Source organism: Anas acuta, chromosome 4 (genome assembly GCF_963932015.1).
Source record: "Anas acuta chromosome 4, bAnaAcu1.1, whole genome shotgun sequence".
Classification (NCBI taxonomy): Eukaryota; Metazoa; Chordata; class Aves; order Anseriformes; family Anatidae; genus Anas; species Anas acuta.
The window spans coordinates 61944257-62008659 of NC_088982.1; the positions used below are offsets into that span (position 1 = coordinate 61944257).

The 64403-nt window shown below is 45.0% G+C and overlaps 2 long non-coding RNA genes across 5 annotated transcripts; both read left to right on the plus strand.

Annotated features, from left to right (window-relative positions):
- The first annotated feature begins 1926 nt into the window (after window positions 1-1926).
- LOC137856334 (uncharacterized) lies at window positions 1927-42052 on the plus strand. 4 transcript variants are annotated; one of them, XR_011096361.1, is made up of 9 exons: window positions 1927-3618; window positions 4462-4608; window positions 6131-6334; window positions 33095-33150; window positions 34869-34965; window positions 35326-35751; window positions 39525-39596; window positions 40421-40468; window positions 41705-42052. It is a non-coding gene; the product is annotated as an uncharacterized lncRNA (long non-coding RNA). The 4 variants fall into 4 exon arrangements; XR_011096359.1 differs by having other exon boundaries at window positions 35326-39596; XR_011096362.1 differs by lacking the exons at window positions 1927-3618; window positions 4462-4608 and adding an exon at window positions 5459-5737 and having other exon boundaries at window positions 6133-6334; window positions 35326-39596.
- LOC137855275 (uncharacterized) lies at window positions 22185-27562 on the plus strand. The gene is made up of 3 exons (XR_011095664.1): window positions 22185-22571; window positions 24689-24851; window positions 26410-27562. It is a non-coding gene; the product is annotated as an uncharacterized lncRNA (long non-coding RNA).
- Window positions 42053-64403: the final 22351 nt, after the last annotated feature.

A 64403-nucleotide genomic window follows, 5' to 3' on the forward strand; every position in this document is an offset into this window, starting at 1 on the left:
CTTCTCCGGTGTTCTCCAGGCTTTCCTCCCAGCTGCAGAGGGAAGCAAAGTTTTCAGGTTGGATTTGCAGTCTTTTGTCAGGTTGTCACAACCTTAACATTATTTAAATGTAATTTTTTAGTCTATGAATTTGAATTATCCATGGATTCGATTCATTACCAGCACATGCCTAGTAGCCAGTTTCTAAATTATGTTGCTGCTGACTTGAATTATTATAAATAAGACCGTGCCAAATGCCGATTGATTATTCAGGAGTAATCAATATAGAGAGAGAAAAGACAGCTTTGGTTGACTAACAGCAAATGATTTTTATTCCACAGTCCTGGAATTTAGAGTAAGGCAGTAAGTCAGGCTGTACTCCAATCCCCCCAAAACAGATGCAAAAGAAAAGCAGTGCTGGCCTCCTTACAAATAAGAAGCAGCAAGCCTGCGGTGATCGCTCTGCCAGTGGGGGCACAAGCACAAATGTCCCTGGAACAGTATTGCAACTGGTAAATCTCCAGGTTTGCCACTGACTTGTTCTTAGACTGGTCTAGAGGAGAGATTGTCCTTGCCACCTACACCCAAAAAAGACCTGGCCCAGCATCGCTATGCCTGAGACTTCAAACCTCATGGTTAGGGAAGAAGATTTGAAAGAGAGTGAGAGACCATTAGCAAGACGTCAACTGAGTGGGGGAACAAAAGGCTGAGAAGTATGTCAGCATAATTCAAAGGGAGCTTTGCTGCCAGACTTTGCTTGTCTTTGCAAAAGGCTTCCTCCTCACCCACGCAGGAGGCCACCCTCTTTCAACCCTCACAGCATGAAAATCTAAACCCAAAAGGTTAAGCAGGTAGGAATGTGCTTGGTGTAGCTGGGAGGAAGGCTGCAGTAGCTGTCATGCCTTTTTCATACCATTGCTGAAGGGATCGCGTATCCACATCCTAGGTGTCGAGGTGAAGAGATGCATTTTCCAGTGCTGGAAGCAGAGGTGGGGGCTTCCTGCTGGAGGCTCGAGGCTCGGGAGCAGGTTTCACTCTGCTCCTGGAGGTACGTGGGGTTGTCTCCAGCACAGGCGTGTGTGGTGCTGGAGACAACCCAAACTCCCCAGAGGTAATCCCTCAGGAGGGTTCCCTGCACTTGTACAGCACGCAACGTAAGCAGATAAATGAAATACTCATTTCTAGATACTGGGGCTGCAAGTGAAAGCTTAAAAAATGGAAATGAAAAGGGAAATTTAAGAGAATCCTTAAGAAACTCTTAAAAAAAAGTGTTTTTTTTTGTTTTTTAAAAAGCTTCCCTACTGGGGGAACGCTGGAGGTTTTTTAGGTACTTAGCAGGACAACATGAAAATCACGGTCTGAAAAACCACTGGCAGTCCCAAGATTTTAACACCGTCTACATTGCCTGTCTTAAATCATATCATTGCCTTGAAGTCACAGTTAAAAAGGTCAGTTTTGTGCTTTTTGCCTTGGGGGCTGGTTTGTAAGACTTCAGCCTGGGGCCACTTCAGGCTTCTCAGCCCAGTGCTGTGTGCAGGGGCTGTAAAATCGCAGCATCAGGTGGGAGAGGTGCTGGGGCATCAGCCCCAGTGGGGTGCAGCTGGCTGGCACTGGGGAAACTGGGAGCTGTGGGGCTGGGACAGTGCCCTAGAGGATACGTGGGGTGTAGGGAGATGCTGAGCTGGCGACAAGGAGGCTGCTGAGGTTTTCTAGGGTTATTTCTTCCCCCCTGCACCCACAGCTCTTGTGCACTGGGGTGTGGAGCCGTGTCCCAAGTGCCACCTGCAGCCAGGCGGGCTGTGTGGGTGGCCTCTGCCCCTTTTCTGGCTCTGTCTGTGTGCCCCCGTGGCTTTTGGCTTCACCTCCGAGCACAAAATTGTGACTCGAGCAGTCTTGGGTGAGTGGTGAGGTCTTTGTGCTGGTGGATTGGTGATGGGTGATTCGGTTTCTTGGCGTCCTGCTGTTAACTGGGCAGCTGGAGCATGGGAAATGGCCTTGGGGAAAGGCTGCCTGCTAAACTCTAACCCGTTTTTCTCTGGGTTACCTCCACATACAAGGCACTTGAGTGGCAGGTGAATAGGATGTGCCTCCTGCCTGCTGCCAGGCTCCTCACGCCAGGCATCCAGATGCCAGCAGGGTGACAAAATGTTCCCGACATCGTCCGTTTCTGTAGCACTGTATGTAGCTCCAGAAACTTCCTATGCACTAGTAGGTTATTAAAAAAACAAGAATTAATTGCTCGGCTCAAAGTGTGATGGAATAACTCAAGAGAACCAGGCTTTTAAACGTGACATAAATCAATGGGAGCCCTAAGTTGGGATTTTCTGCAAGCAGGAAACAATCGATGCACTTGGGAGGCTGGTTTTCAAATAGCCCCTTTCTTCAGCCCCTTACGGCAGTACCCATGGAAAAACTCATAGTTTGGACTTGTTGTTGCTTTAAAATAATAATAATCATCATTTTTTTTTATCTTGCTCTTTCTCCCATGCTGTCACTGAAGGTCTGTGGCGTGGGTGTTTCCAGGATGACTACCTGGTGATTATTCTGTTTTGATGCTTTGGGTCACAGAGTGTGGGTTTGAAGCAGCAAATGGTTACCAAATTAACTCTGGCTCGCAGGGAAAACCGACAGCTCTTTGTTCCGTGATTGCCAGTCCTGCAGCACGAGCAGCGATTTCATTTCAGGTGGGTCAGCTGGGGGGGGAACGTGGTCCCAGAGGGTGCTGCAGCCTTAAGGGATTCCCGGCCTGGGTGCCACCCCAGCACCCTGCTGCTGGCAGGCCACAAATAGACTTTTCCTCAGCCTGCTCTGCTTTCTAGCTACAGCTTTTACCCTTCAAGGCCTCTTGGTGCTGTAAGGGAGTGCTGTGTGTAAGCAAGGCTGGAAATCCCCCATTCTCCCTGCATCTGTGCAGCCTGGTTGAATGCTTCCTCCAGCAAGGAGCTGAAGCTCTCCACTCCCAGGATGTTTTCCCCCCTTTCCCTCAACTTGCAGTGAACGTGGGGAGCACTGGCAATCAAAGTCTGTGCCGTCTGCTTCCATCAGCCCAGGAAAATCTGATGTGCAAGGGATAACATTAAAACTCTGCTGTCCTGGCTGCTTGCTGGGCAGTAACAGCAGGGAATTTGCCACAGATTTTGCCTCCAGTGCAGTCTGCCAGTGTTTGCAGGTCGTCATTACCCGTATCGGGAAGCCGGGCTGCCCGGCATTACAGCAATTTGTAAATGGCTTCGTCGAGATGTCACCACTGAACTAATTTATGGGAGCTGTAATTAGCGGTGATGGGACTGCAGGTGGAAAGCAGTAAGTGGTGGCATTACTTAGTGACTTCAGGGGGGATTTGGAGTGTCCAGCAGCCGGATGCTGCGTGTGAGGGAAGAACGACAGCAAATGAGGGGGAAAAATGCAAACAAATGTAGTGCTGGCATGCATACAACCCCCTGCCCTGAAAAAAAAGAAAAAAAGAAAGAAACCCCACAAAACTGGGAAGACAGATGGAAAATGAGGACCTTCTGAGCAACAGGTGACTTGATTTTAGGTTGCAGGTTTCCCTTGCAGAGAGGAGTGGCATCAGTTGCCCAGAGGTGGCATTCTGGGCTGCTTGTGGGACTTGGTTCATCCTGTTGTAGGAGTAATGTGGTGAGTACCTGTGGGTTGGGCTGTTGCCCATGCATCGTGGGGCAGAAAAAAACAAAACGTGAACACAAAGGTAACTTTTTTGCAGCTCCAAAGCCTGAGGAGCACATCCACTGCCTCCCACCACTGGGTTGGTCTGCAGGAAGGTGTTTCCAAAGCCGGCCCTGCAGTCACAAGCTCAGTAATTTCCCTTTTCTTGCATGTTAATTCAGCAGGTTTTTTTTCCCACAAAGCTCCCCGTTCCCTGGACTCACGTCATTAAGACAGAAATTGCTTTTTCTCTTCAATTAAAGAAATACCTTTTAAATAAAAATGGTAGAAAGAATGGAATGAAATAACTTTGTCAGTCTTTTCAGGTTAATTAGGGGAAATGTCTGAGCTACCCCTGATGTTCAAAATCGTGGGAATGTGGGAAATTCTATTTCAGCACCTCTTTTGTCCTAATTGCAGAGGGAAAATAATTAAATATTTTTCAATTAAATATTGAAATGAAACTCTCTGATTCTTTAAATCGAATTTCATACTTAGTTTTCTTACACGAGTATGAAAAGCCATGTCTTTGATCAGTTAAAAATGTAATCAGCATCTGCCTATAATGCAGCTTCACCACACAAGTCAAAGCAAGAAACCACATTTGTCTGCAGATTTTCCAGAGTAAAAGTCTCTTGTATCTTTCAGAAATAATTCAGTAGTCTTAAGAGAAGTCCTCAGCCGATCCTACTGTTGCTAGTACCTGCGATTCAAGGCTGGGTGTGGGCATCTAAAAATGCAAAAAGCCCCCAAATCTGGTTTAAATCATGCTTAGCAAGGGGTTGATAAATTTAATGACATGTTTACTGATTACAGATCGCTACGTGTGGGTGTCCTCGTGGTCTGCGAACTGCAAAGTCTTAAAAATCAAGCAGTGCATGGAGCCACACAAGGGAGCAAAGCCTGAAGCACTTAATGAAGAAGCGCCACCGACCTCTTGCACGAAGCCATCCTTGGAGGAAGGTGAGCGGGAGGGGGATTCACAAACGGGCCTCGCTGTGCCTGCTTCCTATCAGGGAGTGAGAGCAAGCACAGCACAGGCATAATCGGTTTAGTATTCCCCTTGGGTTGTTATAAACAAAATCGATACGTACTAATGACTGCAGCAATAAATTTCGTCATACTTCATACGGTAACGCTCCGCACTTCCCCAGTTGTTGGCTTGACAGAGAGTAATAGAGTTTACCCTTTTAAAGTTGTAAATTACCATGAAAATGCTGAGCCTCGTGGTAAAATACATTCGTGGATGATTTTAAGCTTGGGAAATATTGGTAATACTTTCGCTAAGCATACTATTAAAATAAATAAATAGTATTTATTGCTTGGTTTCCCAGCTGTAGCTGGGTGAAGAAACATAGCGAGCATGTTTATCATGCTACTTGTGGTTTCATAATATTTATCTAAAATTGATTCTCAAAGAAGCTGTCTGAGAAGCTTATTTTTTCACATATCTGTTCACAAACAATCTTCCTCCAGAATAGATTTCTAGTGAGTAAAATCTTGATTTTTAGTGCTGGTTAGTTCAGGAGCTCCTCTTCTGTTCAGAGATTTCCTTTTACCTTTTTTTTTTCTTTTGGTTTGCTGGCAGATAAACATTTTGAAGGTGGATTAAATGTTTCAGTTAGCCCCAAATAAAACATTTGGGGCTTTTTGCTCATATTGTATTCCAAACTTGAACATTCACCACTTCCATCTGAACTGGAATGAAATGCTGGAATTACAGGGGTCTCCCAAAATGTGGAAATACACATTTTTCTACATCTTTGCTTCCCAGCCTTTTTCTCTTTTAAACTTTGGAGACCACAAGGAGACAGAAAATGCAGGTGGTTTCAATTATACCCTTGTTATTACAGCCCATCCACCTGAGATAACCCCCTGCCGAGCCAGTTTGTGGTAGCTTCTCATTCTCTTGCAGTCGTTTGCAGAAATTTCCCTAAGCTGTGCATATTTTGGGTCATCAAATGGGGCTCTTGGGCCACAGTTGTGTGAAATGGCTCCAGAAAAGCTCTTGGTAATGCATGGGAGAAAGAAGGAAAGTTGTGAAACTTGGCCCTTACGCTCCTCACACAGCCTGGAGAGTTGTCCACATGAAGTAATGTGGGCTTTCTGCGCCTGAGAGCAAAGGAGATGCACTCCCCAAGTCTGCTTCTCTGCAATAATAATTTCCCATTGATCTGGAAGTAAAGCAAGCTGCCAGAAGCCATGGTCCGAGTGTGTATTATAGCTGGGAATAAATCAAACCTGTCATGGTACTGGCAAAGATCAAACCCGCCCTGCTGACTTGAGTTCTGTGCAGTATGGCAGCGCAGCATTTGGTCAAGGAAGGCAAAACCAAGCGCAGATAAATTTTTTGGCAGCTGCAGCTTTGTGGAGGGAAGGGGGAAGTCCTGACTTGTTGCTCTGCTTCCTGGCCAGCCCTGTGCTGGAGTTTGGCTCAGCAAAGCCAGCCCTGTGCTACCTAACCGCTGCTTGTTTGCTGTTGCAGAGGGGTCCTTTCTGCCCTTCCACACCGTGTGCGATAAAAGGAGAAATCCATCTGTCACCTTGCACTGCCTTGCTGATGTCCCACGCAGCGAGGACTTCTGTGGTGCTCAGTGGTGGAGCCTTTTGGATTTGAGTCCGACTCGTCCTCGAGGTGAGCAGTCACGAGGCTACAGCAGAGCGGAGCCAGCGGCATCGTACCGAGCAGGTACTGGCAGCACTGCCAGCAGCTGAAGGCTGGTGTTTGGGTTGTAGTACGTTGCTGTGAGTTTTTCAAGTTAGGTTCATTGGTATGGAGAAGACTAAATAGGCACAGGAGTTTAAAGCCATTTTGTCTTGTCTTGACTCTAAAATAATTCATAACTTCGGGGTCGTGCTCTAGGTTTGCAGAAGAGGAGCAGTTGCCTGTACCACCCATACTGCCCTCCTTCTGCTCCTCATTTCTTTGTTCTGCTCTACATGTGGGACTGCTGGAGAGGAGCTGCTGCTCCTAGTCCGTTTCCAGCTACTAGCTGGTGGCATTTACGAGAAGGCATTGCTTTTTTTTCCCTTTTCCTCTCTGCATCACTACATCAGACAGCAGGTCCCACATCAGATGCATGCCCTGTGCTGAGGGCTGTGCTGCCATGAGCAGTGTCTGCAAATGAGCTGAAGTGTACCAGTAATGTTAGGCTAGGTCTTTGAGCTAGAGCTGTAGGTCTGTGGTTTATTTTCTGGGGGTGGGAGGATTGTCATGCAGCAGTGCATGCCATGGAACACACATGTGATGGGTGATACCTTGACATGGTGGTGTCTGTGCCCATTAGCTGGGCTTTGCTGTGCCACACACACATGCAAAAACCTCGAGCGTAGCAAGATGGTGACTTTTCACTGCTGTCTACCAGCAAGTAGTTGATTTTCCACGTGAGCTGATGCTAAGGCACGTGTGGAGAGTCAAATGCTGCTCAGCGTGGTGGTAGGAAAACATCCCTTATGGGATCAGGCTGGCTGGCCTGGTCAGACTGGTGCAGCAGGGTGCTTGGGCAGAGCATGATGATCCTTTGTGTTTGCTGGTCAGCAGCTGAGGGATTTCCAGAGCCACGGGTAGTGCTTCTGTCTTTCCTAATTCGGGAAGGATTTTTCTCCCATTAATTTCTCAAATTCCCACAGAGGTTTTGACATCCATAGCATCCCGTGGCTCAGCCGCACATCTCATGAAGAAGCACCTCATTTGGTCTCTTCTTGAACTTAGTGCTTTTTGGTGTCATTTAGTGGCCTTGAGTTTTTGCATTTGAAATTGATGAGCTGTCATTCCCTACACTCTTTCTTCTCCATGTTGCTCATGACTTTATGCGTCTCTACTGTACCGTACTTTCCAGTCTGAAGCCCTTTTCTGTTTAAATCTCTCCACACAGAAGCCGTTTCACTTCTCTATTTATTTTTGCTGCTGTTTATACCTTCTCCAGCTCTGCTTTAATTTTTGGCATGAGAGACCAGCTCTGCTTGTGTTATTCAAGGATTTGTATGGTAATACCAGGATGTTTCCTGTTATTTTCTCCAGTGCTGTCCAGCAGGGAGGACTGTGGGATTAAATAAAATGGTGCTTCTGCTCATCCCTATCTCTTTCCCATCCAAATCTGCTTAACAGCTGCAGGGTGTTACTGGGCTGGCCCTATCCCTAGGCTGCTGTTTCAGTGTCCCCTGCTCCAAGGTACGTTTTCTTGTCTCAGCATCCAGATGTTTTGGGGGTACCCAGCCTTGGGGCAGACTTGTCAGTGAGTCCAGCAGATTTCTTGACATGGTGCTTTGGGATCAGCAAAAACATTCTGCAGCTTTTTATGTGGAAGGAGCCATTGCCTACTGGTGGACTGAATGGAGAAATGAGGTGGTAACTGTGAGTGCAGCTGTACGAGTGTGTGAGACTTGTGGTTTGTCCTGCCACTGTTCGTCTGTCCCTGCTGCAAGGGCCAGAGCAGCACTTCCCCAAACTCACTGCCCTGCAGTTGCATCGAGGAAAAAAAGCAAATTAATTTTCCATCAACAGTTTCCTCAATGTAAAGGCAAGTTCCTGTCTTCCACCCTGCTTTGTCAGCTAAAAGTGTCCTCTGCTGGTCCTGTGTCGGTGCTGCTACACCTCGTGCTGAGCAGCCGCACCGAGAAGGGGCAGGATCAGGCAGCACGCTGCATTTCTAGTTTGTCAACTGTCTCAAGGCTGCCTGCAAAAATTAGTGTAATATCATGACTTGCCTGTATATGTGTATGGCATTACAGCCCACAAAACAATAAATTGCATTTGCGTTAGGATATGAAGCTGCTAGCAATGCCTATGTTAATTTTCCATGGCTTATTAAGAAAATCATAACAATGCGCGCTATTTATGCAGGATGTATTCAGAGATTTATCTCCTTAGTAATGTATTAAATTAGAATGGTGACATTAGAGACATAGATTAATGTATTAGCATTTCTCCTGTAGCTTAGAGTCAGGATTATATCACAAAAGGAATTAGTTTTGTGGTCTCTTCATAGATCCATTTTCAGTGCTGTCCTTCACCGGCTCATTGTCAATCACAGTCACCCGGATAGATTCATGCCTGTGTCACTTTCCTTCTTCTTACGCTCTTCTCTATAAAAAATGAGATACCGGGAATTTGAATGCTTAGCAGGGTCTGAAAAAGTAACTCATTCTACTATTTTAATCTGTTTCAAGGAGTTGCATTGGCAACAGTTCATGCTTCTTCCACATCTGTCACAGTAATCCTGACAGTGAAACTGGAGGGTAGTGCAGAGGCCGCATCCTCCAACTATGACTGGTTCACTGAATGCACGTGGGAGGAATAACCTTAGTTTTGGAACAAAGATTGGAGCAACTGACTCTTATGTGAATGCTGACGTTTCCTGGGATATCAGCAATTCAGTAAATGAAGTGAACTTTCAAAGGGTGTCTGCTGCTGTAAAATGAAGCTGGGAGGAACTTGGAACTTGCCTCGTGTGCCTTTTGGGCTAGTCAGAAGTGACTTTGCAATGTAAATACCTTGAGGTTTCCTTTATTTTATTTTTTTTTATTTGTTGCTAGAAAACCCAGAGACATTGCCAACAGCATCGGTGATTGATTGTTAGGAATAAGGTGCCGAGGAAGCTTTTGGGATTGCTCCGTGTGGGTCCCGTTTCAGGGCGTAGGTTTTGGTCTGCCTTGATGTGCTGGGGCTGCAGGTGAAATTCATCCCTTCTGTGAGGAGCACTGAGGGAAACCCAGACATGCTGTCGCTCTAAAGTCCCCCTCCGAGAACAGGCAGCAGCCTCCAAAACTTAGTCAGAGATCAGAGAAAACTCTACTGCTGTGGTTCACTTGGTTAAGTACAAATTTTTTGTACTTTCAGAATTTTTTTGCCATTTCAGCCTCCTTTTTTTATTCTTTTTTCTTCTTCACATAATAAAACGCTGCCAGTGTGAAAGGATCTGATGGGAGTAAGGAGATGAATGATTTGCCTTTAAAGCTCTGTGGCATTTTTTTTTTTCCTATTCTGTAATTTCAATGCAATTTTGAATGTTTAAATTACAGGAGAAATGAATGAGTATCTAAGACATGACCAGGATTTTTCTTTCCTCCATCTATTTTCTAGCCAAGTGCAATTAAACTCGGCTGATAGCACGGAAAATTTCAGAATCCCTTCTTCATAAATGGAAATGTCTACTAAGAAAAGGTCCTTGATCATCTGGTACATTGTGTTACAAGTCAATTAATATTCCAACAGTGTTTCACACGCCACAAACTTTTACTTTCAGTGGAATTCTATAGGAATACGAACAATTAATAAGTAATTAGCAGATATAACTGTGTGTGCTGAAAATGATTAGTATGTGCCTCAGATTTCAAGATGGAGCTCCTCTCTGCTTTTTTTTTTTTTTTTTAAGAGGGGAAAAAGAGGAGTTAAAAATGTTAATCCCCAAGTTGACTTTCTTCGGTTTTGCAGAGTATGTGTACAAATTGTTCATGTGTCGATGTAATTTCAGCATCTGTCATTTCTAAAACAGCCAGGTTTAAAAAAAAAATCAACAAAAAAAATCCTCCAGCAGCTCACGGTTCCCTGGAATTTTTCAGTCTTGCAGAGCTGTCAGCCTCATTTCCATAGTAATGCAGTTTAGGGGTTGCAAAATAACAATGCAGAGAGCAAGTTGCGTGCTTGCTCATGCGAGCTCTTGGTTCCAGGTCTCGAGAAAGCCCCTCACTGCACCACCACAGGCTGCTTCTCCTCCAGAAAATACACAAACCTGCTGCCGGTGAGGCTGCCAGCCTAGGGTGTCTGGGTATTGTGTGCTTTGGTCGGTCAGAGACCTGGCACAAGCAAAATATAGCAGCACATGCTGGTTTGTAGGGTTTTGAGCTCCATTTCCCTGAGGTCTCTGCCCTTGCAGTGCCCACAGAAGCTTCCAGGAGGCCCCGGGGCTCACCTGTGCTGCACTTTTTTCCCTGCTGCTGCTGCAAAGCACCATTTTTCTGGGCATGGATGGGCACCAGTGGCAAACAAAGAGATGGAGAGAAGAAAATGCAACCTTCAGACCTTCAGAGGGCTTGTTCCAGGTACTGGGGCTGTGGTGAGGAAGGGTACACATTGCTGCAGTAATTTTGGCAGTGCTGTGAGGCATTACTTATAACAGTGTTTGGCATTGCAGGAGACTTTGAACTGGGAGCAGGTATTTAGAGCTTTCCTGTGGTGCTGCAGTGTTCAGCCTTTGCTCTCTGCCTCAGGCTAATGCTTTGGAAAAGTTGGAGTTGAAAATTATTCAACCATTTCTAGAAGCAAAGCAAAGGAAAATAGGAAATCTATTTTTTCCCCCTTTATTTTTCCCTTTCTAGGTGAGCCCAGCTATATCATGGGAATTTTCTTTTTATTTTCTTTTTTTTTTTAAAGTATCAGAGAAAACCTTGAACTGTCACTTACGTGCCTGTCACATCATCTCTCTTTGGTAAGATGAGATGGCCTTAAGGTGAGCGCAAATGTTCCTTATAGTCATCCCATGTTTCTTCTCACAGTGAGCGGTGCCAGGCTCCCTGTAAGGGAGTTTTGAACTCAGGGCCTCCAGTTTCAAACAAAGACACTGAAAATGAGCAAGCGGCAATGTGGAAGGATCCATCCTTGGCACAGCAATGGGCAGTGGCAGCAGTATGTGCCCAAAAAAGCGGCAGCTGGGTGTAAGCTCTGTTCTTCTCCCCACGTATCAGTGCCGTGGGACCTTTCACACCTGGTTACCAACCTCCTGACATCGCTCATCCTTGTCTGCACGCTCTGTGATGTGTTTCTGAACACCCAGTGGCCACCTGGATGCTTTCTCCAGCCTCAGGAGGCAGCAAAGCTGCTGTTGGAAACACACACAGAGCTCTGGGACAGCGTGAGCATCCTGCCCAGGCTGTGCCCTTCCCTGGAATCAGATGAGATAGCAGCCAGAAGCCAAGCAGCACGTGTTTATTATCTTTTTATTTCTTTATTTTTTTCATTGATGCTTTTCCTGTTTGCCTTGAGAAGTACATGGCCCCATTCCCATATGCCTGGGAGTGCTCTAACATGATCGAGACGTTCTTTTGGAAGGCTCATCAACCTTGCATCTCCATAAATTACTGCTGGTTTTGTTGCTTATCTATTTTGGCTATGTTTCTCGCATTTTTCAAAGGTACATGCTTGACTGGAGTCAGTTTGCAATTTAAATGGTACTTGCTTTAATTTAAATATCAGTAAGCTCATGTGGGTTTATTTAGTGCGTGTGAAATGATGATCAAGCTGACACATCAAGTGGCTCGATCCAGACAGCCGGTGCTCCCTGCTGAGGGCTTATCTGATCTGTGTCGGTTCAAGTTTGTGTTTCGTTTCTTTTGTGTCTGAGAAGTTTGTTGATCAAAATCGCTGATTCATCTTTTCCCTCGTTCCTCCTCATGCTCCAGGAAGGCTTCTGGTTGAATGTAAATGGGGCTTTTAGCCTAGCTGGAGAGAAGCAGGGAAAATGATGGCTTGATTTATCCCTGCATTGGATAGAGCTGGTAGTGAAAGCCTGGGTGTTTAATGTTAGCTCCTGATTTTTGCAGTACGTGCCCTTGTTTGTATTGTGCTGCCTTATTCTCCTCTTCCCCCAGCTGCCAGCTGTCCATGAGGCTGCTGAGGGTGTCCTGAGCAGGGGGCCAGGGGCAACACACAGCACCCCAGGAAAGAAAAGCCTCGCCCTAAGGAGCAGGACTGTTAAAGTCTGGTGCCTAATAAGTTAATCATAGAATCAGGGAACATCCTGAGTTGGAAGGGACCCACAAGGATCACTGAGTCCAACTCCTGGATCTGCACAAAACTACCCCAAAACCAGTCCATATGTCTGAGAGCGTTGCCCAAATACTTCGTAAGCTCTGGCAGCTCGGTGCTGTGACCACTGCCCTAGGGAGCCTGTCCCAGTGCCCGACCACCCTCTGGGTGCAGAACCTTTTCCTGGCACCCAGCCTGAACCACAGTTTGGTTCAGGGAGCAATCTTTTGTTTTCTTGCCTATCCAGAAGCAGACTGAGCTTCCTATGCATTGTACATCTTTATTTCTCTTCAGGTAACAGATGCTGACCTGCGGTGCCACACAGTTTAAGGATGCAAGCGTGGGTCTTGCTCACGAGGCAGGGCAAGGAAGCAAAGCAGATTGATTGACTCCTTTGGCTGCGTGTGTGATCTTCTGAATGTGAAGTTGTTGTCTGTCTGAACCCTTGGATGGCATAAGATCATAAAAACCTCAGGCTCAGAGTTTATTTAGAACGAGTCTCTGATACAGACATAAACAACCTGTGGATCACACGAGTCAAACACGTACGGGTTTGTCTTCCTGAAGAGACTGATGATGAGCTCAGATAATGTCAGGGCTCTCGTGTGTCATGTGCACGAGGGGTGTGATTAAAACTACAGAGAAGCCTGGGAGAGCTGAGATCTGAAGCGGCGTGTCTGCAGCAGCAAGCAGGGGACTCGGTGCGAAATTCTCCAGCTTGGCAGCCACAAGATACATAGCGAGTTTACCGTGCCTGGGAGACCTATGAGCATGATGTTTATTTTTGAGGCATCAGCAGCTCCTGATGCTCATCAGTAGGAAAACTTCCTTGTTAAAACGAGGAAACCCTTTCAGGCTGCTGGTGCTGACCTTTCGAGTTAGCATGAATAAAAGCCAGGTTAATGAAATGCGTTGCTCCGCTCGCAAGTCGCAAAACAACTTGTCTGCCGCTCGGGAAAAAAAATAGCAAATGCCACCAAGATTTATGCAGAGCTCTGGGGTAACTCCAGTCGGGTGAGCCCTCGCTATGTAATACACTGCATTTCTGTGGGAAAAGAAGTCATCTCCTAGCTCCGGCGATACCCCCAGCCCCCGATGTCTCGTGGTGACAGATAGCATTAGTCACAAAGACTGTGACTTGCTTGCTAAGAGGCACGGCCCGTTTAGCGTTCTTGCCCTTACTGCTTGCTGGCTTGAGAGCCACAATCCTCAAGTGCAATCAGGAGAATTGCGTTTGCCACAGCATGCTGAGGAACGGCATAAATCCTGCCATATGAGGCGCTCACACGTGTTTGGCTGGCCACTCAGCTGCTGGAGAGTGCCCAGAAGAGTTGGCTGTTAATGGAAACACCTCGGAGCTGGCACGGAATCGATAAGGCGCTCGGGTCTCTCTTGGCATCTCCTAGGATCATGCAAGCATTCCTGCTTTAGCAGCCCAAACTCTTGAAAGTAGTGATTTTAAACTCAAAATATTCCTGTAAAGCGGATGTAAAATTGATGAGCATTTTGACACCAGCAACCGCAGCCCTGTGCTAATCTGGGGGTTAGGGAGGGCTTTTATTTTTGTGCAGCTTAAACCCCTTTGCTCTCCCTTTTGCTTGTAGGACTGAAATCCCTTGGAGGAGTTCATACCGTGGCACTGTGGTGGGACACCAGCTACCTTCCAGGCGACGCACTGGGCTCCTGTCCTCAGTGCCCTGCAAGGTCTCCGAGTCCTTTAAGATCAGGTGGTTTGTAGCTGGGACCTGGCAATGAATAGATCTTTCTTGCCAAGCTTTAGGTCCGGAGAGGCACTCTCCAACCCAGAAATGAAAAGTGGCTCATAGTCACTAACTATGCCGCTATGTGGTTTGGAAGGAAGAATTCATGAGGGAATTTAAGGCTTCTTTCACTGTGTCAATTCCCATTGCCCTCCTAAACACAGGGAGAAGAAATGCCATGGCAAGACCCTTTATAAAAGCAAATCTGATTATTTTCTTTCTAACCTCGCTTTCCCTGGAGTAAAGCAAAAGACATTTCTCTGACTCAGTTCGGTTTAAAGCAGGCCTCTAGAGCCATTAGAGATGCCCTTGGGCCTCACTTCTGGCCCTCTAGCTGCCATCCCGAAAAGCAAAGTTCTGCCACGGCTTCTTTGTTGCCTCTCTTGGCCCCACATGAAAGTCTCAGCACCGCTAACAGCTCCTTGAACGATGCTGGGTGCCCAGGCAGCCGCGCTGAAGCTAACCCCGTGCCTCCCTCCAGCCCCAGCTGCTTGAAAAAATCCCGGCAATGAATAAAACACTGGAGATAAAATTTCATAGCAGATGACTCCTTCTCGGGGCCATTAGCGAGACGGAAAAATCAGACTTTATAATACAAAGCAATCTTCCACCTGAACTGCAGGACAGCTACTCTAGCTCCACAATATGTTATTTAAAGCCTGTTTTATAATAGAATTTGGTATTGCAGTATGTATAATTTATAATATATTAAAACCCATTTCATAATATATTTTAATCTCCAATGATGAATAGCTGGGACAGTTTTGCAGGTTCTATAATATCACTATGGCAACATCCTTTTTTTTAAAAAAAAAAGTAGGACAATTGAGAGATATCAAGGACTGGTCAAGAAAAGAATAATGACACTTGTCAATTTGCATTCCTTCTGATAGTTTATTTTCTTCTTGGAAACGGCATTTCTTCTGATACTTTTGCATGTGTTTTCAGGGAATCGCTTGCGACATTACTGAAATGTTGCATCTCCTTTAACCTTTGAGGCCTCAACTTTGAAAAGATTTGGTTTTCATTGCCGAGCTAAATGACTTAGCCGATCTGCAAAGATGATTAGAACTCAGCAGCTATTGGTGGGCTGGAAATATAGCTGCCATCAGGTTTCCAGTGTTTTTGAAAATAAAAATATTGTTTTAAGTGCCCAACCTAACATGCTTTATTTAGAAAAATGGAGCTTGTCTGTCATACTAAATGTACATTTTTGAAAATAGGGGTGCTTGTTTTGAAACCTACATTTAGACTAAGCCTCTAAATAGCAGTGATTCTTTTCCTAGATGGTAGGCAGCAAAACATCCTCATCATTCACAAGGAAGAAATCTCATTTTGCCATCCATTCCAAGTGGTGCCGGGGGGTCTCTACAGTGGCACTACAGTAACTCTGAGTTGTTCTGATCAAAAAGCCTCGAGGTCTGTTGACCACCATTTGCTTGTCAGGTGATACGCAATTCATCCATGGAAAACTGGGATTTTTGACCTATTCCCAAACTTAGAAAGGCCTCCTTCTGAAGAAGTGAGTTTTTGAAGGCTTCAGGTCTGAAGACCAAACACCACCTTCCCCACTGAAATACATTCCTGTGTGTTGTTCCCAGTCTCATGCTTTTATGTGTTGGGAGAGTGGTTTTTGAGGGTAAAAGTTTATGGCTGTAATGGTTTGTTTTCTAATGTATATTGCTCAGTCACTGAGGGGTTCTTCTGTCAAATACATAGGAGCTCCAGGCATGAATTCCCAGTCAATGAGGAAGACGGTGCTAAAAACTGAGCTGTGTAGGAATTCGCTTGCCTCTGTGCTTCCTGCTTGGTTTTCTTGAATACCTCTGGCCTCTGCCATTCTGGTCAATTCAACAAACAACCCCCTGCTCTCCTCTAGCACAGCTTCTGTTTTGTGATCCTCAGTGCAACCAATTCCCTTCAGCCTCGAGATGAAGTCTTCATTCCGGCTGGTCCTACTCCTTGCCATCAGAGGTTTAATCCTCACTGCCCTGCTCTGCTTTTTATGGAGCAGACTCACTGTTCATCAGCTCCTTCTCCTCTGTGAGCTAAAGCTTCTCCAGTGCATCAAGCCGTGCTTCAGCCAGTGGCGGGTCACACAAAGATTGCTGGTAGATGTGGCAGCTGATATGAGGTAGGACTGAAGGTAAGAATACACCTGAAATGTCTGTAAGCTGGGGACACGTGGGCATTTGGCTTTTTTTCTCTTGTTTGTCCCAAAGCAGAGCACAGGTGTTGACCTTTACCGTATGAAACCATCTGCTAGCTCAGGCTTTTGCTTGAGGGGTGATGGCAAGTGAATTTCTGCCTATAGGGTAAATTCCAGGATGTATCCATTACCGTGCCATTGACATTTGCCAGCTGATTCTTGTGTTTTCAAAGTAATCTTGCTCATGTGCCCAGGGAAATTAACAGTGAACTGTTACCAGGGTTTAAAAGGCATTTCTGGAATAAAATTTCTTTTAACTCTTCCTATTTAAGTCATAGCTTGCACGGAACTACTGATTACAGAAGAGCAGGAATCCTCCTGAGAACTAGGAGCGGTGAACTTGATGAGTTCCTATTGTGTTTTTTTCATGTTCTCTGGTTATAGAAAGCCTAGCGCCACGGGCACCTCAGCCGTGACATCGGATCACGGTCTACTAATAACGGGAGGATTTCATTTTCCAAGTTCCATTGTACCTGCAACATAGTTTTTTAAATGTGGAGCCCAAATCCCATTATCAATGTAGAAGTGTAAGCAGCAAGAAAACAGACCTAGTCATCTTCCAGTGAAGAAAAAAGTCTCAGAGGGAGTGGTGACGTATAAATCGTCTGGTGCTCACACTGCAGCTGTAGGCCATTGTCTGTAAGAAAAGACAGTTTTATCTCGAAAGTGTTTGAAAATGGACACATCATGTCTGTCAGCCAGCAAGCTGATGCACGCTGGCGTCTCTCCCTTTTGGATCCCAAAGCGTCGGGGCTGATGGGTTTTCTTAAGTGGGTTTGCTCTCTTCTCACACATACCTACGTCTGAGAATTAAAAGCAGCTGAGAGCAGCAGCACGTAAAGCTATTTTCATGTTCTTTATGGAAGACAAGTACTTTCTTATCCCAGGACCACTGGACCCGTTCATAACTGCAACCTTTAAAGTTTATGAACTGTGAAATTGGGTGACTAATAGACAGGTGAATCATTAGGCAGGATGCCACAAAGGCCGCCTTCGAAGGCCTCCTTCTTCCCATTTCTTGCATCTCCCCGTAGATAAACTCCCTTATTTCAACACAGAGGAAGAAAAAACAGCTTCAAAAATTGCAGAGGGCTGAGATCCCACTTAATGGCAGGGGAATGGGATTTTGGTGTTTGCTGGGATGTGGTGGATACCTGCTGTGTCTGTCCGGTTACTTGCTCAGTGTGTGGTCCCTTGTGCCTCCTTGAGGTTCATCCAGGGACATGTAGGAGGTTTTACTGATTTTTTTTTTTTTTTTTTGGTGGGGAGGGAGGAGAAAACCTCTGGAGCCTCCATCTCTATCTGCTGGAGGTCTTCTTTGCTATTTCAGACTGCGTCCTGTGCAAAGGGGTCAAAGCAAGCAGCAAGCAAGGAACTGATCATTTTCAGATCCTCCTGCCACAGGGGTACTGTGATAATAAAATCCTCCTAAGTGTTTTGAAAAGCTTGAGCATTCTCTTTCAGGGGGATTTGCTTTGAGCAACACTGAGCCCTATACGAACAGCACTGTTGCCTAGCTTGCTTATGTCTTGGCAATCCCATCAAAACATTGACTTGCTCCACCCCTATGTAAGATGGAAAGTCTGATACAGTCCCGGGGGAGGAAAAAAAAAAAAAAACAACAACAAAACAAAAGACCAATTGATAGCACTTCATTTACTTACTGGAATGAAAACTCCATGAGTGATTTTGGAGTGAAGACCCGGGGGACTCCTCTTCCAGTTCTGTACTGAAGTGGTCCTCATCTTTATCAGAGCTCCTCTCCAGCTTATGGTTTCACCAGTTATTTATTGTCACATGTGGAACAGGAGCTCTGGCCAGGCTATATATCTTGGTTAATTAAAAGGAACATCTGCTTAATGTAATATAAAGCATAGTATAAAGGGTATTTCCTTTGTATACTAGGCTGAATAAAATGATGTATTGTCTATTGACCTAAGTTCCCGTGTGCCTATCGAATAACCATCAAAGAGCAGACTTCTTGACATCATGCACATCCCCTTGAGGCATCATAAAAAATAAATATCGTAAGCTTATATAGAGGCAGGTGAACCCAAAAGAGCAGAAAGGAATCTATACATTCCCAGAGCACAAGCTCTGAATGGTAACAGATGAATCCAGAGCACGATTATGCAGTCCACAGCTGGTTCAAAAGCTGCTCAGGCTGTAGGGTCTGGGTGCAGAACTGTCTCAGCTAGGCTTGTTTTCCCATGCTTGCTGCAAATATAACTTCAGTTCTTCGTAGACTTAAGGGTGGATGGGTGAATAAGTACTGATGTTGTCAAGTTGTCTAAATGCCTAATGGGACTAAAATCAAAATAACGCACTCAAACGGTGAAACCACGAGTGAATTAGGTAGGTTCTTGCAGCTTCAGGCAGTCAGCACATTCTTGTCAGGCTGTCATATAGTCCGTTAATCCTGTTTGCATAACAAATGTTTTAGTTTTTTCTTACAGAGCCTCAATTTAATGTCGCAGCAAGGAGGGTTGGACTCCCAGCCAGTAATCCAGGGGATTCTGGCTGTTCCCTTGCGCTCTTCTTGGTGGAGGTTACTGGTGGAGATGCTGCCTGGCAGGGTAGGCGCTGGGGGCAGGAGGTCTGCCGTACCTTGCTACCCTGATGCATGGCTTGCAAGCTGAGAAAAAAAGTGTTCTGCAGTGCTCCTGGTACTTTGACTCCAGTCAGTTAGGCATGGAAACAAGGTAGGATCCCACCTTGTTATTATTATTCTTAAATTTGGCAGGGCTTGTTGATAGACCTGTTACTGAAGGTGCGGCAGAGCTTTACATGGCATGTGCACACATGGGGGCCTGCACCAGGGCTCCTGTTGCTGGATCAGACCCTTTACCTTCATACAGACATCACTGAGATTTTTGACCCTACAAACTGCTGCAGCCACCTCACGATACCAAGTGGTGAGGTTTCTTCTGTTAAAACCCTCCCTTCTAGGCCTCCGCCAGCTTTGAACTAGGACCTTGGTCTCCTGGAGCTCCCACGTGATGTTCTGATGGTCTTAAATTTTTTTTCGAGACCATGAGGCAGTCTGTGGCCTTCTGGAGCAGGGAGAAGAGCCTGGCATCTGCTGTTGTGTGTATGTGGAAGATGAGGGATCAGAGGCTTAGCAGCAAAACAGAGAGAGGCCAGGGCTAAGCAGGGAGCAAGGTCTTGAGCAAACCATGCTGACAGTATAAAAACTTTTGGAGTGACCAGCAGAGGTCAGGGCTACAGAGGAGTTTATTTGGAAGCCTCTCTGTCTAGGTGGTTCATAAGGTTATTTTCTGCATTTATCCTTCTTTCATCAGCGCGTGGCTGAGAAGAATACCCAGACTGATTTAGACAATTTGATGCCTGGAACATAGGAGAGTACAGAATGCTCCCCCGGTAGGCTGTGCTGTATTTGCTCTTCCGACGCTGGACACCATCATCACTGCTCTCGAAACAAAGCATTTCTAACTGCCTGGCTTTGGGGTCCCACTTTAATCCTACGTGCTAATGTGCTGGTTTACCGTATTAATGCAGATTAGCTGGAAATAACTTGGCACATCAGGATTTTCCACTCTTCCTAGGCATTATAATCTCTTTGCTTTGGACGATGTTTATTACATACTGAGATAATAGGTTTAGTGCTTTTATGACCTCTGTAACATGTTCTTTTTGTGCTTCCACTCAGAACTGCTCTTGCTTAGCTAACCTTTCAGCCAGCAATCAGTGCGGCACAATTACCCTGGGCACACTGGCAGCCATTTCGAGGACTCTCTTGGGTTGAGTCCCGCTTCAAATCCGCCGCAAACAAAACAGACATTTGAGCTTATTAATTTTGGCTCGCTCATTTCTTTCCTCACAACCGCAACCAACTCGAGAGCCTCTCCCCCAGCTGCTTTGTTTAGGGTGCAGCACAGCAGATATTGGGGTCTTTCCAGCTGATGCTGACAGAGACCCTTTTTGGCTTCTGAGGTGCAGAAGGATCCTTATGCCCCCGTGGAGGGCTGCTGGAGGAACTCAACCAACAAGGGCCACGTGTGGAGGACGGCCTGGCCCTACCTTGGTGGTTAATAAACTGTACAGCATCTGTACATGTGGCTGCTGAGTTCTGTGTAGCTCAGTAATCCCTTAAATCTGCTGGCCAGATGTCCCCAGGGGCCCTGGAAGCTGGAGGTGGTAAACTTCAGAGGTGTGCGCAGAGTCAGCTCGTCTAAATGCAGCGCCTTCATGGATTCCTCGAGCCTTTCTTCTGGTCGCCGTCTGCAGCCCTTATAGCCCTGTGAGTCTGCCAGTGCTGCTGTTAGCTGTGGGGGTTGGTTTTCGTGGTCTGTCCTTACCAAGGATGTTTCTTGCTGCACACCTTGCCTCCTCCTCATCTGCACAGGGCACCTGAAGTCGCACTGCCACAGCCAGCGCTTTTGTTGGGTTTTGGCAGAGCTTTGTCTGCCCTGCGCTGGGGCTGGCTGTGCTTTTGGCCCCTTTTCCCCAAGGGGGAAATTCCCTCATCTCCTTGCAGAAGTGCTTTTGGACAGGAAGCTCGGTGTGTGTCTTTGGCAGAGAGCAGGAGCGGAGAGGAGGGAATCAGTCTTACTTAGGGCAATTAACTCTGCTGCTGACAGCGAGCCCGTGTGCTCCTTGTTCTAACTTTCTCTCCTCTGAAGATGACTTCTGCAAATGGATGGGGACTGTCAAAGCCTGTAGCTCCAGATCCTCTGCCACCTTTAACATCACAGAGAGAGGAGTCTCCTCCACCTGTCACCACTAGGGAAATGGCAACGTTACCATCACCTTGTCTTCACACCATCAAAACATGTCATCAGAAGCAGCCTACATCTTCTCTCTGGTATTATCACAAGGATTTTTTCCCCATTGCAGTTTGCTTCTGTTTGGGAAATAATGAGGGCTTCTGTCTTCCACGTGCCTTTTATCAAGGAACAGCGCTCTTCAGCAGACTCATTAAACTAATGGATGGCCTCAGATGGTTAATTATGCCTGAAACTTTCTTGCTGTCCAGCAGGAGGAAAGCTTTCTGACGTGAGACATGGATAGCAGCATAATCTTACAGTGACAGTCCTTTTGTATCCGTTAAGATGTCAGACAGAGAAAAGGCGCGGTGATGCCACCAAACCCAGCTGAGTGATCTGTTTCGTTTATCTGGGTGGCACACTCCGCTTGGCTGATGGAAGCGGATGGGTTTTGGACTAGGAGGATGACAGCAATTCGCTGGGAGTCACTGCAGAGTTGGGGAGGCACGTTGCCAGCGGGCTGGATGTAAACGTGGATAAGGGAGGAAAGGAGAAATCTCTCATGTAGGCCGGCGTGATTGAGGGGAAAAGAACTTGGGCTCACCAAGCCCTTCAAGCTATGCTGTCAAAGAAATGTATGTGCTGGTTAATCCATCAGTTCCGATGACAGGTTGCATATGGTGAACTGCTTGAAACGTGCTTCCTTTGTCCAAATTCTCATTCCTTAAAGGCTGGCTTTGAAAACTGTTTTATCAATAGGGGAGGCTGCTTCTGCTGCTGAAAAATGTATAAAGCACAAGTATGTGAAACGCGTGTGTCTAGCTTAATGGAGTTCAGCTTTCTTTATATAACCTGGGTCGGAAATGAGGGTAAATCTGGTGGTTCTGGTTGGGTCTGGCCTCGTGGGAGCTCAGCTCTCGGTTAGGTGCAGCCCAGATGTTAGGAGCTGCTGCACACTCGCTCCTTGGGACATCCCTGGGGCTGTAGTGCTGCTGAGTGCCTGCAGAAGCACAGCTTTTGTGTTAACCTTATCCAACAAATGCCCGCTCAGGCAAGAAGTATGCTGTGGTTGGCACTCAGATACATCACGTGAGATCTGGTGGAATTAAAATCATTTGTTTTCAGACAGGCATTAGATGGAGAGAGCCCCAGCCAGATGACAGAGCAGAATGAGTGTGAACCAGGTGCTTCGGGAAATTCTCCATAAGGCCTTGAAGGTGTTTTGAAGGCTCTTCAGTTTCCATGACTGTTTCAAGTAGCATTGGATATGAGGTCCTCTGAACTCATTTAGGGTGGATGAGCCTGTGATACATGAGACAAAGTCCATTTTGCTGTGGGAACCGAAGAGAAAATCTCAGAGCTCGCAGCTCCTGGAGACTGAGCCATTTTTCTCTGTGTGTGCAGGTGCCTGATGCATGCCTTAGTACTGCCGAGCCACGATCCCTACCTGCAATCTGTGGATGCTGCCTGAATGCAAACAACAACAGGTGCTTCTTTACAGGTTTTATTTTAAGTAGCTGAAATTACTCACACGGGTAACGTTAGAGATCAAAGCTGTAAGCAAGAGTGTATATGACCAGGGACTTAATGTTAGATGGGTGCTTAAGAGCTGTAAGGAACATCTGCTCCTAGTGGGTAGCAATTTCTTTTCTATAGCACACACTGAAGTGGGTTAGCATGCTGTGGAATGGTTTTCCTTCTTCCTTTCATCTCCTTGGCATTTTTCCTTCCTGGTCGCGTTTCATATGGATTGAACAGTCATGATGAAAGAGCGGTAGGCAAACGTGTGCAGAAACAATTTAGTTGTGTATAGTGTCAGATGCCGTTACGAGAAATGAAGTTGTGCAGCTTTCTACTTTAAAATCATAACTAAAGAGCTCCGACGTGCCAAGTCTGGGCACGTGCTGACAAGGGGCTGTGTCGGGATGTCAGTCAGCTCTCCTAGCAGCCACCCAGCTTGATGTACTGGCGTGGCCAGTGTGAAAAGCCTCAAATTCTTCAGAAGTGAGCCTTGTCTCTTTGTTTGTTGTCAAGATGAAAAAATTCCTGGGCACGCTGTGCCTTTCAGACAGGGTCTGAGAGCAAAGGATGACTCACAGGGCGAGCTCCCTCCTCTGCTTGCTGGAGGGCCCAGAGCTAACAACTGGACTTTAAACTGAATTTTACAAATCAGCAAGATTTGTATTCCTGACTCACCCACCTGGTGTCCCAGCACCTCTGGAGGAGCTGGAGGTGGGTTGTCCTCCACAGGTTCATCTTCTGGAGGGTCCACCTCCAGCAGCTCCTCATCTTCCACACGCCATCCAGCAAGGTGTGGGAAACCAAAGAGTTTCTAGGCATCCTCTTCATAGCTTGCAGCCCCCTCAGCCCCCCATCACTCCATTTGACATGTGCTTCAGACTCGAGTGCACCACTTGCACCCTCCCTGTACCAGGTCTGCTCAAAGGCTCCTTGGCACGCCAGGACTTGGTGAGTTTGGGGCCAGCATGCAAAAAGTGCGAGAGAAGATGAGGCAGACGACACACTCTCGGGTTTTGTGCAGAGATCCCCAACTGCTCTGCCAGAAGCGAGGGTGTGAGGGACAGAGCACAGTAAGAAGCACAAAGCTCTTAACTCTGACAGCCGCGTTTCGTTCCCATCCTGCACAGTCCCATGTGCAAGGACTACAAACTGCTGCCTTTCGAGACGTTACTGACAGCTCTTGCCAGGAAGAGCTGGATTGACTTTTTCCTGGCACCTTAGCATTTTTGATCAATAGCTTCACAAATGGGAGGGAGTTAATATTCTGCCAACTGCTTCTTCGTGCTGTGTTTGTGTGTGCTTTATTTTAATCAATTATTTTTGCCGTATAAAAAAAAAAAAAAGGTAGTATGAATGCTTGAGGATTAAAGTAACTTTCTCAGCCTAACAATGTGGATTTATGTCACTTCAAAAAGTGGTTTCTTTTGAGGAACAGGAACACTGGATTAAAGCTTTATTCCAGACTGGTAATTAAAAGGCTAAATCCCATATATGTACAGCATTACAGCTCTAACGCGACTGGAGGAGGATTGCTCATTAGAGCCCATCGGGATTTCTGCTGTGGCTTTGGGACCTGATAGCCACCCATCTCGTCGTGAATCCTATTAGAGCACACACTGAACTGCACGGCATCGTTCCCCAGCTCTCCACCGGCATGATTTTGAGTAGGGGGGTTCACTGCATGTGGTTCGTGAGGCTGGGTCTGCTGTTGGCTGTGGAAATAGGGCTTTGACTTTGTTTTGGGTGGCAAGCTGGCTTTTTAAGCTGAAGCTGGATTAGAAACAGCTTTCTGTTCCCAAGGGAGCTTTTCAAAACTGCTTAGGACAGAGTGCCCTAATACTTGGAGCCAACCAAAATACAAGACCAAATCTAGTAAAAGATGTAATCTCCATACTTAAAGAATCGTAGTGGTTTCTTGTTACTGTTTGTTTAAATCCAAAAGGAAAGGCGTTAAAGATTGGAAAATTATATATTTGTTATTACTACTTTAAGAAGGAAGATGTTGGTTTCAGGAAGTCCTTTTTCTTTTTCTTACTTCTTTTTTAAAATCAATGGTTATTTATCAATAACTCCCTTTTCTCAGAAAGGACTTTACTCCCAATAAACAACCTGACAAGGAAAGCAGACGTTTGCACAAGATTTCCAGCCAAGAGCTGTCCAAGAGGAGTTTTTGACAGTAGCAGCCAGTAGGTACCAGAGGATCTTCCATCTCCAGCTCTTAATACCCAGAATAAAACAATAGAGGGGTAAGCATATATTGTACTTCCTCAGTATCGATGAATCCATCAGCAACAACTCTTTTATCACGCGTGGTTTGGTTTCAGGGCACAGATAGAACTTGGCCTCAAGTCTGGGACCAGCTGGGATGCTTTATAGCACATTCACCTAAGCTGGAGAGGCACCTTTGCATCTAAGAAAAATAAATAAATCAGGGAAACAGAAAAATAGACAGTGAAAGCATTGCAAGCTTAGGTAAATGCATCCTACCACCACGTCACCATCCCTTCGAGCACAGCAAACTGTTTTTTATCTGTTCTCTGCTGAGCAGACTCAGGTCTTGACCCTTCTTACCTTGTCCTGCCAGAATAATTGCAGCTATTCCCCATCTGCCTCCCTGGGCTAATTGTCAGGAAAGGCCAACTGGCTTTCCCTCAGGGGCAGCAGGGCCAGGCTTTGCCTGTACTTCCTTCTTATAAATAAAAGTAATTAGTTGCAAACAAAACACCGGAGCATGTCATCTACTGATCCAAAGCAACTTGTTAAAAATCAGAACGTGCTTTGACCGATGGTGTTGGTGCTGTGTGTGGCGCCCTGTGTCAGCGTGGCTGTTCTCAAATGGGTTCTTCTGTTTTAAGCCTAGGTTCGTCAGCATCACTGCTGAGAGCTCTGTGGTTTTGCTGTGTCTATAGGCATTAGGTTTTCAAGGAAGCTTGACCTCAGTGATGGGATTTGACCATATTTTCAAAGAATGTAAATAATCTTTTTACAGCAAGTACAGTCACCTTGCTTGAACAGCTGTTTTGAATCCAATAAAATTGCTCATTTGAGAAAATCTCACCAGTTTTCATGTTTTCCACAGTACTTAGAGTAATTAGGCATCCAGGCATTTTCTCTAAGACCTTTAGACCCTCTTGAGTCAGGATTTCTCCACCAGAGAGCTGCTCTGCATCAGCTTAAACTGCTTCAGATTGGACTCTATCCTGCAGGAGGACAGAGTGCTCCGGTCTGGCAAGGCTGAAAGGGGGTGGCGTTGTGTGTCTGGATGCATCTGTGCAGGTTGTGGGTGGCCTTGGGATGCAGCTATTTGAGGCTGTTCTGCTCTCTGCTTTTCATGTTTTTAGGGTGGCCAGTCAGTGAGCTTGTAATAAAAGCCAAACCTGAGCACTCTCATATATAAAAGTCCATCATATATATATATATATATATATATATAAAGGCCCAATCTCCTCTCTATTTCGGTGTTATTTATTGCTCCTTGTGCCCTCAATTCCCCGAGATACCAAGTGTAACTCGTGCACAAAATGATAGCACTCCATAAGCTTACAGAAATGGAAACACGCCGTATTGCAAGCAAGTCTATTCCTGTGGCAGGTGAAGGGGAAGCTTAAGGAATGAAAGTCTGGGTCAAAGCTGCCTTAATGCACTGAGCTTATTGCTAATTTGAGATTTAATGGGGTAAATTGCTGAAAGTTCGAAGTTGTAATGGTATGGAGAGTTTGAAATACTTGCAGCAATCAGGGCAGCTTCTGTCCTGAACAATTACAGCTCTAGTCATGGTTGTCTTGCATCTCTTGTGCCGTGCAGGTGTCTCTAGGTGTGTGGTTCACCGGTGGCGAGGCAGAGGAGCTGCCTTCAGGCTTGCCACGTGTTGCCCCTGGCCAAGCAGCGTGTGCCAGCAGGAGCCCCACGTCCAGCTTGGCTTTTGAACACAGAAAGTGACTTCTCAGCACCGGTCACCTCAGGTCTAAAAATGTCCTTGGTAACTCGCCACGTGAAATGACTGTAGCAAAAGGTCACATCAGAATAACCAAGTGACTCGCTCTCTTCCTCCTGTCTTCCTCCTGTGTTTATCAGGTCATTTGAAGCCATCTGTCTACTTCGTTGTCACTGTATTGACTCGTTGCTATTAAGGACCATTAATATTGTAAGAGCCATACGCTCTCTCTGTAGCCTAGGTAATTATAAGAGACAAAACGGGTGCCTTGCAAAAGTCATGCACTTTGGGGGGAATAAGCCCCAATGGCTTGTGTTGATGCAGTAATTTAAAGTCAACCAGAGGAGGCTGAAGCAGCAAAGTGCAAGCACGATTGTTGTGGATACAGTTTGCTAAATCACCCTTTTTTCCAAAGTAAAACTGCCATGCCATCAGATTTGATTCTGATCCTCTTCAAACTTCTTTCTACCTGTTTGCAGTTAGAGACGGTCCTGGGGGTGAGGTCTGACTGCAGCTGCACCCCTCCTTGCGCTCCCAAAGGATTAAGAGGGACTGGGTCCTACTGAAGGTACGGGGACTTATTGGGTTGCCAGCTCCTGCTGGGTACACAGCCCCAGCCCAAAGGGATTCTCTGGGGTTGAAGTAACTCTGCGGCGTCCCGAAGGTGGGTGGCAGGAGTCCCCACGGTCCATCTGGCTTCCAAGAAGCTGGATCTGCCCTTCAGGCGGGAAGTCAAGGACTGCGGGAAGTGTTGACTGTTTGGTCTGTAATTAAAAGAAAGGTACTTACAAGAACCTATTCATATCCTTTATGATCTCCCTTAGGATCATTTAACTGACTAATTTGGACAGCCCAGACAACAAATGAGGACTTGGTCTCCTCTCTTTCTACAACTCTGTAAACATAATCCCTGATTGATTGGCCTCTAATACATCAGACCTAAATGAAAAATTAATTAGATTGGCTACAACCCCAAAGTGAGCACTTTACCACTTTGTTGTTTTGTCCATTTGATCCTTTCTTCTTTGATTTATGGGCAAAGGAGAAAGGGGAGAGGAAAAAACGGAGGAAAAAGAGGTTTGTGCTGGATGTCACATGAAGCCAGTCGGGTTTATTGGAAGCAGAATGAGCAGCAACAGTAGCTCCCCGGGGCGGGCTGTAGAGGTGGGAGGGTTCAGAGGGAGCTGCTCCTTTCCCCGCAAAAGTATGTCCAAAGTGAAGACCCGGTTTTGATTTTGTCAGTCTGGATTTCCCCTGTTCTTACTAAGCTTGAGACCGAGGGATAAGGTGGGGGTTTTCTGCCCTGCTTGCGAGGAGGCCCTAGAGACGTGAGAGCAGGGCTTCGGTGTATCTGCCCTCTGCTGTGAGACCCGGAGGGGGGGCTGAGAGAAAACAGAAAACAGAACCAAGATTTGTTTTTAACTACCTCATAGTGCTGGTGGGTAAATGAATTCGTTTTCTGGGGGGCTCTCCTCATCTTCCTGCTTGGATTTTTCTGTTGCAGCCAAGCCACTGGTCAGGGAGTGCAGGGGGCGGCTGCCCAGCAGCACCGGAGCCCATGGCTCCGGTCTCCTGGCTTGCAAACCCCCTCCCCTTTGATTCCTTTTTCTCTGAAATTGCAGGGCTGGTGATACTGATCTGCTTTTGAAAAAGGCCAATAAATATATGTGGCAAGAAGTCACAAGAAACGCTGGAGGCTGTGAGAGCAGGCCGATATGGTTTCAGCTTGCCTTGGAAAAATCTTATGAGTTTGTTGAATTCTGCCTTGTCTGAACACTCGCCAGCCGCACGATAGCCACCGTGCTTAATAATCTCAGAGGGTGAAGAGTACCTCAAGGTGAAAAATAAACGAACTGCTTCCTAGGTTTGTAAAGTATTGTAGCATTCAGAACTGAGTTAGATGATTTAAAAAAAAAAAAAAAAAAGCTAACACAGTGAGGAGTGGAAACAAAAAATCGGAGCTCGATACATCCAAGGGTGGAGGGCAAGTGAGCAGCACATTGTTAATCACAGCCGAATTTTGCCAAAGCCCGAGGCCCAGAAAGGCAGTTGAAAAGTAGCAGTATATTAAAAACAAAAGTCTTAAGGCCAGGAGGAAATAATGGGACTCTAAAGTGAGGCACAGCTGAAATGAGAAACTTCTTCTGTTATCTAAAGAGTTATTAAAAGCAAGGGCAGAAATTAAACTGAATTCCAGAGAGCAGTTATATGGGTGTGTATATAAGTGGATGCCCCAGTGTGTTATCTTGACACAGAAAACGTTCACGCCAGGTTAAAAAGATGTTTGTGGTTTGTTGTTGTTTTTAATCCAAGAGAAAATCCCCATCTGAACAAAGTGACTTCGATATAAACACCGATGGCTATTTCAGGAAAGCTTTTAATTGCAAAATTAAAATGTTTATGATGTTTTGAGGCTCTGCCCCTTCCAGAAAGCAATTCCTCAGCTGTGTGGACACAGGAGACCAGTAGCATACTTGGGCTGGATTCTTGGTTTCCTGCTCAGAAAATGCTTTCTTTACAAGCCATCCCTTCCTCTGTCTTCTCCTCTCTCTTTTCCATGTTCTCAAGTTAGACTTCAAAAAAGGCTTCTTTATTCTGAGTTCACCTGACTTGGGAGGGATGACATGGGGGGAAATTCAGATTTTTTTTTTCCATTTCCAGGTGAAAACCTGCAGGGATAAGCAAGGCAGAGCAAGGACTTGTGCCAGAATTTCCACCACCCTTACACTGATTAATTAGGAGGCTGCTGCCAGCTCAGGGAGCTCCACCTCGCATCTTGTAATGAAAGCTCTCAAATAGACTCTCTCCTCTTACTTATTTTTTTTCCTGCCACAAAAGCAAATTTCCCAACTGCGGTGTTTTTTCCCTAAGTAAAGCTGCAGGTTTTTCACCAGCTGGAGCACCGCACGTGCCAGCCTCACTCACAAGACAAGCTGGAAAACACTCAACAAACCTCAAGCGGCGCTAACGTGTGCAGGGCAGGTCTGTGCGCACGGGAAGGGGGGCTGCTTTAACACACCTAGGCTGAGCTGTGTGCTTCCAGTAGCTTGCTTTCAATGTTTCCTGGCGAGTTCCCAATTTGATTGCTAGATTTGAACGGGAATAGCTCGTGGTATGATTTGGAGGGTGAAGCCAAGGGATTTCCAGCCCTAAGAGGTGATTTCCTGGCTTGGGTTCAGGCACACGGTGCTGTGGTTCGTGACTCCGTGGCAATCCCCCTAGGATGCAACGTAGGCTTACCTGTATTGCAGGCAGTTTCCTTACTGGATCTGTTCCTCTCACCCTCGTGCCTTTTTCCTCCTGTTTGTGATGGAAATGGCATGGCTCAGTCAGGCTCCTCGTGCAGCTTCTCACCTGGGAATTTCTGCCACATGATGACCAGGGAGAATTTTACTGGGACCATTAGAGGCTTCCTATGGACTCCCCTATTTTATTATCCTGATGGCAACGTTTGAGACACACCCGAGTGGGTAAAGAGGGATGTTTTGCCAGAACTTATTAAACATCGTTAAGTTATACAGCAAAGCCCTTTGTCCCCTCTACAGTTACGCTTCTGAAATTTGCCTGGCTCACAAGCAAGCGTTTCTGTTTAAGGGGGTGTAAATAAGCCATTATGTTTTCCTCCCTTTGCATCTCTGATCAGCTTTCCTCTTAAAATCCTCATCAGTTGGTGGGTGGCCTAACTAGTTACATCGTTTTATGTTTAATTCAGTACTTTTTTGTTTGGTTGTTTTGTTCTGGTTTTTGTTTTTCTACAAAAATAGCACGGGTGATTCTATTTAGGAGCAGTACAGAGAGCCCAGCCAGCAGTGGGATGGTTCCTGCTCACACAGGGCAGACATTTTTTAGCAAAAGCAAGTGGTTGAACACTTAATTCTCAGTGAAAACCATCAACATTTTAATCTTCCTCAATTTCTTCCTTCCTTTAAGCTTTCATTTTCTGCAGACCGTTTTCTTTTGAGGAAACATTTTTCATCATCTCTTTTCTTGGTTTTGGGTGCTTGAGCCTGTCTCTGGAGCCAGGTATGGGTAGGGAGGAGAAATCGGGGTGCAACTTTTAAGTGCCTTTAAGAATCTACCTCTGTGACCTCTTTTATAAGTTTTTGGATGTTATCAAATGAAGCCATTAGCTTCTTTAACAGATTAAAATGAAAAATCTTTGGAGTTAGAAAATTGTCTTGGCAAGCTACCTTCATGAAAATGGAGCTTTTTATTTTATTTTTTTCCCTTTTTACAAACAGGAAAGCGACACATTGAAACTTTAACTTGATCAGATCAATATCTGAGAACTCAGGGTGAAATATTATCCCTCTTAAAGTCAATGGCAAAGTCCCCACTGATTTCAGCAGAGTTATGATAAATCCTTGTGGAGAATGACACATTGCATTAAAGTACTCTCAACTTTCTTTCTTTCTTTTTTTTTTTTAAAGTAATATATCGCATGAGCCACATATGCTGTGCTTCCTGCCTTCTCACAAAATAACACTTTTCTTGAGAAAACCAGACCTGGCAATCCTTTATGTGTTGCGTAGCTGCAGGTTTTGGAGGTATTGCACGGGGAGCCATAGGCCTAGGCAGATGCTGCAAAAGAAGTGTATTTTGGGGTAACTGAAGGGGTGCCTGGGGCCACATGGTTATATGAACCCCTCAGTCTTGCAAGTATTTCTATAATTTTAGTGCAACCACTAAATGTTATGAGATGCAGGAACAATTTCTTCACTGCCATCCCATAAATATGTTGGCGTCTGGAGTCTGTGTTCAAATAATACTAAGAAAAGAGCTGGTTATTCACCTGGTGTTCCCATTAATGATATTAAACTAATTTTTGAGCTGATGGCATGCTGCTCACTGGTTGGAGCGAATGAATTGTCTGCATCAGCCTTAGAAAGTCCAAAGCTTTGGGTTAGGAGCACAGATGAAGGCAGGGTTGTGCTAGTGGGGACAACCTTCTCCAGGAACATTTTTCTTTCCGATGAGCTCCAGTGCAGCCAAATATATATGGCTGCCTGCCTGCTGCGTGGGGCAATACTGTACCTGAGGGACGGAGGGGAGGGTTTTGTTGGGGAACATGTTCCCAGACTGCCATTTTGGGCCCCTTTAGGTCTTCAGAAGTGCTCAGTGTTGAGCAGCTGCCACGCCGAGCACCAGGAGCCACAAGGACACGGTACCAAGCCCGTAGGGTAATCTTGTTGTTTCATACATTAGCCTCAAATGGGGACAGAGCTCATTTAGGAACCTCTTGCTGGCTCTGGTGTGGAGCTGGTTTCGAAATCTGTGCCTTTAACTGGAAAACTTTCCGACTTACACGTTGATCTGATTATTGCAAGCCTGTAAATAGCTTTTACGGTGCAGCTCGGTCACATTACTGATTCCAGGTTTCCATCTCACTTCTATCTTAGTTTATTTTATTACAGGGAATGATACAGCCCAGAGGGTTTTTCTTCATATCAAAGTGGCCAATACTTTTCTCGTAAAATGTAGTCTATATCTGATGGAAATGGGTTCAGCCTACAAAGGAAATATTCTGAAGGCAGTATCAGCATTACGAATCTTTCACTGGCCTAGAATTGGGTAGGACCCAATCCTGCAAACATCCTCGTGCGTGGTTTACCTCAGGTTACAAAAATCCTCTCAATGTCAACGAAGCTGCTTTAATGTAGCGTGCCTGAGAGTTTTCAGGATGGGATTTAAGGCTTTAATTCAGCATAACGCTTGAGCGTATGCTTAAAATTAGGAACGGGCTCATGCTCAAAGGCAAGCACGTGCTTTTCATTGCCAAACCAGGACGATTTTCATCCCTGTCCTGTGTCAGGGGCCCTGTCCCTTGTTCAGGCCACGTGCCTGGGCCCTTCTGCCTGCCCGGAGCCTGCCTGAATTTAACGATGCTGCTGGCAAGTGGGTCTTTCAGCTCAAATCGCAAAAATCCGAGTCACAGCTCGTAATTTGCAATTAACAGCTGATGACAGTTACGACGGCAGAGCAAATAACGAGTGCATTAACTTATTAATAGTTCATTTCATGAGTTTCAGGTCACTTTGGGCAGCAGTGCTGTGGGCTGGCTGTGGCGAGCCGTGTTTCTGGCCAGTACCTGATCTGTCTGCTGCTTTAAAATGGATCGTGGCTTTCTGTCCCCTTCTTCCTCACCCTGGTAGGAGATTTGGGAGTCTTATGCTGTGCTGCTCGGGACAATTTTGTGAAAGCTCAAGGGATGGAAGAGTTGAGTTGACAGGCTGGCACGCCAGTCAGATATCCTCCACTCTCAGGCCTGTGCACTCTTAGCTCTCATTGTCTTTACTTAAAAATAAGAAGCTGGGGGTGAGAGTTTTGTAAAATGAAGCAATTTTGCCTTCTAAAGAAGGCAGTAATGAGGGGAGGTAAAGCAATCACCGAGGGTCTGGGAGGGTTTAATCTGCAAAACGTTCTACTTCGTTTTGATATTTTTACCTGTTTGTAAGATGGTTAAATAATATCCCAAACCAATTTCTGGCAGGACTTTTTAAGTTTTTAAGAAGTCAATTGCCTTGACCTACCATTCCCGTTGTTCATTGCCTGTAGTTCCTGCAGGAATCTCACCTGGCCCATTTTTGAAGTTGTCGCCAGGATGCCAAGAAGTGAGTACATTGCTGACTTGTTTCATGTCCTGATCACTTGTTCTGGTAACTTCTGTTCCTGGTTTGGAGCAACCCCCTCGCTGGGCAGGAAATGTCTTTGGGGTGTAAATCCCGTTGCCTGGGGTTTGCAGCAGTAGGAGAGCAGACATGGGCAGAGCTTCCTCGAGGGAAGGCTGGGGATGGTTTCTCTCCATCTCTGCCTGTTTGCAGAACCTCAGACCTGGCAGGAAGGTGATGCCATCAGTAATATTTGCCTTGCCCTGTCACCCTTTTTGACTGCGATGTGCCCCAGGCTGCTATCATCAGATGGTGCTCAGCGTGCCCTCAGCCTTCATCCTCACTCGTTAAGCTTGGATTAAAGCACCGTAACCTCCTCAGTCATTCTGGTCCCAGATCTTTGTCCCATCTGATGGGCAGCAAAAAGCACATGGGGAGGGGATGGCTGCCCCTGCCCTCCTTGCTGAGCGTGCTGGCAAGGCACCCAGGCTGGGGCTGCTTTTTGGCACGTCCCTGCTGAGCCCTGCTGTTTGCTGAGCTCAGCCCCAGCCTGCGGGAGGATGAGCCAGCACATCGGGGTGCTCAGACTGCAAGCAGGGGGAGAAGCAGGCAGTGTGAGCTGGGTGCCAGCTTGCTGACTTACCTGGAAGGGCTAACATCAAGGCTGATGCAAATCCTGAGTGTGATTGCTGACCTAAGATGTCATGCTTGCTTAGTGAAAAAGCAGAAGAGAATATAGCACTAGCAACAACTGCGATACAGTCATTGAGTACTTCAGCTTGAGAGATTTTTCCAGTGGTAATTAACATATTTAACTTATTTCTAAAGATTTACAAACATGAAATGCCACTAAGCATTCCATGCCATGAATGTCAAAGAAGCTGATATAACTTTGGAAGCATATATTTCATCCATCATAACACTCTTGTCACTTAAATGGCACTCAATCCACTTAAAATTACAGCGATTATGGAAGGAACATCAAGTTTCATCAGCAGTGATTACGCTGTGATTATCACACGCGCACTTCTCAGGGCTTCTTTTGCTCTTATGCAACTGCCAGTTTGCAAATATATGGTGGGGAATAGCATTTGGGGCTCAGGAGATAAACCTGGCGTTTCCACCCCATCAGAGTCGGTCTTTTCAGCATTTAATTTGTACTTTGGGCAGGGAAAGTTAACTCTTAAGAGTGATTTGGAGCGGGAAGGAAATTAAAATGCCAGCAAAGACCTCATCCCCATATGCAGAGGACCACGGTGGTTAAATGAAGAGGAGATGGGCTTTGGTCAGCCACTCTGGGGGCTTTTCCTGACTTTTCCTTGTTGATCCACTGAGACTGGCTAGCGGTAGTGAACCACCTTCTGTAGGCAAAGGGCTGGAGATCTACCTAGGTCTTCTCCTGGTGGAAAAGAAAGAGGGGAAATCGGTTTGTTTCCTTGATAAAACCCTTGCTTGTATGCCTTGCTGAACTGAAAATGTAAGGCTGTGTATTTCCCTCGAAAGGTAGTAACAGAGAGCTGAAAATGGAAAGCCTCATCCTGAGTAAAGTTGCCATTGAGGGAAAAAATCCTACCAGTGCTGTAGACCTTTAGATGGCAAGAGGGAGTGTAGGAATTGGGGGAAAAAATTAAAAAGGTCCAAACTGGTCTAAATATGTTTCCCATGAAATTGCTAATAATATGGAAGCATGCAAGAAAATGCACATATTTTTATTTTATTAGTGTGACTTCATTAGCTACATTTCCAAGAGGACTCTGTTCCCTGCAATCCCTCCTGAGAAGAGCAGCTGACCTCTTTGGAAAGCGTGAACTTCAAACAGTGAGTACATTGGGCAAGTGTTACCTTGCCTTCATGTCTGCTCTCAGCCCCGTTGGGTTTGCTTGCTGAGCCCTCCCCATTTTTCCCCGTTTTTTTGGAAAGCCACTTCTCACTCAACTCTTTCCAGCCATGCGATTTGCATCGTGGTTGCCTTAAGGGTCGTACTGGAGGCAGGGTGGGTGAGGGACTTATTTTGCCACTCCATCCAGCTTTTTGGGGGACAGGAGTCCATGTTACCTGTCCAATAAGAGAAGTTACAACATAGCAATCTGTGTTCGATAAGTACCGACTGCTTGGTTTGATCCTTGGTTATCCTTACTTTGATTTTTCTCTTTCTTTTTTGCTATCCAATATCTCCAGCTGCTTGCAAACAACCTATGCTCCCAGAATGGACTAAGAAAAGTTTTTTGAAATTTAAATGTATGTGCATGTACGATAAACTTAAGAAAAGCAGGCTAAATTTTCTAGGAAAAGCTACTTTGGGGGAAAATATTTACTTCCTCGGTGGAAAGAAGAAAAACTCCGCGCTGAGTGCCAGATTTTCCAATACACACTTTAATGACTGCAGATTTATGCACTGAGGCAGGTAGTAAATCCCTCTTAGTATTGATCCAGCTTTAACTGGTGGATGACTGAGCGGTTCTAACCTGGCAAAACAGCATGCCCAGAAATGTCATGTCGCAAAATCCCAGGCAGCGCCTTGGAGAAAAAACAGATTTCTTCAGGTCGTCCCCAGGAACTAGCACTGAAAGGTGTCTCTGCCCTGCATATGGCCGTATTGTCCAGGTATGAACTTTGAGGATGCATGCGGGGGTGTAGTTTCTAATTAAGCCAGGACGTGGGGAATCTGTTGTAACTTCACAGCCACATCTTCTGTTGCACTCTTAGGTGCATCTCTTACTTAAATGTGTGTGTGTGTGTGTGCAGAAGGGGAAGGAGAAGTAGAGGAGCTGGTGTTTTCCTTCTCCCCAGACATCCCGTTCTTGTTACCTTCTGTGTCCTTTCATTTTGGAGATGTTCACCCTCCTAAATTTAGTGACATTTTAGACATCTGTATGTGACTTTGTTTTGCTGCTTTTTACCTTTTTCCAGCCTTTTCAATACTTAGGCAGTGTTGGAAAATGGATAGTGCAATAAGTGGGATCCGTTTAATTATGTGCCTTCATAATGCTTAACAGTGGAAATTTCAGAGCATTACAAGTTACTGGTAATTAATTTTCCTCTTCTGACTTCTATCAAGATCAGCTTGAAACCCATTGTGAGAGAGGGAGGGGACTTGGTCTGTGCTTCCCCTTCTGCTCTTGGCCTCCTGTGATTTGGTCCAGACACGAATGTGTAGCAGGAAAACAACCCCTATTTTCTGTTCTTCAGTTTTCAAAGACAGCAAGTCCCCAGAATCTGTTTGCAAGCATTTTTGAGTTAATCAATCGAAAAACTGAACATCCTGTCAAAAGTGACATTTTCTTGGATGGAAATCGATTTATTTATTTTCTTTGAAACTTCACATTTCACGAGGATGACTTGAGTCAGAACATTTTTACCAGCTCCTCTGAAGACTTGGTCATGAGGAAACCATCAAAATGTATGGGAGGAAATTTCATAAATAACAAGAAATGAAGCAACGCCTATGCAACGAAGCAGGAAATGAGTGCTGGCATCTGAAGCTTTGGTGCTTTACACATCCAAGGAGGGTTATTACTTTGTTTTATTACTGCAGGTTGAAAACAACCCAAACCTTTCCCAAGAGGTGAAGTTCAAACCACTACATTTGATTTTTTTTTTTTTTTTAGCTGTCTCACTTTTTACTGGTTTATTTTAAACTCAGTGTATGCATACAGCATTGGAGGATTTCCTCTGTAATGGCAGGAAGCAGTTTTTGTTGTAAAAGCCTGTCTGAACTACTGGATATCTGGTGGTTGGAACTTCAAAGCTTTTCCCCCAAGCAGTTGGGCATTTTTTGGTAAATGAGGAAACTCCTACCATATTCTGCATCTTTGTCTGTTGGACTGTGTGGCTTTTTCAATTTGCACACCCCAAGGTACCACCTTCTGCAGCCCGAAAGTCTTGTTGGCAGTGCTGTCTGATGGTCAGAGGATGCTGGCAACAAAGGACACCTTTCGTTAAGCTGTGTAATGTATTTGGAAAAAAAAATAGTAGTATGGTTTTGGTTGCAAAAGCTCTTCTCGTAGTTAGATTTCGAAGCTAAGGACATTTGCTGACAGTTCAGTTGGAAGTGTACCCATTAGAGCATCTTTGAAAGAAAATAATATGCTATAAGCTGGTGCCTGTAGCATAGTGGGAGTGTTGGCAAAGGGAGAGCTGGTGATAAGAGTCTTAGCTCGTGAAGGAAAACGAGAGCCAGGTCCTTTATAGCCTGTGAAACACAGTAAGGTTAGTGAGGGGCTGAGATTATATTGTTCCATGAGACTAATATCTTTATTGAGTTTTATGTTTTCTGGTTCCCAGTACAGCTATCAGTCTTGTTCTCACGTTCGCTGTTGGGCAGGGTTTTGCAGGGCTCCTGGAGTAGCTCAGGACCGAGAGATCAGTAAGGGAACAACGGTTTTGTCAGGTTTTCCCCCTTTAGCAGCGTGTTCCTCATCTTCGAGTGGTCGTTTGAGCAATTGCTGGAGCAAGTCTTAAATACAGGAGAAAAGCTCTCTCAGTCTTCAGAAGTGTGAGTTTAAAACAATCAATAATTTCTGTGTTTAAAAATGTTTGGAGAAAGTCACAATTTCACCGTGAGAATTCAGAAGCAGTGCTTCTGGTTCCACAGCTTAAGAAGAATGATACACTGCACTGGGGAAGAGAAGTGCCATCCTTGCTTTCCCCATCTGCATCCATTCTGTCCCCATTTAGTCCTACTGCAAGGGTCGGAAGACATCAGCACCTTTCCTGTTAGAAACCATCATGCTTTCAGGTTAAATTTATTTATGAAGGAGATAGATCCAGCCATGCTTACGTGAACGCTGGTTTAAAGAGCCACCTCTGGCTTTTTCTGCAAGGTAAGTATGTGGAGAAGCTGTGGACCCTCTCAGCTGTTGTTTTGCTACACAAGCACAGCAAGTTCCTTCAGTTTCTTCTCCTAAACTGGGCTGGCCACTAGCCTTCAAGTAGCCCTAGTCCATACCTTTTCCCCCCTGCCCTGGTTTTGTGCAGTGCCCACCCAATAGCAGTCCCATCTCTCCTTCATTGTCAGCTGCACGGATTTGGCTTTTTCACAGCACCTTCAGACTGCTGCATGGTAATTTCACAATCAGCCTATCCTCCACAGCCTTCTTCAGCCATCTTTTCAAGCAGCAAGTGATTTTTTGTCAGCAGTTCCAAATTACCACCATGGACACCGCTCAGCTCCGTCCCGAGGCATACCCCATTAATTCTGGCTGCAAAATGTTCCAACTTTGCTGTGGGATGGCAGTTCTTATCATCAGCAAATTGGATCGGTACACTCCAAAAGTCACGCAGAGGCCCTTAATTTAAATAATACAGAAAATTATTCCCCAAACTGTTTTTTACCTTCCAGACTGGTTCATTCCTCCCCAGTGCAATCTGTTGCTGTCCCTCCTTTGAGCTGATTTCTTAGCTGCTTTCAATTCCTCTGCTAATCCCCATTCTCTCCATTTTGAGTATTTCCCTTGTGGCATTATAACCAACACTTTATTGAAGTTTGAATAGACTCCATTCTTGCATGTCCTTTATCTAAGAAATGAGTTATCTTTCTAGAGAAAGCTACCAACTAATTCTTGTATGATCTCTCTTTGGTAAGCTCATGCTATGCTTTTTCTTCTTTTTGTGTTTGTCAGCCTTTTATTGTTCTTTCCTTCAAAAGTTGTTCCTCTGCTGTCAAATTAACATTTTGTAATTGCCTCCAATTCACCCTTCTTCCTCACTTTCATGCTCTGTAGATTGATATTTTTCACTCTTATGACACTACTGTGAGTTGCTAGATTTAATAAAAATCTTCTCTGTTAGCACAGTGATCTCATGAGATTTGTATAAAAAAATAAAAAGGCTCCCAAGGTGGAAAGTGAGCTTCTGGTGACAAAGGAATTAGAGCCAAAAGAGATCAAGAAAGTGGATTTCCACTCCCAGAGCTCAGAAACAAATCTCTGCCCTTTCCATCTTCCACTGGATGATGTGCTCCTTGCTCTTTGCACTTGGAAGTCTGCACGTGAGGCTCAGTTAATTCAAGTTCTTTACCTTTTGGGGTCTGGAAGGACTCAAGTTCCTTGGGAATAGATACAAGGTGCTTGCTTTGGGAGGGACAAAACGGGATTTCCCCTGGGAAAAAGACCAAGATGTCTTTGTGCCATGGTGGGCACAGCTCCCCGTGGGAAGGTTTGGGGAAGGCAGGCTTCTGAGTTGGCAGGTACTTGTTGTTCTTGAGGAGTACACTGTGCTGGACAACAATGCTTTTACAAGCAATACCAGGGCTTTTTCTTCACAGTTATTGATGCTTTTGGGAGGGGCTGTGGGACACCATGCTGTTTTTGTTTGTTTGTTTGTTTGTTTGTTTTTAACCATTGTTTATAATTATGTTCCACCATTGTCTAAAGCAGGCAGTATGCCACCGTGCTCAGTGCTGTACCAGCATGCTGATGATTCCTGCCCTGAGGGATTTCTGGTCTAAGGTGAGATGGGGTTTCTGGCTATTGCATGGCAATGGGGAGCAGAGAGTACCTTGTGCAACCCTGCATGGGGCATGAGTGAAAACTGAGCCAGTAACCATGACTCCCAGTTCAGTACCTTCATTTAGCTGTAGCAGAGCTCGTACTTTAATTCTGTATCCTTTTATCCTTTTTCTCTTTCACGTTCATGATTTTAAATCTCCATAAATTAACTTATGTCAGTAAAAATTAATGTGACTTAATTTTCTTCCCTGCTTTCGCAAATTGAGTTTGGCCCTTGTGAGCATCTTTAAATGATCACATACCGCCTCTCTGACTTCTTCTGGGAGAAACCAATGTCCAGTGATGCAGAGTCACGTCCAGAAATGATAATGGGCTCCTAATGTGGGGAAGAGTTTTGAAAATCCATCCTGCAGAAAATGAGTGCTTGGGAAGCAGCAAGATTCAAGTGTGCCTTGGTTAATGGCTTACTTATTCCAGTGTGTGTGTGAGACGAAAGTCTCAGAATGTGAATTGGAGATAACAATGGTCAAGGCTGCCAAATCAGGTAATATTTCATGGGGATTCTAGTGCCTGATTTGCAGTGATTTTTAGGAAATCCCCGTATCAGTAGGTCACGCAAGTACAGAAAAATTGCATTTGGGTTGATTATATTTACTGCAAATAGGAAACAAAATTTAGGCAAGATGTTGTGTGTCTGAGAGCCTGAGAGCACAAAGGGTGTGGATGAAAGAGAACTGTGAAAAGCAATGCACAAGTGCCAGGCTTAATGACAGACAGAGGTACTCATCAAATCCGTGTGTTGTTCTGTTTCTTTTTTCCTGCAGGATTACCAGAATGCGATCTGGATTTCTTGGCTGGAGCTTGCGGAACAAGTGGGTATCGCTAAGCTTCCAAATCCGTGTTTGGACACCTTAATACATGGCATCCTGCACCACCCTAAAGGCTTTGACAGCGCTCGTAGGCATCACTGCCCACTCATTAAAGCCCATAAATCAGACTGCTGCAGATTGGAAAGCACAGAGGTGCTGAATTCTCCAGGCCATTTCTTTGTTTTCAGTTTTCTTTTTTGGACAATGCCTAACACTCTGTCAGCTCTGTGATGATCGCTGCGAAACCACATTGCATCTTCTCCATCAGTTGATGAGCAATGCCCCTAAGACAACCCAGGAAACAGCATTAATTTGGCAACAAATAATTTCAGGATGTTTTTGTATTTTCTTCACCTTTTTTTTCAAAAACAAAAACATGTCTTTGCCTTGGCAAATGTGAATTGTATACTAATATATTTGAAGCAATGTTTTTGGATTGGAAGAGAAAAAGTGTAATATCAAACTTCATTTTTTTTTTTTTAAATTTAACTGTCTTTAAGTGTTGAGTATCTGACTATTGTTAATCATGTTTAGATAAGAGCTGTTTGGGAAACTTTTCTGAAAGGTGGTATTTTTTCACTGCGAAGTAGTGATTTGTCAAAACAGCTTTTTTTTTTTTTATGAAATGTATTGGTTTGATACAATGTTCACTGTAAAGATTCCTCCAGGATGGATGGATGTCAGATGAAATGAAAACCTGTGACCTCCATTACACCCCAGAGCAGTCAACAGCCCTGTGTTTGGAGCACGTGGAGTTCAGGCTGCCTGACCGTGTGTGCTAAAAAAAGTCTTTCCTTGGTTTAGTCTGCCTCTCACTTCCTCCTGTCTACACTGCCACTTTTTGGTTTTCTTTGTTTTGTCCCTTCCCCTAACCTTGTCCCCCAAATCCCATAGCTCAAGGTGGGCCTGGGCTCTTTGAAAAATCCCTTTTCCAAATCCTCCTGTGTCCTCTTCTCTTTTAAATGGAAGCATGGCTCCAAGACAGACCATCTCTCCTGGTGGAGAAAGAAGGCAGCTGGCATCTGGTCATTCTTACTGGAAGGTGCTAGTGGCAAAAGTCAGTAGTGCTCTTCGTAAATCTCCTTTGGTGAGGTGCTCCAGGACTGCCAGGGGTTGAAACCAGTCAAGAGAAAGCTGAAAGGCAGCATGATATTGGGGTGTATGTACTTCATATACATGTCACTGGAAGAGAAGCTACCAGATACTAAAAGTTTGTTGTTTTTTTTTTTTAATTGGCAGGAACGATGTAACACCAGTCAGGAGCTGCAAGCTGAAGCTAGAGGAGTTCAACGTGGAGCCAAGGTACGCTTTTTACATTTTTTATTTTTTTAACAGGGGTACATTAATCATCAGAACAGTTTCCCAGAAGATGCAGTGGATCTTTATGGACTTCAAATTGTTAAATACAGGCAACCAGTTACTTTAAAAATAGTTGGTCGAGGTCTGTACAAGTTTTTAGGCAAAATGGGAGAACTGCTGGTGGGCTCCTCTGCCTGTGAAGGGAATGTAATGAAGAGTTTTTTAGTGACGCAGTAGCCCTAAACTGTAAGTCCCTCAAACTATTGTTAGGTTTAAGTACTACTAATGAAACTTTATGGATGCCTTTTTTACTTGATTGAGTGTACATTTATTTTGTGTGCTGTGCTAAAGAGTCTAAGCTGGCCTTTCTCTCCATACCCATAAACCTGCAAAATGCATTTGCACAAGTAAAGGTGTTTTGCCTGGTCAGTTTGCCTTAATTTGTTTGGTTTTTATTTGTTTGTTTGCTTGCTTTTGTTTTGCTTGGATCCAAGGTAAGTGCCAGATGTTACAGCTGTGATTGGAACATTTAGTTCTTGTACTTAGAAGTGTGTGCTGTAACACAGCCAGGCTCTGCTGTTGTCTGTATCTCCTGCCTTACACAGATGCAGTGCTCTTTCTCGTGTTGTGCCATGCGATGCAAACCACACCTGTGCTGTGGTAACCCCTTGCCTTGACTATGGGAAGGGAACAGTCATGTTCTCTCCCCCAAGTCAAGGGAAACAGGTGCCTTTGTCTTTGCAAAACAACGCCATTGAATTTTGACTGCCACACTGGGGCCCAGGTGGAAGATGCCATGAGCTGGATGTGAGCAGCTGGGAGTGCAGGAGGGTCAGGCTCCCTTGCTGGTTGCAGAGCTGTAACTTGGCACCGTGGTGCCACCAGTTCAGTCTCTTGCACCCTCCTTGCTGCATGGGAGATGCCCCTTTGGGGAAAGCAGAAATCAGATCGCAAGCTCCCTGAAAGGCTGTCTTTTTATTACCTTTACTGCCCTGGAGAACAACCTCTGACAAAACACCTTTCCCATTAGTCTCTTGTCCCCGTGAAGCTGCCTGCTCCCGTCATCCACCTCCCTCAGACACGGGGACTATTTCTGGCCAACCCCTCGCAGGCGGCATATCCATCCTGAATGCTTAGCTCTTCTCTCCAGGGAAGGCTTTGCTCCATTCCTGATGAGTTAGCATTCGTGTTCCCATGCAGCACCCAGTCTCCCCTTGCTTCCCCAGCTACCCACAGCACACGAACCGTCGTGCTAAGTCTCAATTCAGCCAGATGGCAGGTGGGCTTTAAAGATGAAGCTAAGCATAATTACTGGAGAGATCTGCATAAAGGGGAGGAGGGCTTGCAAGGAGTTACATTTATCTTCCTTAAATAGGAGCTTGTGTTAACAGCAGTAGAAAAGGATTTACAGATCTATTTTGTTTGGGTCCTCTTTGTATCTAGCAGGGAGCCATCCGTGCCATAAACGAGGAGAAAAGATAACTTTAAAAGACTGAGCTAAAAATTGCATCTGTGAGCTGCTGAAGGGAAAGCAAATTTGTGTGTCATGTAGTTTTGTTGTTTTCCTGTCAAAAATGTAAGGTGAAGTTAGCATAACGATGCAGTCAGATTTGTGGCGGACTTAGAAGTTCCCCCCATCTGCCTCCAGGCTTGAAAAGGAGTTTTATTTCTACCTCTGTTTAATGAGCAAACCAGCACCAGGGAGATGCAAAGAGACGCCGCAGAGCTTTGCCCATAACTTACGTCGTGGCACCAAGGAACCTGATGTGAGCCCTGCCTTTCCCCCGGGCGTGGACTTTGTGCCTCGTTCATTTGTGGCGTGCCTCCTCCTCACTCAGGGCAACGCAGTCACCCAGGACAATGAGCTCCTTGGCCCGTTCATGCCTCATGGATTGTAAATCTCAGAAGAAGGAGAGGCAGCTTGAGTCAGCCTCAGCGGCATCACAAAAGCTGGTGGTGAATGTCCTGCTGTCATGGGACAAGAGCACCCCTGCTTCTTGGCACTCATCCATCCTAAAAGAAAAGCGGGGCAAGAGCAGGCTCAGCATGAGCCCAGACCTAGCAGTAGCGGTAGCAACCTTTGATGGTTGGACTGGATGACCTTGTAGGTCCTTTCCAACCTTGTGTTTCTATGATTTTCTGTCATTCAGTAGGTGTAGCAGGTGATCAGACGTGGCATTGTGCAGTTTGCACAGGGGTTTGGAGACCCTCAGGGTCATAGGAAATCCCAGTTACAGGGCTCCTTTCCAGGAGTGGAAAGCAGCAAATGAGAGCAGTCAAAGGAGAGGAGATCATGTATCTAAACCAAGAGGATCAGTGATGGCCACAGAGCAGTCTATGCAGCAAATTCTCATAAAGCCAAAATTCTGAGTTTCTTGAAAGGTCACATCTTTGGAAGAAATAGCTTTACGTAATTACTATGAGATAATTAAGGCTGCCAAGCGTATGAATTCCCTTCTGCAGGAAGAAAATACTAGGTTTTGCTTGTTTGTATCCAAAATTAATTGGTGATGTCTGGGTTTTTAAATGGAGTTACTCGAAACTAACGTAAAGCACTCTGCTGTGAGGGCTGCAACTGAATTCAGCGAGAGCAATCTGATAATCTGTGCCTTTGCATGTTAAACCCAACCATTGAGATGAGACAAATTGGGGATTAGGTGTGTAGTATCAGTAAACTGACTTGAGTAGTTTGTCCTGTCTGCATGATGTATAGCTTGTTGTTTATTTTAATCACACGATTTATAAGAATTTATCGTATGGTGGTGCAGCATGACTCGATACCATGGTCCAGATTAAGTGTTCGGCTGAGCTGTGTTAAGTATGTAAGATAGGGTAGGAACAAGATTTTTCCCTGGTACGTTTTTATTAATAACTTCTGATAGAAGGATAAGTTCAGACAACGCAGTTAAGAATAAAGAGGGAAAGAAGAGCAATAACAGTATCGTTTACACCAGCTATTGCAGGGTGCCTTGTGCTAGGGAAGCCAGGATGGAGAGGAACTGGTTGAAGAGAGGTCCGGTGGGACACTGGAGGGAACTTTTATCCATTGTGCTGAGTAAATGGTTCTTTAGTTTCACTTGTATAGGTGTCAGAAACCTTTATTAGTTAAATGCAAAGTGAAAATACATTTTCTCATTTTTCTGTAGCTTGAACTGGTTATTTTGGTATTGCTTTTGATGCTTCTGGCAGTGTGCTTCTTTGAATGGAGTCGGTGCTTCTACTTACATTTTATTCTGGTCTAAAAATACCACAGGTTCTGAAGACAAGCCAGCTCTTTGCATCACAAGGAACCCAGTCTGCAAACTTCTCATTTATTCAATTTACGTGCTTCGTGGTTCTGCCACGTACCCGCAAGGGTCTCAGTCTCCACTAGTCTGTGCTCAGCCAAGCTTTACTTCAGCCTGCCTGCTTAGTATCTGCTTTCTTGAATTTTGTCCAGAATTTCTTTCAGAAGCTATCAAGTGATGGGATGAGAGATTGTATGGAGGCCATTGAATAACCAGAAATATTGACTGGGGCAGGAAATCCCTTTGGCTGCAGGTAGATAGAGGCACAGAGGCCACTTGGGGAAAGGTTCTTCTATGCTTGTTTTATGACTCTTTGCTTACAGCCACCATCAGAGACCAGGTGCAGGGTCAGAAGGCCCCTTAGTTAATGTTACATTCCTAATAATTAAGCATGTACCTCACAAGAGTCTTTGTAGGGCTGTCCTTTAGGCTTATCTGCCTTCCCCCAGCTGTAGCCATCCATTGCAGGACAGTGACATTTACTCGACCCGATGAGGTTGCTGGATGGTGAGGAGGAGACAGGTACCCTGAGCGTGGTGTGCATCATCCCCACAGACCTTGGGGTGGGATGGAGTGGGACAGGATTTGATCCTGAAGGGACAGCCACCGTCAGCTTTGGGCACTGGTGACTGGGAGTGCCGGTTTAATGAGCATCTCCTGGACTCTGCTCAAGACGTTTGGGTCTGAAATTGTATTTTCTGCATAGAAAAATAGGGATATTTGAATATTCAGATGGCGCAATTTGCTGTATAAGACAGTTGGCAAGTGTATGTGCTAAACACCATTTCAATTTGATTTTAATATTAAAATGTCTGTTAAGTCACTGCTTTTGTACAAAAAAGAGAACAATTTTTGCTAACTGCAGTGTTCCTAGATGTCTGTGTTCAGAGAGGGAGAAACAGTTATTTTGTCCAGAAAATCATGATTTAGAGAATGCATTTGTCACTTCTGTGCTGCTACAGGTTGCTAGACTATTGCATTCTTTCCAATTATCTTTCAAAGCCCTCGGGTCTTTGAAAACAAATAAGATTTCAGAATTTGCTGTCTCCATCAGAAATGTTTGGCCATTTACAGTTTTAACTACCAAATAGGCACCTTAATCTTAGATGGCATTGAAGCTGCAGTTGTTGTTTTGGAGTCAGTAGCACCATTAAAATCATCTTTCTGATCTGCAGTGTGCCTATCTAGATTACAGTTCATGATATTTCATTCTTCTAGTATTTGTACTTTGAACATATGTTTTGCACAACGCTCCCCAAGCTTCTGCACGGGCTTCTGTTGTGTGAAACCCCAGATCTTCCCAATGAGTTGTTTTCTTTCTTGTGAAAGGCGCTTCGTTTTCTGTCTTTTCTTTTCTTGCTATGTGAAAACTCCCATGTTGTAAGGAGGTTTTAAATTAGAACCAGCCACTCCTAATTTTATCAGGAAATAAGAGAGAAATCAAATCAGAATGGCTGTTGAGAACAGGTCCAGGACAGAAATGGCCTTGGCACATCTGTGTTAGTACCATCACTCTGATGCTCTATGCTGGCTCCAAAATTGTTTGCACTTTTTCATGGTTATTCACGGTAATTTTTTTTATATTTCCTTATAATACCATGATTCTTTTTTTTTTCTTTCTTTCTTCTTTTTTTCTTCTTCTCTAAATCTTAGAGGGACTTTTGGATTGTATGAGAGAGAGATTTTCACAAGGTATCTGATTTCCTCTGATGATGTGAGCCCAGTGTCATACCATACATTATCCTTCCCAATCTATCAATGGCAGACATTGATTCCAACTGCGAGGGCATGTGCTGCTTATACAAATGTCTGACGCTGGATGCAAGCCACCTTTTTACCATGTTAATTGAAGATGGATAGCGAGGACTTGAGATCAACAAATGGGTCTGTTTGTCATGTTGTTAAAACTCAATCTGTCTGACACTAGAAATGTTTTTCAGCTCCTTAAAATGAAGGGGAAACTGTCAGCTTGAAAATCGCATGTCTAACAGAGCTGTCGTCTTTTCCTTTTCGCAAGCATCCCCAAATAAGAGTTCAAACACTGTAGCTGAAAAAAAAAATAAAAAAAAGGCTAGAAAATGCAATGTCACCTTTTATGGATATGTGGAAAACATTGTCCAGGTCAGAATGGTGCTGGGACACATCCATGAGTGCACCAGGGTAGGGAGGTCCCAATGTCATGACAGTGCCAGAACAGTACTTCCTCAGGGAAAGGCAAAGGCTGGATTTTGGGGGTGAGAGTGACAAGTGTGAACAGGGCAGCTTTCTCCAGCCATGGGCATTATACCTCCAGAAGTCTCAGAAAAACATCTTCACTTTGATTAGCACCACTGGCTAATGTTTCATGCGTATCTTTCGTTACTGATGGATGCTCCCAGGCATGACCACTTCTCAACCTGAATTTTTTTTTGTTTCAGATACTATGTGAACATCTAGGAAGCAAAAGCTCCTTTTGCTGCTTTTGCTGCTGAATTAAGGCATGGTAACAGGGCTGTTGGTCTCTCGTTTGTGTGCTCTAACAAGCACCCCATTTTTTTTGTGTGGCTGTGAGTGTTAATAAGTCACCCCTGGGTTGCTTCTCCTTGCAAGACCACAGAGAAATCTCTACCATGAGTAGCCCAAAGAGATGCAGGCTCACTGGGCACTTGTAGCCACTAGTGAGCTATGAAGATTCAGCAAATATTTGGAAAATAGTTCGGAAAACACCGACCTGTACTCCCCCCCACCCCTATTTCCGTGGGGGCTAGTGGTGGAAATTCCCCTGTGCAATAAATGCTGAGGAACAGATTTGAGCACTGTGTCTGTCTGCTCTCGGGTACTTTTGCTTGGTCATCATCTCCCTTGAGAGGGCACACAAGCCCTTCACAGGCACAGCTCTATGTGCCTCCTGGGGTAAGGGTTCATTTATATCTTTTATAGGCAAAAATAGGCTTATTTCTCCCAAGTTATCCATCCCTTTCAAGCAGTGTTTCTTTAAATCAAGCAAACACATTTAGAAATACCGTGAGCTGTGATATTTTAACGTGTGTATTCATTACTTTTAACACCACTCAGTAAACTTCAAAGGCATTTCCAGTTCCCACCAGCGCTACCTTCCGCTTGGGTCACGCAGACATGAAGTCTGGAAGGGGAGATGCCATGGGATGTGTCTGAGCCTGTGTGAGTTGCTGTCGGCCTGCTGACTTGGAGAAGGTAGGCTGATTTACACCAGGCATTGGTCTGCCCTCGCTTCCCATTTAGGTTAATGGGATTTGTGCATCCGGCTTCCCCAATGTACCATGAGGAAAATTGGCTGTATAAAGATTAACACGAGCGCGATCGTAATATCCACTGGTTGTTACAATAGATCTGTTTATCAATACGCTCTAGACACATTCAATATTGTTGTGTTTCATAAAGAATTACTGTAAGTTGCCATTCTGGTTTATTCCCTTATTGCATTTTCACAGCGCATTAGAAGAATGATAAAATTCCATGAGCCATAACTCCTGATGGCGTAGATGATCAATTTGACTTCTAATTTGGAAGTAAAAGCACAGGCATGGTATACACTTTGCCCTAGTTTAGAATAATAGTCCCGGTCGCCTTTGTGGCAACAATGGGACATTAGTGGTAATGATTAACAGTAATGGCTTTTAACAATAATTTATTTCTAGGTATGTAAATGCAGCTGATTCATTGGTCTCACAGCTGATGCCAACAATGTCATATAGGCATGTAAGAATGTGCATCTTTCAATGCATCTACAATTCAGGGCATCCCTGAGATCTTTTTAAAGCATGGGAAGTGAGTTGCAGACTAAAAGGTGAACTTGCTGTGGTCTGGGCTGCTGGTATTGGGTGAACCGTGGCAGCCCACGTGATGGCTACCTGCAGAAAATTTATGGACTTCAAGTTCAAAGTTGAGCTTCAGTTTTCGTGAGGCTGCCTGCACTGCTCCTGGCATTGTCATAGCCTTGGATTGATGGGAGGCACTTTTGGTTTCTCCATCTTACTTAAAATTTTCATTGAAAAGCTGTTGGAAGGCTGACAGGTCACTGGTGTGCTGGAACCTCTCTGGAGCAAAAGAAGCAGGGTTTGTCTGGTTTCCTTTCCGCCGACAAACCGAGGCAGATGGTACAAAGCATGCTCAGGCCTTCCAGCAACTCCTCGATCGCACTTAAAAGTAAATCTACCATTTGCAATCTATTGTCTATTTAAATCTATTTAATTTACAATTAACAAGACACCTCTTGCTCTCTCAACTTAATTAAAGAGCTAGTGACTCTTAGAAGAATTGAAATGCAATAAATAAGATAACCTAGTTAGGGTATAATTAAGGGAATTTACATAAGTAATAAACATGGTATTGCTGCCTTCCATTAAAAAAATACTCTGAACTTGTGCTCATTTTTAAAAAAACTTATATTAAAATAAGTGTTCAGACATTTAATTAGCATAAAACAAGATAGCTATCGTGAGTTAATTGTATGTAATTTCCTTTAAGTAACCACTGAAAGCATAACGCACCAAATGGCTTTTGTGTGATCTGTCAGCAAGCCAGGTTTTAACCTCTGCATCTTGGATTAACCCCTTTCTGGGCTGCTGCTGCTTTCAATTAAATCCTGCAGGTGCCTACACGATATTCTACGGAGTTTTAAGGTGATTAAAATTATAAAATAAAAACAATCTCCTTGTTTAAGCATTTGCTTGACCTTGGGTCAAAAACAAAGTGTTAATTTTCGCAGATTTTGCCTGGAGCAGGAAATAAGGGAAAAAACAATTGTTCTGCAGTGATGGCAGGTGCTTATGTGGTCCTGAATTTTGTCCTGAAGTGTAGCTTCATGAGTTTATACTAAAATAGATTATATTCTTATTTATTATTAGGATTTGGTGCCAACTGTAGCAGGTGTGTCTTCCATTTGTGTTAATTCATTTTCTACAGGTCACTGATTTTTTTGTTTTTGTTTTTGTTGAAGAGGGAGAAAGAGTCCAGGCATCAATAGGGGAACGCTTGGTGTAGAGGCAAGTCTGCAAGGTGTCTGTCTGTGAGTCCTTATGGGCTTTTTGTCATGGCTCATCAGGCACAAATCCCTAGTGCCCCATGGCTGGATTTCTTGTAGCTCAGCTTCTCTTCGTGCCAGTGGGTTTCCAACTGGCTGCTTGGTCAGCGGTGTATGAAGGTATGCTGCTGAAGCTCCTTCACCACCACAAATGGTAATTCACTCCTAACTCGCATGCGTGCTTTGCTGGTTGTAGAGCATGCTCCATTTGTTGTGCATAGGGACAGCTGAGATAAAGATATTTCTGGGTGAAATAAGTGTTTCTGAAGGGCAGGCTGCTGGGGTACATCGCTGCTGCAAAGGACGGGATCATATTGTCTGAGCTTAAAACATGCGTCTTTCTTGTGTGTAGCTTAGAGACATACCTTAGGGATCTTTTCTTTTCTGGAAAAAGAAATGGGATCACTGGTAAACAACTTCTGAATACGCCTATGATATGCAAGATGACTGTCAGGTCTGTCTAGTACCGCCTTAGCAAACCAGACATTCTTTGGACACCTGGGGCTTGATATTGCCCAAGTCGTGAGGCTGACCAAATGTATTGGTGCTTTCTCTTCAATTTTCCACCTTCAACGATAAAATTGTCCTTCCTGCATTTGTTTTCAAAGGAATGAATTTCCACCTGTCCAGCTGAGGAGTTTGAAGCAGTGGCAAGCGTATCCTAAAGCCACTCCTGTGGTTCTCGCAGCGTTCGATCGGGGATGGAGGTAGCCCAGCCACACATCTGAACGATGTGATCACAGCAGCTCGGGCTGCAGCATTAGTGACAGAACAGCAGACGCTTCCTGATGAAAAACAAAACAAAAAAGCCTCCCCCACAAATTGCATTAAGCCCTTCTTTGCATTTTGAAAGGCAATATGTGCTTTTTCACCTGCCACGACTGTCATCTGGCGTGTGCTGTCTCTAAGCAGGATGACATCTGCAAATTCATGATCTGTGCCTCTGCTTCCACACAGAACCTCACAGCCTGCAAAACCTTTTCCTTTCTCCAAAAAGCTCCTGCCTTGCTTGCTGACCGTATTGCACCTGGGTCCAGCCTTCAAGGGAAATCAGTTCTTTCCCAGGAATGTTCTTATTCTGCGTTTACTAATAGGGATTTCAAAGATGCCCAGCATTGGAGTTACTTCATTTTTTAAGGAAGCTGTTATTGTTCCTTAATTTTGAACTAAATGATTAATGTTTCTATTCCTATTCTAAGCTCCATCAGGTGATAAATTCATCTGTTTCTGTGCATTGTCACCTAAAAAACTGAAGAAAAATGCTTCATTGCTGTACTCAAGCTAATCAGCTTGGAGGCTGAGGTGCCTTTGAATTGAAATAGATGTTTAGAAACCATCAAAACCAAGGTGCCAAGGCTTCTGCCGGTGCTCTGACATTGTTTTGCTGGATGTGGGACTCGGAATATATTTACATGCCTCATAGCAATGTAACGAAAGATGACAGATTAATTAAATACTGGAGTTAGGCCAAGCAGAGGACATGGTGGCCCAGCAGGTGCCCCATTCCCCATGTGATAGCTCGTGTTTGTTCATGCACTCACAAACTCATTAGGCTCAACCTGAGTTGTTTGGTGCGAAGTGTTATCTGAGCGATTGCCTTCGAGTTGTTCGGGTGAGCTCGTGTGCAGAAGACGTTTGCAGGGGGTGGTGTTGGGGGTCCGGCAGGCTGGAGGGGGCAAAAGTTGCTTGGCTGAAGGGGTTAACCCTACTGGGAGCATAGCAGTGACAAAACCCAACGAGAGGTGTCCTTGGCTTGTGTGCGTCCCTGCAAAGCTGTTCCCCTTTGGTTCAGAGGTGCCACCTACAAGAAGACATGGGGACTTTTCCTCCATGCCCCAGCACGTGGTTTTTTTTGGAAACATTTCAGACAAAAGCTTTTTTTCAGAAAAGGATAAGAGGTGCTGCTTGGATGCTCTTTCCCCTCCCTGCCATGCTCCTGGAGGATTTTGGTAGCTCAAACTTGGGCTCTTTTCTGTCTGCTCCAAGTTTTTCATGGAGACCTCCCACTGTGATGGGTCATGTCACCAGGAGACGTTCTCTGAGGGAAGGAGAATAATTTATTTATTAACAAGAAAAAATAAGAAGAGAGAACATTGTTCCTCCAGTCTTTGATGTTTGTTTAGTGGCTGCGTATCAATTATCTGTTTGAACAGGTTTCATTACAGAAAGTGCAAAACCCCTGAGCACGTTTTAAAATATGCTAATCCTTACTTAGGCAGGAAATGGAAAAGGCTCATTTACAGTTTAATTTCTAATCCATGTGGCTTGACATGTTGTGTGCCGGGACATAAATAGAAAAGCTGAAGTGGAGAGGACAGCTTGCTCACAATAAACAGGTGCTGCAGCTTTGTGTTTCTGCTTACCCACTCCGATCATATGTCAAAGCACGAGCCGCAAAATGTCGAGCACAAACGCCGCCGAAATCGTTCATTCTGTGCTTTTCCATTTGAGGGATAACGTACAGCCAAGGGCTTGTAAATCAACACTGATGAGGAGGGAATGAGAAAAGCAATGAGGAGCCGAACAGGTTGTTTTCTGAGGTGGTGAGCACCCACACAAAGAGCTGTTGCAGCTCGTTTTTGGGGCTGCAGATACCAGGGGAGGGAAGAGCAGCTGCTCCTGGGCTGAGGGTGGCTCTCGATATCTCTGTCCCCATTTTGGCACACGTGGAAATCTGGGGATGTATCTGAGGCATTGGAGAGCTCAGCTCTCAGTAAAAGGAACTGTGTTGCTCTTGCCCAAGGGCAGCACTAATTGAACTGGACCAGTGGGGAGGCCAACAAAACACCTGAAAAAAGGCAAATAACACATTCCCTACTCAGGTCCCTTCTGCAGCCACAAATGTTTTGGGATTTAAAAAAAAAAAAAAAAAAGTTCTTATTTCTTGTTTCTTTTTTTTTTTTCTCTAAAAAGAGTTGATTTGTACAAATCAGTCCTCCCACCCCCAACTTTCCCCTTTAGTTTGTTATGTTTGTAGCTCTAATGGGACCAACTAATCCCTCTAATGAAATACTTACTGGGGAGAGATTACCACTTTTGCTCTCAGGCCTCCAGTCTCGGTGTGTGATCAGTTGCCTGGTGCTGTTGTTTTCAGGATGAAGCAAATAATAACCCCCACAGGGTCAGACCTGGCCTGCAGGCTCTTCCCCTTTGAGGTAGCTGGAAAGAAGGTGGAGTTGACAAATTTGGCAAACTTTACCAAACTGTGAGTATGGATCCCCCTTGAAATACCTGGCTCTGAAAACAGCTGCAAATCCAGAGGGGAAGATGTGTTGGGAGCCCAGGAGGGGCAGTCTGGCTGTGGCAGCAGCCACAGTGGTGGCTCTGGGTCCAAAGGATGCCCAAAAAGGAGCCTTGTTTTTGCAGGACTGGTGGCAGCACATCCCTAGGCGGGCGGCAAGGATATTTGAGGGAGTGGGACATGGTGTGTTTGATGTAGAGCAGCAGAGTTTAATTATGGACAGGAACCAAATTGATATTCATAGGGTGATAAATAAATAATGTGTATGCACTTGCAGGGGAAGAACGAGAACATTTTTCTGAAGCGAAAGAAATAAAATCAGCAAAACAGAAATTAAAAACGGATCTATTTAGCAGAGCTGCTGGTTACGTGACAAATGCCTCAGTTGGTGGGCTCGATCCTGCCATTTCTCAAGGAATCATTTGTGTCTGGCCTGAAAGGGTGTGAAACGGGACAGGATCATGTTTCCCATTCTCTGATTTCTGCTCTGAGATTTCCAGCTAAATTTGCTCTCCTCGGGGGGGAGTGAATTGAGCCTTGGACAGCTCAGCAGCAGCCAAGAGCTAAAAGGACAAGAGGGAAACCCCAGAAGTGGATGTGATGGTGATGGAGATAGAAAGGAAAGTGGAGGGGGATTTTTCCTGGTGGGCTAAACAAGGGGGGCAAGCAAGCAGACAGCTATTCAGCAGGAGGCACTTTGATACGGGCTAGCGTTTAGTCAGACCTTCCCAAAGAAAGCTGTGTGAGAGCAGCTTACATAGGAGGATCACTGCAGCTGTGCTGTAAGTGCTTTCTCACTTCCCTAATTTTGGCACGTTTCCTAAGCAGTTGGTGCTTCTGACGAAGCTCCTCTCTGAAACGTGCATCTTTCTTCAGAAGTGTCAACTTGCACGTGTAAACCCATGTTTCTTGTGCACACAGCTGCAGGCGTGAGCTTGAAAATGGGAAAGAAGTTATCCAAAATTAGAAAATAAACAAGAAGACGAGCACATCACACTTTCAGCGAAACACTTGAAGTTTTACTTGTGGATTTGGGGGGTTGTCTCTCACAAATTTTATAATGCATTTTATAATGCAGAACACGTGCCCAGGCAGCACATATTTCTAGAAATAAGACCTGAGGGAGGCTTCCCCAGAAACTCTATGTATGGAAATAAATCCAAGGGAGTCTTATGACAATGGTGGTGGCAGGGGGTGACTGCAGGGCCAGGCTTGTTGGAGCTGCAGCCCAACAGGGCAAGGCAGCTCCTGGGTTTTCTTCCACTTCCCTTCGCCCCTATACTCAGCCATGGGCTGCCCAGCAACTGGGGGAGGCCTGAAAAATGCTGCCTCGGCAGAGGAGAGCTTGACGAGCGTGGAAAATACCACTTTTAATTAATTTTCTTCTTGTGTAGAGGAAACAGAATGTAGCGTGGAAGAACAAGATCTGAAACAAATTGCTAACTGTAGCAGTAATATTTTTTCTCCTCATTATAGTGTGTTGTTTTTTTTTTTTTAAACCTTGGCTTCTGTATCTACACAAATGTCCTTTAGCAAGAATTGCAAAAAGCTTGATAGAGGCATCTTTTTATTTTCAGGGATCTAGGAGGTTTCTCAGTTTTCCAGGAGGTGTCACCAGTACTTCCTTCATTTTCTGTGATGGAGATTTCCACAGAAGACATTCCTCGGAAACAAATAAAAGGAGGACCACGATGCCAAGGTGATGGGAAATGCTGTGCCCTGTCTGCCTCCCTTGAGAGGTGGCTCGTCACAGGCAGCTCAGGCTGGGTTGGCAAACCTTTGGGCATTGCACATTTTGGCTGGTGGGCTACAGTGGTGGTACTTCCCTCCCTGTGCTGTCAGTGTTAGCCTCGTGGCTGGTTCTGGAGATCTTCTTTCAAGCCATGGGACTTAGCAAACTCCAAACCCTCCAGAATCCTTCCATGACCAAATTTTTGCCCAGGTCCTCAGAGAAAAAGCTTTAAAATTATGACACAGCGTGAATAAATCACAAGACAATTAAAAAGGTTTTAATATATATATATATATATATATATATATATTCAATTTAAAACCTCCTGGTGCTGTATTTTCAGGATTGGAAATTCTGCTTTATGGCTGAGGGCAGAAACAGCTCCATTTATACTTCTGTTTCCTACCCCATACCTGGCTTTTTTTAGGAGCTGTAAGGATATTCTGGTCCAAGTCCTCGGCTGGCACAAGCTGGTGGGCTTTACAGAGGCTCTGCCAAGTTACACTGCTGCAGAGGCCAGGGAAATAATCATACCCACATACGGAGCGCTTTCCACCTGGGGACCAAAAAGCAAACAGGGAAGCCCATTGAATCATCGTGGCATGTGTCTGCATCACCAGAGGTGGCAGTTCGTTTCGGTTTCATGCGTCTTCTTGCCATAATGAAAGGAAAAAGGGGGATGTGCAGGCCTCATATGGCACAACTGGGAGCAGAAACTGCTGTCCTTTATTTACATCCTGCTGCTAGCAAAGACAGCAGTGCTAGCGAAAGATGCAGGCGGCAGGATGGGTGATGTTGCCAGTCCGGGGTATTTTCAGTCTGTTTTTACATGGCTAATTGGTAAAGATAGAGGATAATCGGTGGAATAAAAGCTTGAAAACATCTCATTTTGGAGCTCGCTGTGAGAAGGCCATAAAGGCAGGCATAGGCATTGCAAGGAGATGAAGCTTTTCTCTTTCAAAATCCAGCAGAGCCAAATAACAATCAAGCAGACTGACAGGCACAAAGAATTAGTGTCAATTTACTTCTGAAAATGAGTACTATTGGGTTGATGGTGGGCAGATCGGCTCACTAACATCTGCTTTGAGGCTATTGGATCTAACTCTTCTATGGACTTGTAGATACCATCTTCGAGTATTGAAAATACTGCTGCATGATTTTTCACCTGGCAAGAATTAAATGCTGGGACACTTGATAAGTGCTGGGGAGAGCCCCGAGTGATGCACAGCAAGTACTGAGCTGAGAAAGCCGCGCTGCTCTCACGTATGTTTTTTCAACCTTTTGTACTTTGTTCCGGCAGGGCATTTTATTAAATGATGTTTTAAGTAGGTCAGTAGGGTAAATATAATCAAGAAATCTGCTCTGAGTTAGATCAGCTTAAATAAAGCACAGCATATTCCTGACTGGAGCGAGCTCGGAGATGGCAAAGAGGACAAATCTGTTACACAGCACTGTGTGGGATGCCGCAGCATCTCTGTCCTGAGTCTTTCCCTGTGCTAGCAGATTACTCAACTGTGGTTTAGAAGTCTGATCTTAACTTTTTTTTTTTTTTCCCTGTTTTCGTTTTAAACATTACACACATATGTTGATGTGGTTATGTCTACTTTGCTAGGAAGCTGCTCCGCAGACTTGATCTTCTTGCTTGCCAGCATAACATCAGGCAGCATCACTTGCTGGCCCAAGTTGTACTACTGAACTAAGAAACCCAGTTTAGGGGAGCAAGCTTGGTGCTTAAAAATGGGCCCTGGTGTAATGGATCTGGAGAAATAGGCTCTGGGTTTGGACAAACAAGTTGTGTTGGCACCGAACTAGTGGAGCCCGGTAAAATCGAGTCCAGTTCTCCCCACTGTTGTATTGAATAAGGGGTGAGTACTTTTGACAGCTTTCTCTCAGCACTGGTAAGGGCTCTCTTTCCTTGCAATAGGGGTTTGCAGAAAACTTGGAGGATATGCAGAAGGGAGAAAATGCTTGAAATCAGGCAATGGGCTCAAAACTTCGTCACCACACCTGCATGAGCTCCGTTTCCTAAAACTTCATGTTTGTGAGCTCTCAGCTGAGATGGTACCTGAAAGAAGGAGGAGAAAGAGGAGGATAAAACTCAGCATTAAGAGGTACATTAAAAGGTTCATAAGGGCAAGCAGAGTAGCTGTGAGAGCAGGGGAGCAACAGGGTTTTGGGGGAGCATGGCAGGAGGAGATCCAGCTTCCTTGCTGGTGCCCATTGCTCATCCCTGGCAGGTTTAATCCTGCTTGGCAGCTGAGTCTTGCCCCTTGGCTGGGGAGTCAGAGAAGGAAAAGGGTGGTTTTATTTTTCTTCTTCTATTTTTTTTTCTCCTCGATGAGTATCCTTTCTGGATACTTGGCTGCAGCACGCATGCGTGCCGCGATGCCCTGAGCCGTGCTTAACGCGTCCCCAAGAAACCCGGCCCCGTGCCCACTGGGACCAAATTTCAAGGCATATCCCTATTAGCTTATTTTGATGTTTTTATCTTTCCGTGATCGGGAACCATTCTCTGCAGCCAAAACAGACACTTTCCCAACGGCGTCGAGTGAATTTTTAGCTCTCCTCTGAGGAGCAGCCTTCAATAAAAGATGAGGCCGCTCGCCTCGATGACTGACTGCAGCGCTGCAACCTCTCCGGCAGCTCAAGCCTTTCGCTGCGAGTTTACACTCGTATGAACATCGGCTCGGCCGCCCCGTGTTGCTGTAAGTGAAGGTTTGCACGCAAACATGGCCTCCACGAAAGCCACCTCAGGCGAAAGCACTTCACGCGCCAGCAAAACGCCGCCCTACACGGGGTCCCCGGTGGGGAACTGCGGCTCTGGCTCATGTTTTAGTCATGAGGGGTGGGGGGGCCCTTCCCTCCCGCCTCCCCCCCGTCCGGGGGTCTGCTGAAAGGCAGCAGCAGCAGATTGCTGGGTCGGTGGGGTTTTGATCCCTGCAAACCATGCCCTTTGCAGAAATACCATAAAAAAGCGGAGTTAAAAACAGCAAAAGTGCATGAAGTTGGTGGAACCACACTCCTGAGTTACTTCAGGACTGTTGCATCCAAACACTGAGTAATTAAATTTATTCATCTCTTAGTTTTTCTTTTTCTACATCTGCTTTCTGTGAGTTTCAGAAACGGGCTGAGGTTTTGGAGCAGGTCACCAAAGGAGAAACGCAGGAAATTTTTGGAAGCTGAGACCCAGAGAGTTTTAGGAGGCTACAGGAGCCACGGGAGGGGAGGGAGATGCCCACAACAAAGAGGAAGAAACTATTTAGCTAAGAGGAGATGATTAGTTTTGTTCTACATCTGCAGGAGGACTGGCTTCTAAAGCATTTTCTCAGCCTAATATTTCATTTCTCTTCAGCGGCTTAGCCTTTCGCGGCTGTCTGCACTGCAGCAAAGCACATGGGAAAATGCTGCTGCTGCAAATGGGAGTCGGTAGAGGGGAAACTTTTCAAAAGGCAGCAGCTCCTTGGGGTCCTGGGACCCACTGAGTTTCAGGGAAGCTCGTTCAGTCACCGGGAAGCTTTTGAAAAAATTACCGAAATTCTCTCCCCTCTCATTACGGCAGGCTCCCCAGCAGGTAGCTCGGACTCCTGTAATCCGTAAATCAAATATGACAGCTCCTCTCCTGTGCTGGGGTTTCATTTTCACGCTGACTTCGGGGTGGGTATTTCTTTTCCTCCTCGTTACCCGGGGACCGACGATAATCATTTTAAAAGGAACGGCAAATATTGCCCGCCGCCGTACGCTGGCGTGCCAGCTAACGCCGATCACTGCGGCTTTGGGTAATTCGGTTGATTAAAACGATAGTGCTTTGAGGGGAAAAGCCAGCAGTAGTAGGTACTAAATGCAGCGGTGTTATTTATTTTTCCTTTCTGTTTTCAAAGACATTCTCCATAATGTCAACACTTGGCATTAAAAACCATCTTAAGATATCAGGCTGAAGAGTGTAAGGAAAAAAAAAAAACTTCCAGCAGGGCATTTTCATTAACCTAGAACTAAAAATGTACACTGTAAAATAGTGGAGCATTTCCTTGAACTTTTTTTTTTATTATTATTATTTTAACCTTTCCGTAAACATTTTCTTGAGTGGTTTAATCAGGCAAAAGCTTACTTTATCATTCGACTTTTTTTTTTGATTCTTACTCCGGTTCCTGACGTTTGGGGAAATAGCTCATGGAAAGTGTTGTAAAGAAAGTGGTGTCAGTTATTTGTCAGGTTTTATGCCGTGATTCGGGAAAACTGCCCTTGATTTACTTGTGCCATTAGAGACTTCATCGAAGGAATGAACGAGCATTTTTCGATAGAGCCACGGAGTGAAAAGAGCAAAGCCTTTCAGTCACGTTTCCCGGTAAGCATACTTGAAGAAGTAGGCAAAAATATTAATTGGATTGTTAATTATATTGATCCAGGGCAATTTTAAACGCCGTAGCCAGGTTAGTTAACATTTGCTCGTGAACACAGATATTTAAAAAAGAGTTTCCTTGCGCTACTTTCATCCCATATAGTGCCCTCCAAACCACGTAGCCGGCAGTACAAGCCGAGACATCATGGGAGCCTGGTGCTCTGACCAGAGGTGTGGCAGGGGAAAACATGAAAGGGCAATTATTTCGTTTTCAAACCTTTGTTTGAATAAACTCTCCCTATGGGAAGCTCCGCAGGACACGGTGAGAATCAGCATTTCGGGGCTGGGAGGGCGAGCGCTGCCGCCAGATATTTCTTTGCGCCGTTAATCCCTTTGGGAATTCTCCTGTGCTTAAAAAAAGTAGGTGCTTGCTTGAGTACCTTCCCCTGTCAGAGCCACAGTCAAGGCATAATAATGATGTTGATAGCAAATGCAGCAGGAAATAAGCCGAGGATTGGGAGTGTTTGGCACCCCGTGGCTCCTCGTCTTACTGGCATTTGCACGCAATTTTTAAGACTTTCTCCTGCTCCCCACAACCCCCATCTCCATTAAAGCTTTGGGTCTAGATGTAGAGCCTTTCCTTTTTCATTCCAACATACGGGGCGATTTTTAAAAGCAGGAAAAAACTGTTTAAATATATCTATCTAGCAGCCACTTCGCCATCACGCTCGCTGATTAGGAACTGGAGAGACTCAAGAGGTGCTCACAAAGGGCTGATTAAAAAGTCAGGGAAAATGAGCGATTCCTCAAACGGGGATTCTCGTCTGCTGCTGTTTGTGCTGCCGTGGTTTTCCTGCAGCTCCTGACCTTGCCCATAATAGCTTTGCACATTTTTTTTTTTCCTGAAGAACCTATTGAACTCGCTTCTTATTCTGGGAAGCTCCTTTGAGAGGGCGGAGGCATTTTTTAAGAGTCGGTCCAGTCCCTCCATTTTTAATGCGAACAAATATTTCAGAGCTCTGCTTTGACAGCTGTAAATAAATACAACGCTGGTGTCATGGCATGGAAAGAATCTGGATATTGCAGGAGTAGAATAAAATAAGAATTTTTTTTTCTTTTTTTTCTTTTTTTCCCCAGATGTTTATAACCACTATCCTCTGTAAGCAAAACCTCTTTTTTTTTTTTTTTTTTTCTTCTGTTTCAAAGAGTTTACTTCTTACATTGTGTACGGACGGAGGTAAAATGTATGCTCACTGTAGCCTGTGGACATTTAAAATATAACTTTTTCTGAGAGTCCTGGCTGTGGACCATCAGCAAAGCAGAACAAAAGCAGCAAACACTTCAAACTCCCGTACTTTCAACTCTCCGAAGGTTTTCCCTTTAGAATGAGCACTTATCTGTATGGGCAGATGACCAGGCTGTGTTTTGCCATAGGAAAAGGCAACGAGGGCTGTTCTCGTTCAGGCAAAAAGAGGTTAAAAAGTACCAGATTGTGGTGTAATTACCAAATTACGACGTCTAATTTGTAGGTTTAACTTGCTAATTATGTGTGATACATGGGTGGCGGAGGGTGCATACCAAGCACTAGAAGCCTTCCTTTTGTCTTTGGAAATTTGTTTTGATTGGGGGGAGGAAGAGGGGAAAATCTGGCTTCCCCACATGCGGCTGCGCCTCCTTCTCTTGTGCCAGGCAGAATAAAAAGGAAAGGCGCGGAGCAGTGGGCGATTTGTTCTTTTTAATAGAAACAGAGGGCGTGATAGGCTTGTGCACTTCGGGAGCCTTAGCTGCCTCTCCCGTACATACATTTGCTTTTTCAAAAAAATATTCTGGCAGTGCAGACGAGCACCCTGAAGTTTTCATTTACGAGGGCTGTCAGGAGTGCAGGCGGTGATATTTAAGATGAGCTCGTGCGTACGTGCCAGCCCTGTCTGCTCGCAGTCGCTCTGCATTTTCTTCTCCCCTTTATAAATAACTGTCAGCATTCGCTAGTCAATATTAAGCAAGATTATTTACCTTGTCAAAAATGGATGCTTTGAAATTAATCTGGAAGTAGGGAATAGACTGTTCTCCCTCGCCCGTGATAGGCAGTGTTAATATTCTCGCAGCTGAAGATCTGGGGACTGGAGCAAAATGCAAATGGCCACGGAGGAGATGGCTTGGGGAAACGGCTGCCTGTGGACTTGACAGCAAGAGAAGCAAGGAGGAACAAAATGACCTACATTTTGCTGAGGCAAAGCTGGTCATTAATGAAAGACAAGAGCAAACAGTAATTTGTACCTTCGCAGGTGTACGTTCATTGTGTGCCTGCTTGTAGCAAAACCAGTAATCTACCTGGAAATCATTCTGGGGTATTAAATAGCTTTCTAGAAAATCTGCTTCACTCATAGAGCAGATGTATTTGAGCTGAATCTTCTAGGATTGCCACGCTGGACGTGAAAAATTCAGCCAATATTGGCAAAAGATGAGGCACTGGTTTTTCTGCTCAGGCAAATGTAAACATTTGAGCTTTTAAAGATGTTCCTCTGCAGCTTGTAGCTGTGTTTTAGTTTCAAACCAAACCGAAACAAAACAAAAAACCAAACCAACCAAAATCTGGCAACTATTTTCGTTTGAATTTCAATTTGAAGAACTTGCAGCCATTCGAGGGGGGGGTTGCAACATATGCTGATTAATCATTAGCAATAATACAATGCACTCAAACAAAACCCTCTTCAAATCAATAGCAATCCTGATGCAAGACGGATTTAAAGGGCTGTACATCTCAGCAGAGAACCGTATTTTACCAGCCAGATAAGGGAAACTGCTACACTAAGCTCAGTTGCATTAATAATAATAATTACATATTGAGTTAAATACATCCTAGCCCACATAAGATACATTGCAGCAGCAATGCCTTCATTAATACCTACAAACGTGTTGTTTGGAGGAATGAAAACTGAATGGAGGTTGCAGAGTCAGGATTTTGTTTGTTGGGCTGACAGTGCTCTTATTTTTCCTCCTGTAAATACAGACACGTAGGGGAAGCTGGTTAGGACTGTATTTATTGTTCTTGCGAAGAAGAGCTGCTGGCCTTGTTGTTGTACCTTGGAAATTAAAGCAGCTCATGGTTTAGAGTACACGTGGGAGGACTGATATAGCAATTAAGGGACATTTCAGTCATTCAGGGCAATCTTCATTTCAGGGAACTGTATCTGTTCTCACAAGCTTGATAAATAAATATGTATAGTTTCAGAGAACGCGTGGCAAATGTGCGTTCTGAAACAGAGGAAAAGCTTAAATTAAAATGTCATAACTAGACAAGCAAATACAGGGTTTCTTGCATTTTCTTGTAATTGCAGATGTGCTCTTGTAATGGCATATGTACTTTTTTTTTTTGGTTTGGCGTATTTTCTGCTCGTTCTGGTGCTTGGTGTTTGAAATACCTCGGCTCACTTATACCCCCATTGCCGTAAGACCCCTCTGGCTTGCAACACCTTGAAGGAGGTTTTCTTTCACAACACGGGGTGTAGACCAAATATTTAAGAAAAAGGAGAAGCACGGAGCCCAGGAAGGCCACGCTGCAGGCAAATAGTCTGCTGCAACGTCAGGGAGCAAGTCAGGTATGCCGCACAATTCCTGCCTCCCATTTTAGTTACAGGATGCAGATTTCGGTTGTGTGAATTGCCCTGGCTGTGCTCTTTCATTCGTTTGCTTATGTGCAATATTATCACAGCAGGGAAAGTGGGCTGTAAACGTTCCCAGTACCCTTATAATAATAATAAATAAAATAACAATAATAAAAATTGCAGGGATGGGTTCCACCGCTCTGGCCTGCCGGCTGCCTTTGAGTATTTCAGTTTTGTGGCCCTTTGTAGGTCAGACATTAAGAAATAGAGGGTTGTCAGGATTATTTTTCTTCCTTCTCTGTGCACACATGCCCAGAGCCTCTCAGGCCAGCCTGCCACACATACCATTTCATTGTGGATTTCATACAGGGCTTGCACCTATGGGAAATGCTGCCTGGGGGTTTGTTTTCCCTGGGATTTCTCCGGTATCCGTCACATAGGACCAGAATGAGAGATACGTGATGGTGTCTGAGTTGCATGTGTGTGTGCTCCCAGTTTTCCCTGGCTAATGCCGATTTACCAGCGCAAGCCGTGGTTGCACGAGGTGTGAACACCTTTCAGAGACAGCCCTTGTGTCCTGCAAGGAGCAATGAATCCATTTCCCAAACACTGTTACTTAAGCGCAGCTTTTCCCTTTACTTTCAACATATGTCATCATTTATTTTTTCCCCAATTCTACCTTGCATGGCTCAGCGTGAGTGGGACATGTTTGATTCGATCCTATTTTTTTTCTTCTATTTTTTAAATCTCAGATGTTGAGGCAATTTACATTAATTAAACTTCAGTTGGCTTTAAAATTGTCATGTATCAATTTTAGCAGCATTTATAGAGAACAAGATAGATGATTTAAATTACACGCCATATGGGGCAATGCTAGGGACATTTGCTATCGTGTTAATTGCTTAAAGCTACGTTTGCTATCCCCCTTCAGAGAGCGAAAGACGTTCGCTCTCATGCTTACTGAATTAGGCAAAAGGATTTCCTGCTCAAATGGAGTATGTGCAGATTTCCACCCGCTCCTGATGGCTTTTGCTCTGCTGCAAGGGTTGGCATCGCAGGGGTGCTCTGCTGCCCCTGTCACCGGTGTCCCTGCTGCCTTGTGCAAGATGCAGAGGCAAAGTGTCCGAAGGATCCCCGGCCAAGGATCTCCCCAAATCCTCTGGAGGACTGAGCCTGGGGGAAGCAGGGTGTGGTTTTGTGCAAATAAGCAGCCGTCTTCATCGCCACGGTAAAGTGAGGCGTGCTTTGTTGTGGCCCAAAATGAGTCTGGGTTTTCCAGAGCCCAGACCTGAGAGCTGTCCCTGGCATCAGGGTTGTGTCCTGAGTGTGTTGGCACGACAGGGACCAGCCCCACGAGTGGTTCCCATCCTGCTGCTGCCACGGGTGCTTTGATTTTT